A 72,089-nucleotide genomic window follows, 5' to 3' on the forward strand; every position below is an offset into this window, starting at 1 on the left:
AGTTTGGGATCTTGTAGAGGCGTCTAACGGTATTAAATCGGTTGGTTGTAAATGGGTTTACAAGAGGAAGAGAGGGATAGATGGAAATGTTGAAACCTTTAAAGCAAGACTAGTGGCGAAAAGGTATACACAAAAATAAGGTATTGACTATGATGAAACTTTTTCGCCAATAACCATGCTTAAGTCTATCAGAATTCTCTTATCCATTGCTGCTCATTATGATTATGAGATTTGGCAAATGGATGTCAAGACTGCATTTCTTAATGGCAATCTTGAAGAAGAAATCTATATGTTGCAACCAGAAGGTTTCATAGCAAAGAACCAAGAGCATATGGTATGCAAGTTGAAAAGGTCCATTTATGGACTTAAGCAAGCATCTAGGTCATGGAACATTAGATTTGATCAAGCAATCAAATCATTTGGTTTTGAACAAAATCTTGATGAACCATGTGTGTATAAAAGACATTTAGACAAAGTAGTAATGTTCCTAGTGCTTTATATTGATGACATTCTACTCATTGGAAATGATGTAGGAGTAATGTCATCGGTTAAAGTTTGGTTGTCAAGCCAATTTGATATGAAGGACTTGGGCGAAGCTAACTATATTCTAGGGATCAAGCTTTAGCGAGATCGAAAGAATAGGATGTTGGGTTTGTCACAAGCTGGATATATAAATAAGGTTCTAGAACGGTTTAGCATGCAAAACTCCTAGAAATGATTACTTCCTTTTAGACATGGAGTTCCTCTGTCTGATGACCAAAGGCCTAAGACTCAAAAGGAATAAAACATGATGAGACAAGTTCCCTATGCTTCTGTTGTGGGAAGTCTCGTGTATGCCATGCTTTGTACTAGACCGGATATTTGTTATTTAGTTGGCATTGTCAGCCGATATCAATCAAATCCAGGACCAAAACATTGGCAAGCTGTAAAGCATATTCTCAAGTATTTACGGAGAACGAGAGATTATATGCTTGTTTACCGTTGTGAGGATTTGATTCCCATTGGCTATACAAATTTAGATTTCCAGTCGAATCTAGATTTCAGAAAATCCACGTCGAGGTGTGTTTTCACCTTGGGAGGTGGAGCCATAAGTTGGAGGAGTGTTAAGCAATCTTGTATTGCTGACTCCACCATGGAAGCCGAGTATGTTGCTGCTTGTGAAGCAGCAAAAGAGACTGTTTGGCTCAAGAAATTCCTTTCTGAGCTTGGTGTTGTGAGAATTGAGCAAGTTCCCATTACATTGTTCTGCGACAATAGTGGAGCGGTTGCACAATCCAAGGATCCAAGGAATCACAAGAAAGGAAAGCACATTGAGAGAAAGTATCGTATCATTCGAGACATTGTTGCTCGTGGAGATGTGGTAGTAGCAAAGATTGATGGTACAAAGAATCTAGCGGATCCCTTTACCAAAGTCTTGCCCCAAAGGACTTTCGAGTCACATTTCGAGGAGATAGGAGTTAGATTAGTGCACAATAGTCTTTAGGGCACGTGGGAGATTTTTAGGATTAATGCCCTTAAATCCTATTGTATGATGTTATGTATTTTATTATGTATGACTTAATGTTGTGTTTAATAAAATTGTTTTGTTATTATCTAAAAATAATGGCAACATGAATATTGGGACATTATCATATAGTCCATGAGATGCATTGTATGTGATTTATGTGATTTAGTCACAGAAGATGTAAATCACAAGTTCCTTATAAACTCAAAATGTAGTTCGTAGTCAGTGATAAAAATTGGGCATTTCATCTGCGAAGACTATAACATGTCAACTAAGATGATTTGTCTTGATCATGAAAATGGAGATTTCTAGTTGATATGTTTTAAGAGTTAAAACATATTGAACTGAACCGGTGTGAGATTTATTATTCTCCTAACGACTGTCAAATGAATAATAAACTCACAACTTATATTTGCATGAACTCTTAATCCTAAGAGAATAATGGACTTGATCATGAGGTGTAGTTTGCTTTGATATATCAGGAGTGAGATCTAGAGTTACGGTCAAAACCTCAGTATGTTGGGCAACCACATTTAATGTTAATGGAACATATATTCTCAAGATGAAATTCATAATCTCTTAACGGAGATACAAAATATTCCCTTGAGATAAGTTTAATTGGATTGTTATTCAAAGAGTTAAGCCTAACCACTTTAGTAAGGAGTTACTAAAGTATATATATTTATGGAATTGGATTTCATAAATATATATAATGAATAACTTTAAACGATTAAACCGGGTACTCAAGGAATTAAGATGTAGTAATTTACAAAGTGACAGTCTTCTTTCATGACTTTGTATTACTACGAATATTTTATGAAGGAGTTGCATGTACAATAAAGTCTTGGGATATAATTTATAGATAAGACCTAGAGTGCAATTATATTTATATAGTGGTATTAAATATAGTTAATAGTAACTTTGGACTTGTCAAGAGTTGACAGAAAAGCCCAAGGCCCATTGGAGCTAGTGTCTTATTGGTCCCTTTTGGTCCCACTCCAAGCCACACACTTAAGCCCAATTGGAAAGGCCTAAAAGGCCAGTCCAATTAGGTAATCAATTAGACACAAAAGGAGAAAGATACATAATTTTTCTGTAGAGAATTTTGTAAGAACACTATTGTGAAGTGGTGTATGTAAGTGTTAGATACTTTGACATTCTCCCTTTGGAACTAATTGAGAGACCACACATCTTGGGCGTTAGTGGAATTGGAGTGAAGATTGAAAGTATTCCCAAGCGATTTTGATCTTCAGTTTTGAAATTCACCGTTCTAAGGTACACACTCTTGTTCTTAAGTTCTGAAACTTATTTAGTACATGTTAACTTTTATGAATGAAGTAGATCCGTTATTTTTCTGCTGCGCACATGCATTTTTCCATCAGACTCTTCCTAGACACAATGCATATGGACCGTGCAAACTTTATCGTGCGATATCTTTCGATCCGATGGTTCAATTAAGAAACCAAACACATCATTGCAAACGTTAGAATCTCAAGATCATTGTTATGATATGAAATGAATAGACTGATGCATGCAATGCAAGAACAAATTGATGCATGTGATGCAAGAACACATTGATGCATGTAATGCAAGAACAAATTGATGCATGTAATGCAAGAACAAATTGATGCATGTAATGCAAGAATGATTTTTTGGGTACCTGGATGGTCATTCCAGTCATCTTCATTGATGGCATACTGTCCTTTTGGGTTAGGTATAGGTTGACTAGGAAACTTTCTTTTTTCCCTCTCTCCAACTTGGGTTGCTAACTGGCCAACTTGATTTTCCAACTTTGAAATAGCTTGAGTATTCAAATGGGCAGAACTTTTCATATCTTGAATGACGTGGCTAGTTGATTGCATGAAAGTTTTAAGAGACTCCTCCAAAGATGATTGTTGTCTCGGTGATGCCATAAACTAAAGAGTTGATTGAGGAATGGGAGGATATGCTTGGGTAGGTGGACGAAATTGACTTTGTTGATGCATTTGTTGTCCACCTATATTTGTGGGGAAATGGTTTTGCCTCCAAGAGAAATTAGGATGATTTTGCCAATTTGGATTGTATGTCTCTAAAAATGGACTAGCAAGTGGCCTTCCATAATTATTTCGTGCATTTGCTTGCTTAGAGTATTTAGGGAAATCATCTGTGGAAGGCCACATTTGTATTGTATGCATAGGACTTGTACAAAGAGAGCATGTTTCACTTTGAACTTGATTGACAAAATTCATTCATCTACCTAAAGCTAAAGCTTCAACCTTACGAGTGAGATTGTCCAACCTAGCTTTTATGTCTAAATCTTTACTGACTTCATACAATCCTCCTTTCTTAATTGCAGGGGCAAATTTCTCTCTAAGATTGGAAAAATCTCATTATTATGAGATTTCTAATAAATTCTCAAGAAATTTGTATGCCTCATCATCCATAAGACTCAAAAATCCACCACCATTCATGGATTTAATCATGTTACAATTTGTCTGAGTCAAACCATTATAAAAATATTATACTAGTCTCCATGTTTCAAAACCATGATGAGGACACTTTAAGATCAAGTCCTTAAATCTCTATCAACTCTCATAAAATTTCTCTTGTTCATCTTGATAAAAATTTACAATTTCTCTCCTCAAAGCATTGGTCTTGGCCATTGGGAAAAATTTAGAGAGGAATTTTGTGACCAACAATTTCCATGAAGTGATAGATCTAGGTGACAGAGAATTAAGCCATGCTTTTGCCTTATCCTTCAAGGAAAAAGGGAATAAACGCAAGCGAACACAGTTATCAGTGACATTCTAGAACTTAAACGTAGCATAAATCTCAAGAAAATCCTTTACAAGATGGAGGAATGTGCAGCAGTGGTTGCAGGCAATACTATGCAAGATGGAGGAATGGTGGTAATAGGTGAGAACAACTCTTTAAGAGTTTTTGAATCATCACCCATTTCTCCCATTGTGGATAAATAATCAAAACTAACAAGACAATTTTCTTTATCACGAATCTGTGTTCTCATACACCAAGCACAAAGAAATAAGTATTTTTTTGTGTTTTTTTTTTCTATTTAAAAATAAATATATTTTAACTACAACTAGTAGAATGAAAAATTCAATTAAGACCTAATTTATTTTCTTAACCAAGTCCCTGACAACAGCGCCAAAAACTTATTGTGAAATTTTAAAGTACTAGCAAGTGTATGAACCCTACCGAAGTATTGTTTGACAAGAACGAGGTCGAACCCATAGGGACTTGAATGAACATAGGAAAATTGATCAAATCTTAACCAAATTAATCCTAATCTATTTTAATAAAAATTAATTGTTTTCAATTAGATATACTAAGAAAATAATTAAACTAAGTAAAAATATAATATAAAGCAGTAAAGAGATGTAAATAATCTAGAGAAATGAATTAAGGCTTTGGAATCGGCCTTGTTAATTCATATCAACATATATTTACGATCATTAATTTTTTCCAACCACTATGTGATAATCTAGAAATCAATCTTGCTACCATGGAGAATATTAGCATTAAAACTTCTATTTAAAAATCTAAAGCATGCTCTTCTTTGCTTTCTAGGTATAAAATCAAATCATCAATTGTATCCATAGCAAAACAAATCACAAGAGATATTCAATTTTAAAATCAAGAAATAATAAACCAAGCATTCAATTAATTAAGACAAATCCTAAATCATGAGAAAAACATGATTGAACTCATATCTAGAATCCCATCTTAGTCAATTGATATGAAGCAAGAATAATTTAAATCATTAAAGAACAACTATTGTAGAAAAAATCAAATTACATAAATATTATTGATAACCCTTAACAAGGTTTCATCCTCAACCCTAATTATAAATTTAGCTATTCATGGTAATTGAAATAAAAAAAATAAGAATAAAATACCAAACATTAAACTAGACAAATAAAATAGAGAAAAAAAAATAGTCACAATGGTAGAGAAAAGCCATAGAGGAAGCCACATATGGCTGCCTGCTTCTTTTGCTCCAGCCCCTAGCACTAGCCTTACTTTTCTATTTGCTCATATTTATATCACACACTTCCAAGAGAAGCCGCCTGACTCTATGAAATTCCCTAATACAAGTAGGGGTGTCCACGGGTTGGGTTTGTGCCCAACCCGAACTCGATTCGACCTTCTCGGGTGGGAAAAATTTCTACCCGCAATCGACCTATGGGAAGTTTCAGATCAATCAGGTCGGGTCTATCGGGTTTCAGGTTGAAATCGGTCAATTTCGAATTTAGTGATTTCGCCGGATTTTGGCCGAAATCTTGCTGGATCTCGTCAGATCTAGCCGGATCTGACAAGATTTGGATGATATTCCTTTGTATCTATGGAAATCTGGCTGAGATTTGGCCGAAATGTAATGAGATTTGGCCGAGTTAGAGTCGAGCTTACCGGAGTTTGAGTAGATCTGGGCTAGATTCATTGGATTTAAGCATATTTGAGTGAGGATTTGAGCGGGTTTGAGTAAAGGAAGGCCAAACGTGGCTGGAACGGAGCTGAGAAGCCCAAATGTTGCCGGATTTCAGCTTCTTTTTGAGGTTTTGTAGGGCAGGTCGAGTAGATCGGGTTTTTGAGGATGAAACCTGCCACTTGACCTGCTGGGGTCGGGTTCTAAAGACTCCCCATCACCGACCCATCAAAGGTGTCGATCCGGCCGTGACGAGTGTTCCGGTCGAGCTGATCAGGTCCGGCGGGTCTTTGGGTACTCTAGACAGCCCTAAATACAAGTGAAACTAGGATTGTAAGCCACATGCTACGCTTCAAGTTGTGCCGCTTGCTTTTACCAACCAAAACCAAAGTAGCCCAAAAGGGAAGCCCAAGTTAACAAAGATCAATTAAAACCACAAGCCCATTGTATATCTCTTAGTCCCACAAAAGCACTTCTATTGTTATTTTTCATTTCTTTTTCTTTTATTCCTTCACGTGTGCATCCGGGACTCCTTTCTTTAATTTTCTTTCTTCTTGCATAGCTCGTCTTGCTTTTCTTTTCTTTACCTCATGACCTCTAGGTCCTTCAAGTTGGGTTAGCAACTAACTTAGCCCCACTTTGCATGTAAAACCCTTATCACCTATTAAACAAATATAATATACAATCAGTCGTAAGATAGCTTAAAAGTATGGCAAAAAATGCAAATATGAGAGTATTTTATTATATATATATATATATATATATATATATATATATATATATTTCATGCACATCAAATATTTTAGCTATTCTGCTTTATTATCTTTCTCTTGCTATAACATTTTTTGTGACAATATTTCCTACCGTGGGCACATGACTCCCCCAAGATTTCTCTTGTATTTTAAAAATATTGGCCAAACAATTAATTCAAATGTGGGACCCACCATTTTATGGATTGCAAAATAAAAAACTATATTTAAATACTCTTACCAAACAGCCTCTTATCTATTTGTATTCAATATTACTTTAATTATATTTATAAAAAAAATTACTTTTCAAAAAAAAAAAAAAAAACTACTACGTCAAGCAAAAACTATTAATTCTTATCCCGAAATTTCTATGTTTTTTTTAAAAAAAAATTCTTTAAAATATTCCAAAATTTCTATTATCCAAATTCTTTGCAATTATAATAAATTCTCATCCATCCACACTAACGTATATCATCTTTCTTTTGTTCAAATCTCAATTTTTTTTACTTATCACAATTCTAATCCCAATCAATAATTTCAAATGTCTCATTTGGTTTCAACTTCTTACGATTCTCTATCTCTTTTTTAAACATTATTACATGTTACCTTACCTCTTTCTTTATAAAAATAATAATAATAATACACACAGTTATTTATATATCACTCTTAAACATTATAACATTAAACCAAAAAAAAAACAAATAAATAAAGAAGAGTATTATTGCACGCGCAAAGCGCGTATGACGAGTCTAGTTAGTTGAATAATTAGATTCTAACACCATATCTACCCAAAAAAATACTAACGCAGTAACATCATACCAAAAACATATACAGCGGGCAAATTTTGCAAAATAATACTTCTTTAACAATATTAATTATTTATTTAAACTGACATTATTTTTTTAAATTATTCAAGAACCTAGGCCTTTTTTAAATCGTGTAATTTGTTTCAAGGCAATGCCAATTTAAATCATTAAAATTATATATACATATACACACACATACACACATTATTTAGCAAATTTTACCCCAATTAACCCCATCTAAATGAAAATTAAGTAAGACTAGTTGAAAACGTTTCAAAAAAGAAAAAGACAGAATACCATAAAGGTAACCTCAATTAATCCTAATATGGTCTCACTCTACAACATCACTATAGTGTGAATGGGAGAGCTTCTTAATCTCGAATCATGTTTGGTTTACCATGATGTGCATCACATCAAGACCAAATCATTATAATGTGAACATTATGATATTTAATTCATCTTTTTGTTACAAGATTACAATAATCTAAGATTGTAAAATATTTCACATTACCTTAATCTCATCACGACTGTGGGTGGATAAATATTGGCCCTGTGGACCTTCACGGGTTGCAACTAAAAGTCTCACACAATCTATTTGTAATTAAATAGCTGAGAATAAACAGTCCACAATGGGAAGCTCAATCAATTGGTTCCATTCATTACAAATATTACAAATAAAATTCAAGTGTTACACTCCCAGAAATTCCCTTGTCCCCATGGTGTTACACACTCTCACACTTATCAGATTAATCACCCCGTTTTTCCCAAGCTCCCAGATCCCCCTCTTCTCTTTTTCCCTCCTTATTTATAGGGGTACTTCTTGTCCCTATCCCTACAGCTATCCTATTGTCAACTCAATACTTAGGGATATATTTCTTACTTTATCAATTTCCTCCCCTCCCTTATCCTTGAACTCTGCCCTAGGGGATATTTTTCCTATTCAAGCTATCTCTTATGTATTTAATGTGGCAGAGGTTAGGTAAAGGCTCACAAATTGATGCAGAGGTAAAAATCTTCAACCTTCTTTCGTGTTCTGGAAGTTTCCTGTGGTGCTGGGCACCATCTAGGAGCTTTATGTGGATAATCTGTGCACCTTGATCTAAGTAGAGTTAGTTCCTCACCTTTTCCACGAGAACCATTTTCCCGTGGTGTTTTCCTTTCTAGGGTACGGGGGATGGTTCATCTTCCTCTTTCTCACAGCCTATTACCCTTTGGAACTTCCTTCAAGCATACAGGCTTGGCCCAATTTGCTCCCGTGGCCCAGTCCCTTATTGGGCTTATAGCCTGCACGAGGATTCTTCTACTCCCCACAATAACCCCTACGATCTCCAAGTCATTATCATTGAAGTGAGGATCGTGGTTCAAGAAAAAAATGGAACAATTGTTAATTGGCATTTATGAACAGTGTCAGCGTTAGGCATTAAATGCCAAAGACACGCCCAAGCTTCTCACCCCACGATTATCCATGCATGTTGCTAGATGAACGATCTGATAAGCCCATTAGAAAATGAAAAATGAGTGGGAAAGGAAGGGTCTCATTTGTCCCTTCCTCTCCCACGTTTTCCCCTAAATAAAGAAGACCCTAGAGCTCCTTCAAGGCTATTTTCTATTGATACCTTGCCTAAACTCCAAAAAGCTTCTCCTTTCTCTACAGCCTCCTTCTATGACGACCCTCATGCAACCACCAGTGCTTCTTTCTCTAATTTTTCTCCCTATTGTAAGTGCATCCTCCTCTTTCTCATGATTAGCTTCGTCTCTTACATCTTTCTTCTTAGCTCATTTTGTTATTTTTGTTTATTTTGTTTTCCTTTTATTAATGGGGAAATTTAAGTTTATGGTTGACACCCTTGAGAGATTAGATGAGTTTAAGAGAAGATACAATATCCATGATGATGTGGAAATGAGTTATTCCTTGGAATTCAAGGCAATAATTTCTAGGGGGAGGGTAGAGTGGTAATCCCACTCGTAAATTTTGTAGAAAGGGGAGTTAGGATTCCTATGAGTGACTTGCTTACCAACTTTTTGCGCCACTTTAAGGTTTTCCCCGACCAATGTACCCCCAATGTGTTTAGGATTGTCAACAGCGTAGATAATCTTAACAAAAAGCTCGGATTAAAGCTTATCGAGCACGACATTAACTATATCTATAGCTTTCAAGACAATAAAACCTGCAGGTATTACTTTAAAATTCGGCACGGGGAGGTAAGGCTTATCTTAGGCCTTTTGGATTCTGAAAAAGAAATGGAGGGAGACTATTTGATCGTCTCAAGGAACTGGTACCCCAGCGGAATCCACTGCCCCACTAGTGCGGGTAAAGCAAGTGGGTAGACTTAGTAGGATTTCCTTTTTGCTAACTTACTATTGTTAATGTCTTCTTCCCGAGTCCTCTTACTCATTCTACATGACTAACCTTTACTTGTTTCCTTTTCAGAGAATCACGCTTTCAAGAAGAAAAGGAAACTCATCAATTCCACAGAGTTGAACAGGTGGTTGAGATCTCCAATTTATCCCCCCATTGACGGTCAAATCCATGCAGCCTACCTCATACTCAGCTACTCTCCTATGTACCAAAGCTTCCAAGTCGCAGGAAAGGCTATAACCTTGAGTCATCCACTACCCCATTACATAGACATTCGTTGTAAGGGGTACATTCTATCCCTTCCGAACAAGCTCGCCAAGAAGAAGGGAGATACTGAAGCAACTCTCCTCCTCCTTTCACTCTCGTGGACCTTGGAGTCACTATTGCGGTGCCAACCCCAGCTAACCATCCACAATGACAAAGGAAGAAGAAGACGGGCAACATTCCTACCCGAAGTCCTTCTTCACCCCGAGAAGAATTTGATGTTCAAACAACCATCCCCTTAGAAGAATCCCTTACTAAAATGATAATCCAGAGAAGTGGGGTCACTCTTGCACAACTCTTGGCTACTCCAATTATGCCTAGGACTCAAACTCATCCCGCCCTAGCTGTTAATGCTCCTACAACCACTTAAGTTGCTCAAATCACCATGGTAGATGCTACTCCTACCCGTGAAACTAGGGCTAGATGAAAGCATCACAGGGAAGCAGGTCAAACTTCTACAACCCTTAATTTTAAAAACTCCCCTCCAAGCCTAAAGGACTCACGTGTTGATGTCACAGGAGCTCCTGCCTACGTGCAAACCTTCACAATGGTCAGGGTTCCCCTTCCCTCAACTGACAGGGTCAGGCATGGAGGGAAGGCCGCAGGGGCAAGGTAGTTGAGAGCATAGGTGAAACCCTCCTCCTTCCTGAAGGCATTAAGCATTGGGCCAAATGGGATGATGATTCTCTCTTGCTCAATATGAAGAGGGAAGCTATCATGGTAACAAACTCCTTTCTTTCCTTTTATTTCCCTCATCACTTTTCTACCCTTTTAAAAAAAACACTACCTTCATTGTATGCTAGAGGTATCAATGCTCCGTGGTGATCGAGAAGAGGTACCAGGCGGCTAAGGCCAAGGCTGAGGAATTGAGCAATGACAATGAGAATCTTCTTAAGAAGATCTCAGATGTTATGAACAAGGTCTCGGAATCAAAGAGGTTGCGGTCCAAGGCTGAAGAGAACACCAAGACCATCATGGAGAGAGTAGAGGCTCTGGAGAAGGAGCTACAGGAGGCTAAGAAGGCTCTTGCAAATAAAGATGCTGAGCTGAAAAGCTATAAGGCAGCTGATGATGCTAAGCTCCAGGATGCTTACTACTAGGGTCAGTACGACTGCATTGCTACCGTGAAGCCAGTGGTTCAGGAGATACTTTCAGTCTGCTTCTCTAGGGGATGGACCATTGCCTTGGACAAGCTGCAAGTGGAGGCTACCTCCTCGTTGAGGCTGGAGAATAACATACCAATTCCTAAAAAGCTGGTCATCATTCCAAACCTTGAGATCCAGGCCATCATTAATGATAAATCTCCTATTTGAGAGGTTGACGGTGCTAGGCTTGCCATGGCAGTAGGAGGAGAGGCAACCATTTCTGTTGCACTGTCTTCAACCGAGGAACCTGCCCATGCTTAATTTTCTTTGAATTCTTACTTTTTCGAAAACAATTCTATGGTTTGCTCAGTTTTGGGGGCTTTTGTTTTGTAATTAATTACTTAAGTGTTTGAGACTTTTACTTATGAATGTATGTCTGAGTGTCTTTTTTGCTTTATCCATCTATGCCTCATGTTTATATTTCCCGATTTATTCAGACATCTGATTGCTACTTTTCATGGCCTTTTCCTGCAGAGGAAACGCCATTTTCCTTTTGCCGCACTAATAATTTACTAAGTTTTGATAACATCTGATAGTTGACTACTAGATCAAACCTAAAAAAATAAACTTAGTTAATCACTTACCCAGGATACTTGCTCTGTGGAATCCATTTCTTACGCACTATTAAGTCTTACCCATGCCTTTCACCAGTATCCATATGGACAAACTAAATAAAGAAACAGTATGAGACCAATCTGTAGCAAAGATGAGATTCATTATCACGGGGCTTATTTCTCTTCTTATGTAAAGTCGTAACCTCGCTTTCTATTAGTGACCATAGAGTCATACTAAGGTAGAAAACTTAGTTCGAAACTCACCCGAGGCAAAGACAAGGTCTAGTACCCTGGGGTTTATTTTCAATAAGGTTTTAATTTTGTTCTCTGTTAGTGAATTTGAAGTCAGGCTAAGGTAGAGAACTTAGCTTAAAACCCAACCGAGGCAAAGACATGGTCTAGTACCACAGGGTTTATTTCAATAAGGTTTTAATTTTATTTTCTATTAGTGACCTTGAAGTTAGGCTAAGGTAGAGACCTCAGCTTAAAACCCACCCGAGGCAAAAACAGGATCTAGTACCACAGACTTTATTTTCAATAAAGTTTTAATTTTGTTTTCTGTTAGTGACTCTGAAGTTGAGCTAAGGTAGAGAACTCAGCTTAAAACCCACCCAAGGCAAAGACAGGGTCTAGTACCGTGGGGTCTATTTTCAATAAAGTTTTAACTTCGTTTTCTATTAGTGAGCCTAAAGTCAGGCTAAGGCAGTGAACTCAGCTTAAAACCCACTCGAGGCAAAGACAGGATCTAGTACCACAGGGTTTACTTTCTCCATGTAATCTTAGAATTCCCAGTCATGCCTTCATAGAACTTGTTGCTATTCATTGAACTTAGACAAAATGGTAGTGTGAGTAATACACATCTTCTTACATAATAATCAAAAGTAATACTTCTTCAAATTAAAAACATTCCATGGCCTTGTTATAGGTCTTTCATCTAACTCTTGTAGCCGATAGGCTCCAATCACCGCAATGGATGTGACCCTGTAAGGCCCCTCCCAAGTTGGGCCCAACTTTCCCATTGTAGGATCTCGGGTATTCCCCAAAACTTTTCTGAGCACTAAGTCCCCTGAAATAAACTCCCTATTCTTGATACCAGAGTTGTACCATCGGCTAATCCTTTGTTGATAGTTAGCCAACTTTGCCGAAGCAACATCGCAGTCCTCTTCTACTAGGTCCAAGTGCTTGCAGAGTAATTGACCATTCTTCTCCACTTCACACACGTCCATCTGAGAAGTTGGTAGCCCTGTTTCCACGGGTATTACAGCTTCTACCCCATACATCATTGAGAAGGGTGTTTCTCCTGTGGAGCGCCGTGGAGTAGTCTAATATATAGCACGCTCAGTAGCTCTTCCACCCATTGTCCCTTTGAATCGCCAAGCCTTTTCTTCAACCCATCAATGATGGACTTATTAGTTGTTTCAACTTGACCATTGCTTTGAGGATAAGATAGGGTGTAATACCTGTTAGTTATTACTAGTTCCGTGCAATACTGCCGAAAAGCCTTGCTATCAAATTGCAATCCATTGTCCGATATGAGAACCCTTAGCCCACCAAACTGTGTCACAATATTCTTTCACACGAACCTTTTAACATATGTATCTTAGATATTGGCGAGGAGCTCAGCTTCCACCCATTTGGTGAAATAATCCATTGCCACTAAAAGTCATCTTCTACTACCTATTGCCTTTGGAAAAGGTCCCACTATGTCTAGCCCCCACTAGGTAAATGGCCACAGGCTAGATATAGGATTAAGAAGACCCCCTGGCTGATGGATGCCAAGAGCAAACCTTTGTCACTGATCACATTTTTTAGAGAACTCCACAGCTTGTTTCTGCATGTTTGGCCACCAATACCCCTAAGTGAGAGTTCGGTGAGCCAATGACCTTCCTCTTGTATGACTCCCATATATTCCTTCATATAATTTCTCCAAAAGCACTTCAACTGCCTCAAAGTGCACGCACAACAAATAGGGACCTGGAATGACCTTTTTATATAACTTCTCTTGTTTAGACACCCAAACCACAAAGACCTACATCTAATCCTCTCAGCCTCTTTCCTATCCTCAGGGAGAGTCCCATTTTGGAGGTAGGTTATAATAGGATCCATCCAACTTATGGATGGATGTATACTTGAGATTAAGTCCTTTTATGAAGGGATAACACTAAACAAAGGTAAAAGTGCAGTTGATACAATCCTTCGAAGAGGATCTACCATGGAGGAAATTAAAGTCGCCAGAGAATCGGCATGACTATTGTGGCCCCTAGAGATTTATAAGATCTCCATCTTCTTAAATTGATGTTTTAATATCCCGACCTCTTTCAAGTAGCTCATCATTCATTGATCCTTAGCTTCGAACTTGCTAGAGATTTGACTAACAACTAGCCAAGAATCACAGTGTAATCGTACTCTATCTGCCCCTACTTGTTTAGACATCCTTAGCCCTGCAAGGAGAGCTTCGTACTCTGCTTCATTATTTGATGCCGGGAAACCCAGCTTGAATGACTTTTCCACTTTGATTCCTTTAGAAGAGATCAATATGATACCCATTCCTACTCCGCGGCAATTTGACGCCCCATCTACATACACTTCCATATCCTTTCTCGTGGTTCTACTATCTTGTTTCCCTCTATTTGCATAATTTTCAAATGCCCGGGAGTAAATTTCGCCACGAAATCGGCCAAAACTTGACCCTTGATGGAGGCGTGGGGCCCATACTGAATATCAAAAGCTCCCAAGGAAGCTGTAGGAAAAAACTGGTTTTGTATCTCATACAAAACACATATCTAAAGAAACAAATAATGATCTATTTCATTCATGATTGATAACGTGCACTATGTAAATTTCAGAATTTAAGAACAAGATAGCGTACCTTGGTGTGGTGAAATTCAAAACCAAAGATTGAAGTACTCGGGAATACTTTTAATCTTCACTCCAATTCCACTTTACGCCCAAGATGTGTGGTCTCTCAATCAGTTTTCAAAGGGAGAATGAAAGTGTGTCTCACTTTCACATACACACTATTTCTTATTATCACTAATAAAAATTATGTATGTTTCTCCATTTATAACTATCTGATTATCTAATTGGGCTGACCTATTGGGCCTTTCCAATTGGGCTTTAGTGTGTGGCTTGGAGTGGGACCAAAAGGGACCAATAAGACACTAGCTCCAATGGGCCTTAGGTTTTTCCGTCAACTCTTGACAAGTCCAAAGTTACCATTAATTAAATTTAATACCACTATATAAATATAATTGCACTATAGGTCTTATTAATAAATTATATCCTAAGACTTTATTATACATTCAACCCCTTTATTAAAATATTCGTAGTAATACAAAGTCATGAATATAGACTGCCACTTTGAAGATTACTACATCTTAATTCTTGAGTATCCAGTTTAATCCTTTATGTTATTCATCATATATTTATGAAATCCAATTTCATAAATATATACTTTAGTAACTCCTTACTAATTTGGTTGGACCCAACACTCTGAATAATTAAACCCATTAAACTTATCTCAAGGGAATATTTTATATCTTTATTAAGAGATTATGGATTCCATCTTGAAAATATATGTTCCATCAACACTAAATGCGGCTGCCCAACATACTGAGGTTTTGACCGTGACTAATAGATCTTACTCCTGATATATCAAAGCAACCTACATCTCATGATCAGGTCCATTATTCTCTTAGGATTTAGAGTTGATGTAAATAGAAGTCGTGAGATTTATTATTAATTTGACAGTCATTATGAGAATAATAAATCTCACAGCGGTCCAGTTCAATATGTCTTAACTCTTAAAACATATCAACATACCAACTAGAAATCTCTACTTCCATGATCAAGACAAATCATCTTAGTTGATATGTTATAGTCTTCGCAGATGAAACACCCATTTTCATCACTGACTACGAACTACATTTTGAGTTTACAAGAAACTTGTGATTTACATATTCTGTGACTAAATCACATAAATCACATACAATACATCTCATGGACTATGATAATGTCCCATTAGCTCATTTATAGATAGTCTCATATAATTAAACAATTTAATTATTTATGACATGCTAATAAATTGGATTTTAGGGCATAAACCCCAACAATCTCCCACTTGCACTCAAAGACAATTTACCATATATCCGACACTTATCTCCCTTTAGAGTAATTCATGGTTACTCTAAGGCAAGGTTTGGAAACAAGTTTCAGCCAGATTTATTGCATAAATTATCTTTTATACTACTACTTAAGTACTCATATCTCTCTAATGAGATAATACTTATATTTAATGTGTATCTTCACCACCTAGGATGCACACATATCTTGAATTCCAACTTCGTGAATCACAATCAAACTATAAGTCAATATTTGTACATCCAGTAACTATCAAAACCTTACTTTTGTGGACAAGCATATAATCCCTCATTCTCCTAAGATGTTTGAGTATATGCTTTACTCCCACTAAATTAAATGAGCTTTGATTCAAATGATATTTGCTTACCATGCCCACCGCAAAATAGATATTTAGCCTAGTATTTAGCATAGCATAAAGACTTCCTATTAGTATAGTATTAGGAACTGTCTTAATATGCTCTTCCTTTTATATGTCTTAGGACCACAGTCCTATATATAAAGGAACTTCAAACTTAAAAGGAAAGAATCCTTTCTTGAAGTATTATATGCTATACTTGGCTAGAATCTAATCTATTTAAGTAGTTTGAGATAGACCCAACATCTTAATTTCTGAATTATAACAAAGTTAAATTCTTAGGATAACTAGTCTTTCCCAAGTATTTTATATCAATTTGGATTAGACAACATATATTGATGACAATAACTCAACATCATTCTAAATTATTAGAATGTCATCAACATACATTAAGAAAATTTATTATTCTATATAGCTTTTACACACATAAGGCCTTTTAATATTTGATCAAAATCAAACAATTTGATTTCTTGATCAAAGATGATATTTTATGATTTAGATGCTTGCTTTAGTCCATAAATGGAATTTAAGCAACTTGCAATCTAAATACTACCATTTCTTTGCTATGTACAAGTCTAGTTACATCATATAGATGTCTTCCTCAAGATTGCTACTAAAAGAAGTTTTCTTGATATCCATTGCCATATTTCATTCAAATGAAATATAATGGATAAGAGAATCTAGATAGAGTCAAACTTGACTATTGGTGAAAAAATCTTTTCATAATCGAACCATTTCTTTCTAAATAAATCTTTTCACCACTAGTCTTGAGCTTGAAGGTCTGCACCTTCAAATCTATCAATCTCATTTTTCTTGTAGACCTATTTGAGAACAATACGCTTAATGCCATTAGGCTCCTCTACAAGCTCTAGACTTTAAATAGAATCTAATTCTATTTACATAACCTTGATCCAGTAATCAATATTTATATCATCTATTACTTCTACGTAGGACCGAGGATCAAATTCATATCCTTGTGGAATGACTTCAAAAGTTTATTAACTATATATCTAGAATAATTCCTTGTGGTGTATCTAATACAACCATTTCATTTCTAAATGTATTTTATAGCTGTCGTTCAACAAATTTTGACACATTTCTTCTAGAAAAATTCTATGTATAGCTTTAAGATTATTCACATAGTCATCATCAAGAACTTTGTATTTGTACTTTACAAACATCTTGTCTTCTTTATGACTACCAAAACAATATTTTGCAATTCCTTTTGGATATTCAACATAAACACACATTTTTCTACCTTTTGATTTCAATTTGTTAGACTTCCTTTCTAGCACAAGTGCTAGACATCCCCAAAAGTGGAAGTATCATATACTAGGTTTCCACCCAATCTACAATTTGACAAATGTCTTAGGAACAAACTTTTGAAATCAATTTTAGAAAATGTATAGTAATGCATAGAGTATATCTCCAAAAGAAATAAGCAAATGGAAATGCTTATCATGTACTTTACTATTTCTAAAAGAGTCTTATTCCTCCTTCATGTATGCACTGACTTAAAGAAGTCATTGAAACTATATTCCTTTACAATAAAGGAACCCTAGATCATATTATCCTCTTAAATAGAATTCATAGATTGGGAATTTAATACATAATGGTTCTAAAAGCCCATCTTTCACCCATCTTAAATACCATTTAGGTTAATAAGATCTAGACATAAGTGCCAAACATACAATACCAAAGGACGGAAATTTTCTCTTTAAAAAGTAAAACATGTAAATCTCCATCTAGAAAGCAATCATGGACAAAGCTTAGCATTACCAAACTAGAAACACTTTCCTTTGGTCATACTTTTGAGTCTAATTCCCTTTTGGCAACTACTAGGGCAAATAACTTACCAATTGTTTGGTATTTTAATTCCTTTTCTTACCACCTTTTCCTTTCGGTATAGGCTAAGAATTTGAATTAATCATATTGATCCTAGCCTTAGCTTTAAGGATGTCTTCCTTTGCGTAGAATTCAGTCATCAATTCAGATAAAATAATAAATAAGAATTTATTTTCAAAACAGTCTGAATTGATCAAATGATTCTATCAAGGACTTGTGGATCATATCCATATGAGATTAACATTTAATCTCTACATCCAAGAATTCCAGTTCATTTTAAAATGAAAATATTTTCATAAAATGATATAGAATTGGAACTACTTAAGCTTTTCTTGGCACTCAATATGACTTATATTAAATATCGTCTAGTAGCATGATATTTCATACCAAACTTCTCATTTAGACTTAATACAAAGTCTAAGTCTAGTACTAACTCTTGCATCTCATGTTGTAACACATTTGAGATAAAAGCCAATGTAACATATTAGCATTTCAATAGAGAATATTATCATATCATAAGCCATCTTCCATAAATGCATCATGTATAGGAAATTATGACAATTTTGAATCAAAACATAAACATGTACTTCAACTCCTTTAAGTACCATGTCCAAAATTATTTCTTAGTTAATGTGATTCAGTAAAATAGTAGTTAGAGAACAAAAATTTATGGCAAATTCAATTTGAGACTATGAACTTAAATACCAGGACATTATATTTTGCAACCACAACCATATAATATGGAACCCTAAAAACATATTATATTAGGTGCAACGACAACCCAATCCCGCAATTAATATTCCTCTGTAGCGAGTTTATACCAATCACTATGATTAGGCGAGAAATATTCTCATTATTAATGATATCATGGTAACGCTTACCAAACAAAAATAATTTGCCATTTTTCCTTCAGCCTCTAAGTAATAATGACATAGCTCCTTTGGGAGGTTAACATTACACTTAGTCTAGTGTATACCATTATCTAGAATCATGTGTAGCCACATTTCATCTCCCTTTATAGTGTTTAAACTTGTAATACCATGAAACAAAACACCCTCCTTTGGGATCGCGGGGCATATACGCCAAGACGAGGTGCTTGTTCACACTACTTTAAACGGGTAAATTCAATCTTGTAGTACTATGAAGTAAACACCCTCCTTTGGGATCGCGAGGCATATACGCCAAGACGAAGTGCCTACTCACACTACCATGAACCGATAATGGAAGCCGTGAGATCCAACCCTTGTATCTCTCTCCCACTAGAAATTTTAAAACAAGTGGATTGTTTTGAAATCATTGTGATCTAATAACAATTTTAACCCTACACATTAAATGTGTTTAATTGTTTAAATTCAATGTGATGTAACTAAGTCACGTGACAATAACGTAACGAACTTTCACGCAATCACAAAGAAGTTTAACCTTGTAACCCGTGAAGCAAATACCCTCCGCATGGAATGCAAGACTCGAAGTCAAGACAAGGTATCTATTCACATTACAATAAAATTAACAAAAGGGTTATTTCAGCACTCCCACTCGTTATTTGGGTTTTTCTTAAATAATAGTGATCCCATCACAACTAATAACCTTGCACTTGTTGAAGACTCTAATCTCATTAGAATCACTAATTAAAATGGAAGTCCTAAACTATTTAGGATTCCTTAAACCCTAATGGATCAAAAATTAATTATAAAGAACTCAATCCTTAATTTACTAGATAAAGTATTCTAATCTCATTAAAAACTATATAACTTTTAATTAAATTTTAATCTCATTAAAACTTCTAATTAAAATAAATTAAGGACTTTCAATCATAAAAAAATTCCAATCTCATTAGAATGTTTACAAAAAGACAAGTCCCAAACTATTTAGGACTAAGAGTTTTATTTAACTAATACCATTGATCTCATTAGGTCTTTTAGTTAGATACATGTGTAATGTATGTCCTTAACTTTTAAGGACTGTAAAATTAATCACATAGCCTTGCTTTTTTTATCAAAGTTTTAACACTTAATCAAAAATAAGTGAAAATTCAAAATTTAGTGCCTTCGATCGGTCGAAAGGAATTCTCGATCGATCAAAACTCGCAAAACTGAATTTTTCAGAATTTTTAAGTAACCGTTTTTGGCATCTTCATTGTTCTCCCATCAAAAACACTTTTGATTTTATCAACGAAGATTTACAGATCAAACTTTAAGGTTTTCAAGATCATCATCAAGAACCCTAATAATGCTAGAAAACCATTGAAAACATAATCCTAATCTCATTAGGAATAAATTTCATGATCCTAGCATTAATATATAAAAATATATATAACGTAATAAAAACCCTTATTACATATAAAAATCCATATTATATTATATATATAATATAATATACAAATTAATATATGTAATATATAATTATTACATTATATATATATATATATATATATATATATATATATAAAATTCAGATTGATAGAATTCATGCTTTAATCCGTATCAACCAATGCTTTAATATATGCAAGATTATAAGATGGCCAAGCCATGTATATTAGTTCAAGCCATGCATTCCATACATTAAAGTCCAAGCCATGCAAACCATGCAATTGAACTCCAAGCCAAACGGTGCAATGAAAAAATCCAAGCCGTGCATGCATATTACAGTTACAAACAGTTACTTCCATTTGCAATATATACATACGAATTCAATATGGAAGTATTCAATGCACGCTAATGGCCAAGTCATATATTTATCATCCAGAAGTTTGCAATTGTACAATCTATATAACCAAATGGTCTTAAATCATTCTTATATAACAAGGATTCAAATGAATTCCTTTAAGATATCAAAATGCAACCGTTTTTCTTTTATTCTTTATATCCAAGTGATGCAGAAAATTGAAAAAACAAAGATAACGGTTTTCTTAAATTCTAAAATTCAATCACATATTATACAATTGTGAGATGAAAACTTGACTCTGATACCAATTGTAGGAAAAAATTGGTTTTGTATCTTATATAAAACACATAGCGGAAACAACAAATAAGGATCTATTTCATTCATGATTGATAGCGTGCGCTATGTAAATTTCAGAATTTAAGAACAAGATAGCATACCTTGGTGTGGTGAAATTCAAAACCAAAGATTAAAGTACTCGGGAATACTTTTAATCTTCACTCCAATTCCACTTTACGCCCAAGATGTGTGGTCTCTCAATTAGTTTTCAAAGGGAGAATGAAAATGTGTCTCACTCTCACATACACACTATTTCTTATTATCACTAATAAAAATTCTGTATGTTTCTCCCTTTATAACTAACTGATTATCTAATTGAGCTGTCCTATTGGGCTTTTCCAATTGGGCTTTAGTGTGTGGCTTGGAGTGGGATCAAAAGGGACCAATAAGACACTAGCTCCAATAGGCCTTGGGTTTTTCCGTCAACTCTTGACAAGTCCAAAGTTACCATTAATTATATTTAATATCACTATATAAATATAATTGCACTCTAAGCCTTATTAATAAATTATATCCCAAGACTTTATTATACATTCAACCCATTCATTAAAATATTCGTAGTAATACAAAGTCATGAATATAGACTGCCACTTTGAAGATTACTACATCTTAATCCTTGAGTACCCGGTTTAATCCTTTATGTTATTCATCATATATTTATGAAATCCAATTTCATAAATATATACTTTAGTAACTCCTTACTAAAGTGGTTGGGCCCAACACTTTGAATGACTAAACCCATTTAATTTATCTCAAGGGAATATTTTATATCTCCGTTAAGAGATTATGAATTCCATTTTGAAAATATATGTTCCATCAACACTAAATGCGGCTGCCCAACATACTAAGGTTTTGACCGTGACTAATAGATCTCACTCTTGATATATCAAAGCAACATATATCTCATGATCAGGTCCATTATTCTCTCAGGATTTAGAGTTGATGTAAATAGAAGTCGTGAGATTTATTATTCATTTGACAGTTGTTATGAGAATAATAAATCTCACAGCGGTCCAGTTCAATATATCTTAACTCTTAAAACATATCAACATACTAACTAGAAGTCTCCACTTCCATGATCAAGACAAATCATCTTAGGTGATAGGTTATAGTCTTCGTAGATGAAACGCCCATTTTCATCACTGACTACGAACTACATTTTGAGTTTACAAGGAACTTGTGATTTACATCTTCTGTGACTAAATCACATAAATCACATACAATGCATCTCATAGACTATAAAAATGTCTCATTAGTTCATTTATAAATAGTCTCATATAATTAAACAATTTAATTATTTATGACATGCTAATAAATTGGATTTTAGGGCATAAACCCTAATAGAAACCCCCCATTTCTCTATCCTTCCCGTGAAGTCAGGCCTTCTAAGTAATGTATAAAGGATGCTTAGTCAACACAACTACAATATGAGCTTAAAAGTAATGGGGCAACTTCCGTACAACATGGATTATTGCGAGTGTAGGTTTCTCCAATGGTAAGTAGTGTGTTTCAACTTCCACAAGTGTTTTACTAATATAAAAGATTGGGTTTTGAACTCCCTAGTCTAGCCTTAACAAGACCGCACTGGTCGCATGAACTGTCACATCTAGGTACACGTACAATGTCTCTCCAAGAATTGGTCTTAACAAGATAGGAGCCTGAGATAAATATAAATTAAGCTCATCGAAAGCCTACTGACACTCATCTATCCATTGAAAGTCCTTCCATTTATTCAGCAATTGGAAAAAATGCTGACACTTATCCGTAGACCATGAAATGAACCGATTAAGAGCAGTAGTCATCCTAGTAAGTCGTTGAACTTCCTTAGGGTTTCTTGATGACCTCAAATTTTGCAAGGCTACAATCTGATCTAGGTTTGCTTCACTGCCTCGGTGAGTTACCAGATACCCCAAAAACTTTCCCGAGCTGACCCCAAAGGCACACTTAGAAGCATTCAATTTCAGATAGTGCTTTCACAATGTCTTAAAGGTTTCCGCAAGATCCATAGGGTGACCCTCCACGGCCTTACTCTTTACCACCATGTCATCTATGTAAGCCTCCATATTCCTTCCAAACTGCTCTTTGAACATCTTGGTCACCATTCGCTAATAAGTGGACCCCGCATTCTTCAAACCGAATGGCATAACTTTGTAATGAAAATTACCAGTAGGTGCAATGAAAGAGGTTTTCTCTTGGTTTTCAAGGGCCAAAGCTATCTGATGATACCCTTGAAACACATCAAGAAAACTTATCCTGGGGTGCCCAAAAGTTACATCAATAAGTTGATCTATTTTTGGTATGGGAAAAGGGTCTTTCGAACATGCCTTGTTCAGATTTGTGAAGTCCACGCATACTCGCCACTTTCCATTCTTCTTTTTCACCACTATCGTGTTAGCTAACCACTCGAGATAAAAGACCTCCTTAATTTCCCCAGCTTCTTTGAGTCTATCTACCTCTTCCTTTACTACTCCGATATGTACATTCGAGGACCTACGAGGTCTTTGCTTCTTCAGTGGACACCAGGGGTCAACATTAAGTCAATGACAAATAAAATTTGGATCCACCCCGGGTGCTTCATACGGACTCCATGCAAATACATCCAGATTGCTTACCAAAAACAAAATTAATTCTACTTTTTCTGAGGTAGGGAGGTTCATTCCTACTTGAAAGTATTTATCACCAAGGTCAATGTGTATTTTCTCCAATCGGTCACAAGTGTCCTTGGGGGGAGACTATAATTGCTGCACAGTTTTGTAACTTCTGGTTCAAAATTTTCCTCCTTCTTATGTCCCACGGTAGCTACTTGACATCTTCGAGTAACACTTTGATCTCCATGCACTTTTGCAATACCTTACTCGGTTGGAAATTTAACCTTTTGATGCAAAGATGAAGGTACTGCACCCATAGCATGGCTTTAAGGACGTCTAAGGATTACTGTATATGGGGAATAGGAATGTACCATTATAAAGTTGACCATTTCCTTCCTTCCTTCCACTTCCACAAGGAGAGTCACCTGCCCAGCTGGCATAACAAAAGTTCCATCAAAAGCTACCAACGGACTATCATACTATGTCAAATCCTCAAGGGTAAACCCTAACCCTTCATACAAGTAAGGATACATTATTTCTGCCCCACTTCCTTGATATATCATAACCCTCCTGACATAAAAGCCCCTAATCTACAACGTTACTACTAGTGTATCTTCATGGGGCTGAAGAATGTCCTTAAGGTCTTTCTTGTAAAGCCAATGCACTCATCTTCCCAGCGCCCCTCTTGGGCACGGGGCCATCTAATTCTAGGTCAAAAGCAGAACCCACAACCAATATCCAAGGTGGAGTTTTAGCAATCTCCACTCGCTGACTGGCTGTGTGTATTACCCCTATGAGCCCCTAAGCTGGGGCTGAAGTTCTTGAGGTGCTGGCCCCCTTCAAATCTTGCGGGTGAGAGTCCTCCCGTACCATGAATTCCCCCAAATAGCCTGCCTTCTCAAGCTGACATAAATGGACCTTTAAGGTTCGGCAATCTTCAGTTGTGTGCCCCTGGTCTCGATGATATAAGCAATAAAGACTCTGATTTCTCCTTGTGACATCCTTGCTCATTTTTTTCGACCAACAAAAGTATGGCTCATTCATTATCTTCTCTACAATTCGGTATATGATCTCTTTGTATAATGAGCTAACCATCTCTGATCTTGGCTTCTGAACCTAAGGGGAAAAGTCCCTCCGAGGTCGGGAGCTTGATCTGCTTTAACCCCTTTCTTCTCCATGGTAGAAGCTTTTGCTTTAGCCTTATCCTACAACTGGTCATCTTTTAACCTCTTTACTCTTCCACTTGTGCCATCAAATTATTCATATCCGTTACTGGCTTCAAGGCCAAAGAAGCTCTTAAGTCAAAATCAATAGAAAGCCCCACTTTAAAAGTACTGGCTTCAATTCCTCCATTATCTCCCTCGATCTTGTTATACAACTCCCAGTAGCGATCCGAATACGCTATAAGGGTTTCCCCTTCCTTCATAGCCATTGTAAGGAGTGAGGCGAAAGGCTTCAGGGTTCTACTGCACGTCATAAATCTTGCCCCGAACGCTCTAATTAGCTTATCATACCCTCGGATAGATCCTTTTTCCATCCCATCAAACCATCTCATAGATATTGGCCCTAAGCTGGAAGGGAAAATCTTACCCTATGGTGTTACACACTTTCACACTTAAAAGATTGATCACCCATTTTTTTCCCAAGCTCCCAGATCCCCCTCTTCTCTTTCTCCCTCCTTATTTATAGGGGTACTTCTTGTCCTTATCCCTACAACTATCCTTTTGCCAACTCAATACTTAGGGATATTTTTCTTACTTTATCGGTTTCCTCCCCTCCCTTATCCTCAAACTCTGCCTTCTGGGGGATATTTTTCCTATTCAAGCTATCTCATATGTACTTAATGCGGCAGAGGTTAGGTAAAGGCTCACAAATTGATGCAGAGGTAAAAATCTTCAACCTTCTTGCATGTTCTGGAAGTTTCTCGTGGTGATGGGTTTCATCTAGGAGCTTCATGTGGATCATCTATGCACCTTGTTCTAAGTAGGGTTAAGTCCTCACCTTTTCCATGGGAACCATTTTCCTGTGGTGTTTTCCTTTCTAGGGTACAGGGGATGGTTTAGCTTCCTCTTTCTCACATCCCGTTGCCCTCTGGAACTTCCTTCAAGCATACAGGCCTAGCCCAGTCCCTTATTGGGCTTAAAGCTTGGACGAGGATTCTTCTACTCCCCACTATCACCTTATTAAATAGGTGTAATTTTACATTAATTATTGGTGGGATATAATAACTTATACAATTAACAAAATTTCTCATACCAAAAAAATTTATTTTACTTAAGAGAATGACAAAAAAAAATATTTAAAAAAACCTCTAAAATACCCCAAAATCTCTAAAAAGATCAAAATACCATTGCAACCACAAAAAATGACTAAAATATACTCCAAATCTCTAAAATACCCTTAAAACCTCAAAAATGACCAAAATTCCCGCAAATTCCTAGAACCACTAAAATAACATTTAAAAAAAATAAAAACCTTTAAACCTTTAAAATGACCCAAAATACCTAAAAACCTCTCAAACAACCAAAATACCCTCGAAACAATTTTTTTTTTCCAATTAACCTTAAATTGCTAACAATTTCATTAGTTGTCAATTTTTGAAACAATCTGGGAAACTAGTATCTCAAGTCTTTAAAACTTGAGATCAATGCAGAACTCGAGCTACTAATACTCGAGTTATGGATTTTTCATACAATGATGTGGAGAAAATTTTCCACGTGGAAATTGAGTTTATAAAACTCGCTTTTAAACTCGAGTTACAAAAACTCGTTTTCTGACCACTTAAAATCCTACTTTCAGACCTCACTCGTCACTCTCCCTTTCAAACACTCAAACTTTCAAACACTTCCTTACTCGTCATTCTCAAGCTTTCAAACACAAACTCACTCTTAGACACCCAAATCAAACACTCTCCCCATCAAACACTCTCCTCCTTTAGACATTGAAACCCACCCAAATCACTCAATCTCACCCTCAACACTCTCCTCTTTCAAAAACTCTCGTCCTTCAGACACCGGCACACATTCAGACACCCAAACACTAGAGACGCTCACTCATTCTAACGGAGACACTCCTCTTATCGGGGGCCCAAAGACTCTCAGTCAAAATCTTCCTTAAGGTAAGTTTTTTCACTTTTCATCAAAGGTTACTTGTCCAGCTGTCTTAGAGTTGTTTTTCTTCGGTTGCTGTAACTATTATCTGGGTCATTTAGTGATGTAAATTTAGAAAGGAATTTCACTTTGGATAAGTGATCTTTGTTCCTTGTATTTGCTTATAACAAAGTAGTTTATATAAATTTCTATAATTTTGATGTATCTTGTTGTATTTGTATCACTAATGTTAATGGCACCTTATATTTTTGGTTTAAATGGACAACCATATTTGATGAATTATATTTGATGGATTTTATTTGGTTTGTACCCTTTTTTGTTTGGCTGTTGTTAATTGGTGTGTTTGATTAATGGAAAAAATGTTGGAAAGAAATGATTTTGAGTTGGGTATTAGAGTTTCTAAGGGTATTAGAGTTAGCTTTTTTAATTTTTATATTCTTGAAACTTTGTCTGGACTATGTCTTTGTGGAGTCCTCTTTTAAAACTATATTCCCACTGCAAATATGGTCAAATTAGAACATGTTAAGCCTCTTGAAGCAGAAAAGAAATAGACATGTTACACACTCAAGCCTGAAGAATGAAGAGCAATTCTAGGATACAATTTTTTTTTTTTCACAACTTATGATTATATACATTAATCTCAGTAGGCACAAGCAATTTGTGAAAATTTTTGTGATCCTAGACTTACATTGAAGCAAGAGCTTATGTAATGATAGCTTTTACATATACAATCTTTTTGTGAAATTTGGGAAAAATTGCAAGGCTTTTGGGAATGGCTACAACATCCAAATCCATCAGAAGGTTATTTTCTTGAAGGAAATTGAATTATATATCGTTGTGGTCTTAATGAGTGCTCAGTTGTTTAAGCTTAAAATACAGTTGGTTTATTTGGCATGTTAGGTAATGTTTTTCAAAGCAATATTATTATTATTTTTTTAAGTACAACCGATTCAAACTTCACTTATTAAAATTGATTCAACTTTCTAAAAAAATAATAAATATGTTACAAAAGTCCCTTTTATCTAGTAGGTGAACTTGAGATATTGTATTGTTGGAATGAGATCAGATGCAATATTACACCATTTGTAATTACTCTCATTCTTCTCACAAGTTAACATAATTTTATTTCCTTATTTATTTTTATTCTTTTTTAAATTTTTATTCAATAGTTGAGTTTGAGAATAGTTTTTCTAACTCTCAATCTAGCCATTAAAAACAATTGCATATAATAATATAAAACCTTAAATATTATACTTGATCTCAATCGCATATCGTTAAAGTCCAACTCTAATGGTGCAAAAGTATAAAGTTGGGTACCACAAGTGGGGTGGCATTGTAGACCAGGGCGTGCTATGGCTTAGGTCAAAGCTACTTTGGAGAACATTGGCCCATGTAATTGTTTGGAATATATAAATGTATTGACAGTGAGTATAATAGGGGAGTATATTTTGTCCATAATTTTGTTGTTGTACTCAGATAAGGTGACATATTACTATCATTCCTAAAGTAGCAATTTCACTGTTCACACCATTACACAATTTTTTAAAGAAATACACCACATGCTTGTCTAGTTAGGCCACTAGCTGTGTACTCAATTTTCATAGATTCATGATGCCCCATGTGATAAACATTTTACTAATAATCTTTTATTTATTTTTTATAATCAAACATTTTACTAATAATTTTCATAGGTTCATGGTGCCCCATGTGAAAATTTATGAGGATTATTTGCCTTTTTGTAATGATAGCTTTTGGATTCATAGACATTATGTGGGAGTGTTCAGACAACAAGACAAGTGTGAGTATGGTTCATGCTTTTAGTTTAGTTTAGTTGGGATCTATGTTTTGTATTGAATTTTTTTTTTTTTTGGGCACGATGCTGGTTCTCTCATGTGTTATTTGGACTCTATCTAGTAACATTGGGGTCAAATTATGATTGAATTTACTTAGTTTCTTCATTCTTGTATGATTTGTTTTTTTTTTCATATGATATAATTAAATTTGCTTTTATTATATACTAGCGGCATACTTGTTTGAAATTTGCTTTTCAAACATTCTCCTTACTTTGTAAAATCATCGATCATAAACGTTATGATTGGTTTAAATGACCTCACAGCAGCACTCTTTGCAGTATGGACCCTCGGATCAGTGAGGAACCAGAGATTGTGCGCTCCGGTCCCATTAATACCTCAGTGCTGACGCAATAACCAAATCATCGATCAACCAATATCTGGAATGGCAAGGTGAAATATCTAGTTCTAACAACCGCTTTAATTTTAAGTACTCTTTGACTTTTAGCAAGTTCTTTCAAAGTTGTATATCTAGTTCTAACAATCGCTTTAATTTTTATCGATTTTGCAGGACTCGGGCCCACTTGATTGCCATGGTCACTCTAAGGAGATGGCAAAGATATCGATGTTGGACAATCAGGTGATAGATATTATCAAGTTGGTGGGGCTAGAAGGATTGTATAGGGCCCTGTCCAGAGAGATAGATCATGGCCTAATATCGGCCCTAGTTGAGCGATGGCGGCCGGAAACACATACATTCCATCTTCCACATGGTGAGATGTCAATCACCTTACAAGATGTCGAGGTCATTTTGGGACTTCCTATAGACGTTGAGGTCTTGGTTGGGCCGACTGAGGGGGGGGGGGGGTTGGAGGATTATGTGCATGGAGTTGCTTGGTTTTCAAGTTCCAGAGAATGACAACAAAACTTTGGTGGGGCAAAGAATTCTCATCAACCGGCTTGTTGAGCGCATTACAGAGCCACTGTCTCATGATGCAACAAAAATTTAGATACATCAGTATGCCCAGTGCTATATTTTAGCATTACTAGGGGATACGATTTTCATGGACAAGTCAGGACATAGGGTGCATCTAATGTTCTTGGAGTTCCTGCAGAACTTTCGTGATCCACCATAATATAGTTGGGGTAGTGCATGCCTGACATGGTTGTATAGAGAGTTATGTCGGGCAAGCCATAAAGATCATTCATAGATTGGTGGGGCGATGCAATTGGTCCAATATTGGGCATAGGCGAGGTTCCCATTCTTGTGCCTGAAGATAGAGCCCCCACCTGGATGTGATTATGGCTCAGCACCAAAAGCTCCACTTGCATTTAAGTAAGTATTTTCATAATATTCACTATGTTATACAATGTACTCTTCTTAGTAACTAAGCGGTTTTATCTTATCTTATCTTATCTTATTCGCTCATAACTGTAGGTAGGTGCAGGTGCCAAGCCCGAAGAATAGGCCATCCAACATGGCATTGGTCTACTATTGCGAGCAATTAGTTAGAATGCAGCTGGGCCAAATAATAATATGCAAAAAAACTGTTTGGTTATGCTAAATAAAAATTATTATTACTATTATTATTATTAATTGTCTGAAAAAAAAAAAAAGGCAAAATCAATTGATCAAGAAAATTAGGAGTACCACTTACCATTCTATCTTTATGTATATATCTTGCAGAGGCAAAGGTGTGTGTAATGTAAAAAGAACTTTCATAATTAGGGAAAATATAAACGTGAAAAATAATTTTGTCATGTTAGTTCTAAACCAAAATTTGAATACAATTTAGATCTGGCTCAAAACTTGAGCAAAAGCTTAATATGCCATGCATATTAGATCATGGTGAGTTATGTAAAAACAGGGGAAAAAATTAGGCTTAATTAGTGATCATCAACTTCGAAAATGTCTTATAAAGGTGGCCCTTTGTCATAAACCTGGAAGTACATATGGAAGTGCTTTTTTACTTTCAAATGTATTCAGCTAGGATAAATCTCAAAGTGAGAGCTCACAGTGACAGAGGCATGTCATTGAGATCCTAAGCTGAGAAACAGGTTCGTTAGTTTTGGTTTTGCACTGTGTTTCTATTGTTTGTTTCCGCTTGTTGATTTCTATTGGGTTTTGGAGGTTAGTAGTTTTGGGGGGTTTTTTTTTCTCATCTTGATTTTTCTATGGGGTCTTGGAGGTTAGTTTTGGAGTTTGTTCTTGTTGATTTCATCTGGGTTTTGTTTGATTTTGGACTTGGGGTTTTGATTCTGAGTTAACTCTTGTCAGTTCTATAATCGGTTTTTGTTACATATCTTGTGCGCACTACGTGTTTGAATATATTGCTCTGAGAAATATTGTGAGCTGAACTGTCTATTTGGTTGCTGAGAATATGCGATATTGGTGATGATGTGTTTGGTAGATGAGAAAAGGCGAGGGAAAAGAAACTAAATTAAGGTTTTCAATCAAAATGCTTAGGTCCAGTTTCGTACGTGTGATTAAAAATTGAAATTATTGTTTGAAAACATTTGTGAAAATACGTGTGGGTAAAAAAGTGTGAAAATGCTTGAAAACATTTGTAAAAATACGTGTGGGTAAAAAAGTGTGGGTAAAAAAGTGTGAAAATGCTTGAAATATTGTTTAAAAACTGAAAATGGTTGTTTAAAAACAACCACCAAACACCCGGGGATATTTGCAGACTAGCTGTGTAAAGGTCCACAATGTAGCAAGTTAACACGCGTTTGTATTGAATAAGCAAACTAGCATCTCGAGTTTTAGAAACTCGAGATCTATATTAAAACTCGAGTGTCAGAGACTCGCTTTGCGAGTTTGTGCTGGATGAGCTGGATAGAAAATACCACATAGATCTCGAGTCTTTAAGACTCGAGTTCTAAAAAGCAAACACGACTCTCTAAGACTCGATTTTGGTACTTGAAGAGCCTCACACCTGAAGAACAAGAAGAACGACGAAGGAACAATCTGATTAAGAACAGAGACAAATGCAACAGTGACGAACGCTGGTGTACAAAGACGAACAGAGAAGACAAACGATCTGATGAAGAGAACGATCTAATTGAATGTTGGGTGGTCTTCAATGATCTGACGAAGAACAAGAACGATCGCTGGGTGTACAGAGACGAACAGAGAAGACAAACGATCTGACGAAGTGGAACGATCTGATTGAACGCTGGGTGGTCTTCAACGATCTGACGAAGAACAAGAACGATCTGATTGAACGCTGGGTGGTCTTATTTGCACAAAGAAGAACTCAGATGAATGCGAGGAAGAAGAAGTAAAACTCGAGTCTTTCAAACTCGAGTTTTAAAAAGTGAAACTCGAGTCTTTAAAACTCGAGTTCCATTGATGAGAATCAACAAGCATTCAAGGATCCATTGCATGTTCCAGTTGGCCCTATTACAAGAGCAAGATCCAAGAGGATCAAAGAAGCACTTAATGGGCTGATTCAAGAGATTTGAGTTGATTCTAACGCAGGACATTCTAAGCTTGGCTCAAAGGAAGATGAAAGCGTAATAAATTTAATTCAAGCTATTTAGGGCTGATCTGGCTTAATTGGGAGTGATTTATAGCGTGAATTAATGGCTGATTGACTTTCCAGCTCTATATCAGTTAAGACAGATTTTTTCCTATTTTGGATTTGCTAATTTCAGACCAAATCAATTTTTATTTAGGATTTTATTATTTATTACGTTTTTTAGGTATTTTCCTTGTTTTTAGGTGCATTTAATGCTTTTTAGGTCAAATTTGATTCCTGGTATGGTAAGGTATCAATTAGGAGTTATTTTAGAATATATTTTCTTGTCTGTCAAGTTTTATGAAGCCCTTAAATAGGCTCTGAAGTTTATAAACGTTTTTCATAATATTATTGAATAAAAATCAGAAAAGGTGAGGCTTTGCTCTTCTTTTGGTTCTTCAAGAACTGTGAACTTATCAGGGATTCTTTCTTGTGTCGTTCAAACTTTATACCTTTGGTTCGTGATTCTTTATAATCATTGGGTCAATGTCAACTTATACCTTTGGTTCGCGTTTCGATTATAAACGTTGGGTCAGGGTTTCTATCAAAAATCTGAATTTTAGCTTTCTTGGGCAAGTATTTTAATATTTTTGTTGGGTCTCAAAGCGTGTCGATTGAGATTCGCATCATTTGGTATTAAATATTCCAATATTTTTGTTGGGTCTCAAAGCGTGTCGATTGAGGTTCGCATCATCCATGTGGATTTTCTTCCACATCAACTTCCCCCGCTTACAAATCGAATCTTAAAAACTCGAGTTTTATCTTGGAACTCGAGTTTCTAAAACTCGAGATGCTAGTTTTCAACATTATTTTGAAATGTGACAACTAACTAAATTGTTTTATATTTAATGTTATTTGGAAATAAAATTCCCAAACACCCCCTTAGCCATTTATTAAATTTTTTTTTTTTCTTCAGCTTTTTAAGCAGAAAGCCTTTTTTCTTTTAAAAAATAAGTAATTAGATATGTACGTATAGCTAGTTGTGTTTGGTTGGTGGGAAGAGAAAAGAAAATGGGATTTAAAGTTTTAAACATTTGAACCTAATGAAATGAATATTAAGAAAAAGGAAAAGAAATTCTTACAAAATGCGTTTAGAATAGTTGGGGTTAGGCTCTTCTTTATACTGTTCAGGAGAACTTTTTGTTTTTTTGAACATGAGATATAGAATTTCCTTTTCTTTTATCTTCTTAGCTACCAAATAGATTTTTGGGCTTCTTAATCTTACATATCAAAGTTCCCTAATCTTTTCCTTTTTAAAATTTGTTATTTAATTTAATTTTTTAATCTTATTCTTGTCTGTGCATATGCATATATACTATTACACGTGCACCTGTTGGGTCTTGATTGCATGGCACTTCTGACCCTCCACCTTGCTATGTTGCCATTTGTGGTTGTGGCACAACATTGTAGACGGGGATAAAAATCTGCACCGTGTTATAGTAACCAAAGTTAAGAAACCAGATAAGGCAATTTGGCTTCACATATTAAAAAAAAAAAAAGTTTTAAACTCAACAAGAGAGAACAAATATCATTATCAGTAATTCAGTTTTAAGGACAAAGGTCAATTGTAATCAAATAAACCAAAGTTTAAGGACAAAGGTCAGTTTTAAAGTTTATTTCATTAATTATATAAATTATTAAAAATAAAACAAATAAACCAAATTCCAAATGCCAAAATTGTTTGGATTGATCAGACGACTGATAAATGATAATCACCAACCAAACTGTGAACTAATGGGATTCATCAATCAATCTTTTATCATCATTTTGATTCTTCTTAAGGAGTGAAATAATTGCTATGTGTGAATCTGATAGTGGAATAAGAGGTTTCTTGACAAATCTTTTTCTTGCATTAGTGTACTTGGAGAAAAAATGGATAACACAGCTTATAGAATGATGCAGATTAGGAAATAGGAAATTAGTGCTAGTGTTAAACATAACATAACATGATGTGCTCGACTGCTTATTAACTAAAAAAATATTTGTGACATAATTTTTGCTTAGGGTAAAGAAAATGCAGTTGTCAATTCTTACCATACCAAAATATTTAAAACAATGTGCAGAAAAATACTATGTTTTGTTGTAATCAGCTGTGCTGCTCTATTTCAGTTGCTGTAGAGATAATTCTTAAGCGTGTATTTTGATGATTCATGCTACATTCTTACAGCTTTCTTTTTCCTTTCTTTTTATAGATTTTGACATGTCTAAAGCCCAAGAAGAGCATGTTTTGGCTATACAATATCTTGCTCCCAAATTAGCTGCTTTGAGAATTGAACTTTGTCCTTGTCATATGAGTGAAAAGTGATTTTGGAAAGTCTACTTTGGGTCTAGTGATGGGTTAGGGGGAGGGGGGGGGTGTGAGGGCATAAGGGGGCTTATTTTACAGTCAACTAAAAATTATTTACAATTTGGGCACAATTTGAAGAGAGTGAATTTTATTTGGACATGTTGACTTTTGTGATTAAAAAGATTTTTACCTCACTGTCACATTTTAGACCATGTTCACTATCATCTTGACTTTTTAGACCATGTTCACTGTCACATTTTGTTATTGAATTTTGTTTCACATTTTAAGATGTTATCATAATTGTTTTTTGTTTCTATTGTAGATTATGTGGCAGCCATATGAGGCAGACTTAGACCACCTTCCTGGCTTCTGCGTTGCAAGGGAGGGATATGTGGAGGGCAAGGGTGCCATTTGTGTGTTTCTGCATAGTAAAGACACACCACCCAGACTGTGTCCTTCAACAGTTTGGGTTGGCGCAAGCCGAGCCTGCTTATGTTGACACCCATGAAAGACTGCATGCAATAGACTTGTGTGGGAAGGTGGATAAAAATTGGAGGGAGGTACACGCAGTGTATATCCGAGAATGGGATATTTGACAATAACGAGTATGCCATGCACCTCCTCAGATTGGTGAGATGCCCCGCGATCATGCCTATTACCGCTGGTACTGTCCGATCACTCGAAAATATGTCGACTGCAACAACACTAAATTAGATATAATGGTAATGTGTTCTCATTAGATTTTATTGCCTTTTTTTTCTTCTTCAATAGATGTATGAACGTAGAATCAATTGATTTCTTTCTTTGGATTTGGAATATTACTAATATTATCAATTACTAAGTACTAATATATACATTCTGTAATTGATATATAATTTCAAATCTGATCCTACTAGTTCTTTTTCTGTTTCAGATTGAAATCCATTTAGCGTTGTTGAAGCTGCTTCCTGTAGGCAGCCCAGGACCTAAGCACGTCTTGGATGTCCTAGAGGCCGTGGATGAGCTTCACCATGTTGTTGCAGCAAATGGGCAGGCAAACAATGGGCATGAGATTGAATCAGCAGCTACTGCAACCCCAAGCACAAGCATAGCACCCCTAATTACACCAAGCTGTGGTCAGTGTGCTACTGCAAGCCCAAGCACAAGCGCAACTAAGGGCCATGGTCGGCATGCTATTGCAAGCCCAAGCACAAGCGCAGCTAGGGGCCGTGGTCAGCGTGCAATAACCCCTCAGGTTGTAACTAGTCCTTAGATACCTGCACCCATCCCGCACGCATCTCCTTAGCCCGAGGTCCCTCCACCTATCCTAGATGCATCTCCTCAGCCCGAGGTCTCTTCACCCACCCCACCTTCGCAGCCCAGTTTTGATCTTGGTATTGAATTTAATTTGACCCCTCCTATGCACCTCGAGACACCCTCATACCCACCCACCAGTTCCAGTGCACTCACTTTGCCCATAGACCCACCCCGTACTGAACCCATGACAATGATTCTCGCTCCTGGCCTCTATCCTCTATACAGAGCTACATTACCCACCTACCTCATCCTCAGCCAACCCTCTAGGACCTCTAGTTGGGATTGACACTCTACATCCAGATACTGATGTACTGGACGAGCATCCCCCTCATCAGCCCTCACCTCCATAATGTAGATCACAATGCGCTAGAAGAGCACCTTCTTGTGGGACAGGTGGACACAAAATAGGACACAAAGGCAGCTCTATGGCATGATAACATTAATTACAATGTAGTGATATATTTTGCAGTTGACTTTATTCTTATCATTATACCGAAAATTGATTGTATGCATCTAATGTCTTTGCAGCACAATGATGAGCCTGAGGATGATACCTCGCAGCCTCCTCCCCCGCCCAAACATTACACAAGGCTTAAAAAACGCAAAATTGGTAGGTCTACCATTTATTTTCATTTTACGCCAAATAGGTAATAATGATGTATGCTGTTAACTGAAATTTTTTTGAGCATTCTTTAGCAATAAGTTCATTCTATTCATATTTCATTATTGTTGACAAATAAGGATATGCCTTGCTCTGCATAATTTCTGATATTTTAGAGTTACTCATCTGTGGTTCACTTATGTAGTTTGAGATAGATTTTACCTTTTCAAATTATGAAGAGATGTGTTCTGTTTGCAGGTGATTGACATGGAATATGAGCTTCGTGCACTAAGGGCTCAAATTTGGGAGAAATCTTTATCTTCAGTTAAGCTTCAAAAAGAGGCTTATTAACTATCTTGTTTTTACTTTTCACAAATTTTATTTGATATTTTTTCCTATCCTTAACTAAGAGAGTTTATGTTTGGCTATATCACTGACTTGGTCAATATATCCAAACGCCTCTTTTGCTTCTTGAAGCTGAAATGAAGGTGAATAGTATTTGTTCAAATTGCGTTATTTTCTGATTTATCTGAATTTGTTTTTCAAAAGAATATTCCTAAACCTTCAGTTCATGTCACGTTCTTGTCTAATTGTTCTAACAAACTTATGATCAACAAGAGTAATGGACGCAACTTCAGCTGGTTACATTGAACTTGGTCTGATAATGACTAGAAATTTTTTGCTTTGGGAAATTTTTTGCCAGGGCATGTGGAGCTGTTATTGTTAACAGACCATATGAATTGCAAGAATCTGATGTTAGTACTGCCGCTGGGCTATTTGAGGTTAAGAAAATTGGGGATGAGTTTTTGGCATATATTGTTGACTGCAAAGATCCAATAGCATGTACTGTGCTCTTGCTTAAGGGGTGCTGGTAAGGATCTCCTACATGAAGTTGAAAGAAATTTGCAAGTATGTCTAAGATTTGATTTCCAAATATATTGATGAAATGCGTTTTAAGCTTGTCTTATTTATTATTTATATTCATGTTTCTTTACAGGATGCTATGGCTGTTGCAAGAAATAATCAAGAACCCAAAACTTGTTCCTGGTGGTGGTGCTGCAGAGTTAACCGTATCGGCTGCATTGAAGCCGAAAAGTTCATCTATTGAAGGGATAGAGAAGGTAAAGCTCTAAATTGCTATAGTTTCTCTTTCTTGGGTAAATTTTTTTTTGAATTCAAAACACTTGGAACATGGGCTGCAGTATTACATGATTCTGAAACGATGGAAATTTTGTGCTTTTGATTCAGCATATTATTGACTCAGCATCTTTCTTTTACTTTGGTTACTTGTTCCTTTCCCTATTCAATGCTATGATGGTTGTTTGTATTTTCAGGCTAAACAAACACTCAAAAATCTGAGGATTAAGACGAGTCCTGCCAATCAAGAGTTCAAGATAACTGGGTTGAGCGAGAAGACATGCAAAGATCAAATGTATTTTATCTTTTTCCTCCATTGTTGTTGAAACTGGCCTGTCATTCTTTTTCTGCTCATCTAGCACCTAATTACAACCTGAACTCTTCCCCTTTTGTAATGTAATTTTTTAAGTAATGTCTACACTATGCTGCTTGTAGGTTTACACTGAAGCAGAGGAATGGAAAAATCAAGGCAAAAGCCGCAAGAGAGGATGAAGGTTTTGTCTGAGGTAGGTGTCTTCGCTGAAATTGTGATGGATTTTGTTCTTGCTGCCATATATTCTTCTTACATTTTGGTCCTTGCTTTCTGTTGCAGGCTTTGAAATGTAACAAACATGATTCTGAACCTTTGCTACATTCATGTGGCATTTTAATCAGTACCAGCTTCACTCAAGAGTATGGCCGTGTTTTGCCAGCTCCAAGGGTATTCTCTTTTATGTCATAATGAAGTGGGCCCCTGATTGTGTAAATAGCCTTTGATTGAAATTAATAGTCATTGTTACACTGAATTAATCAAATTTTCCCTTATTCTCCTGTTTTCTCAACAGTTGAAAGTGGGCAATGGAGAGGATTTCTTTCCTAGGAATGGTCGATGGAATTTCAACAATAAGGTTTTTTTTTTGTTCCTACTAATTATGATTTTGATTCAGTGGTTCTTACAGTATTTTCAACATTTCATGTAGAAATTAGTGCAGCCAACAAAGATTGAAAGCTGGGCTGTAGTGATCTTCTCAGCGCGTAGTGATACACAAAGTCTTGTACAGGATCTACTTAAATGCGGAGATCTGAAAGGAATTGTAAGTATGTTCCTGATATGAATACTACAATGCCTTGTATGGTAACTGATAGCTATCTTTCTTGTGTTCTTGTAGCAAATAGATGCTCCATTCGATGTGTTTCAAGAGAATCCTCATAATAGATGCGCTTTGCTAATGGCTAGAGTGGAGAAGATGTTTCAGGGTATACAATCAAAACTTCCTGGTGCTCCACAGTGCATTGCTCCTACTAGGGTTAATGACCAATATCTTACCAATGTTCTTTTGAAGATCAATGCAAAGGCATGCAACTGGATGAGCTTTTTTTCTTAGCTAATGCTTAATATTGTTGATGCCTAAAGTTGAGCTCACGAGCAACTTTAGTCGTTGAAGTTTAAAATGATTGATTTTAGCTAAATTGACATGTCATCACTCCATTAGACGTGGGGGTGAATAAAAGCGATCGCTTTTCTTTGCTAATGCTTAGTATTATTCGTGCTTAAAGTTGAGCTCACAAGCAATTTTAGTCCTTGAAGTTTAAAGTGATCGCTTTTTGGTTAAACTGATATGTCATCACTCCATTAGACACATTGAGGAATAAAAATGATCACTTTGAGTTTGTTAGGGACTGAAATCGTACAATTTCAGGTTTTTAGGGTCTAAAAGTAATCACTTTAAATATCAAGGACTAAAAATGATCACAAGCTAAAGTTTAGGGATGGTCAATATATTTTGGTCTAAGCTAAATGATTGGTCAATTAACTCTACTAGTTTTTATTGACATTAATTTGAAGTTGGATAGTTCTGCTGGAGTTGAGGGGAGTACTCAAATTCAAGCTCATTTTATACTTCTTGAGATTAATAAGCTAGCGCCGGAGGCCAAATCCGGCTCACTTTCCATCTTGCCTGTCAGCTGGGGCATTGATTTTATTGAAATTTTTGTCATTTAAACAATATGGAGCAATTTTAAAAGTTTGATCCTCATTGCGAAATTGGTGGCATTTTTATTTTCTTGCAGTTGGAGTTGAAATCCCTTTAGGAACTAATTTGTCGAAGGGTTCTTTGGATCCCAATCTTTTACCATGTAAGATACGCTTTAGTTGCTTAACTCTGTTGTGTATAAAACCGTTGGGTGCATGTTTTAGCTTAGCTGTTTGTATTGCTTCACAGTGTATGAGTCATTGGCTCGCTTTTTTAATAACTTCTCTGAAAAGTCATAGATTTTTGTAATTTTGATTTGCTATATTTGATTATGCATGATGTGTGCAAGTTTTGTTGGACAATTTTAGAGACAAACTTATATATGTAACCTAGAATAACCCAGAAGGTAAAAGCTTTTGTTACATATAACATTTAAAGTACTCTACAGTGATATAATTATTTGGAAAAAAAGAAACAACTTAGAAAAAATTAATAAATTGGACAAAGAATGACAGTGAGCTATAGCTCAAAGGGCACCTCCTCATTTCCTTGTAAGAATAAGGTGGAGGGTTCAAGACTCATTGGGTGTGTGTTACCAATAAAAAAAAAAAGATTGGTTCATGAACATAGTTTTAAAAAATTGGGTTCCAACTTTATATACCGTATTGTAGTATCTGAATCAATTGAGAGTGCATTTTCCACCCCAAGATACATAGAGTTTGAACCAATATTATTTTTTCTTGGGCATAACATTTTCTTTTTTGATGATCTGGTTTCATATTTACTTGACAGCAACTGGTGGGGGATACTGCTTTTGGGGCAAGATTCCATTGGAATCACTTTATATGTCATGGGAGAGTTCTCCAAACTTTAGTTTGGGGCAGAGGGCTGAGATTATGACAACTGTAAACATGAATTCTTGTTTCTCGAAGGTATTGTATTATTAGATGTACTGATTACTTGACTAGCTATGCCTTATGCTATTGTCATTTTCTAACAAGTTTACTTCCACTTTTACTCAGTTCAGCTGTTTGAATGAGGACAAATGCATCTCAGTTCAACTTCCCTGTAATCCTGAAACAGTGGTAATTTCTGCCCTCAGTGTCTACTTGTTCACTGGAGACAAATGATTTAGAAAGCACGGATATTTCATTTGGAGTGCCGTACCCATGTCGGACACGCGTCAAACACTTGATACTCTTCAGATACTTCTGCATGGGTGTCCCAGTAATGTCTTTTAAAAAAAAAAAAAATGCAGGACACAATTGGGACATGAGAACAAGAGGACAAAATTGAGCACATTGTTTTATATCTTTTCTTATATTTTACTGGAGAATTTTGTTGAATTTATGAGCCAAATATTATTAAATTATTTTTCAAATGGAGTCATTTAATGCATATTTTTTACTTTCTTATCTCTTAGATGGGGGATCTCTATATATTGAAGGTGTTAAAATTGTGATAAAGACTCATAATTTTATACTCACCAAAAAAAAGTTGCTATCTTATGTGAAAAATTGACGAGGTCCTAACAGTCTTGCTGGGAGCAACAACCCCCTCCCCACCACAACCCCCCCCCCCCCCAAACAAGCACACAATTATGTCATTATGGCCCCCTAATCATCCTCATATTTTTTTTTCCTTCAAGATTATTTTAAATCCTCTCCCTCTTGCCTAATTTTACTACTTCAAATTCATATAGCACACATAATGTTTGTCTGTGCCATTAACATAAACAAACATTCATTCAAGAATGCTGTGACATGTTTAGAGTAAATTGTCAAAAATTAAGCATCAAGTGGATCGATCCATAACTCAATTGGTAAAAATCAAATGTGTAACTTGATACTGACTATGTGTGTGTGTGATACACTTTTTTTTTTGGAAAGGTATGATACATGTTAGATGATGTGTGTAACATCTCTATTTTTTTTTTTTTTTTGATAAGTAAGAATGTTATATATACGAAAGGCTACTCTATGCATGAAAAACATAGAGCAAACCCAGAAAATACAAAAAGAGAAAAGAAAATTGAAAAAACAAAAAAGAAAACCAAACAACAGAGTAATTACAAAAGAGAAAGAGAGCTAAGAAAAGAGGGGAGAGAATCACTAGTCGTGTTTCCTTTTTTCTTCTCCTCCTATTTTATCAGTTTAATTAATACATGGAATTCCCATATGTACTATATTGGATTAGCAGCAAGTGTTAACTTTATGTGATATGGTTAATGTCTATTTGAACTATCTTCTCAACCATTCTTGTAGTACCTGTCAAGTTTCCCACATGTCTGTCTTTATTGGATGGCTGTAGTCTGGGAGGAGTGGTAGAGTCTTGTTCTTAGCATGTGCATGAATCTGACCTCCTTCAAGTCCCTTTCTACTGACTCTTAAGTTTAGGTTGTTTGTTCAAATGGAATGTTACTAAATTTAATATTTTTACACCTATGCCAACTATTGTATTGCTGTTCATTGTGAAAATTAGAATCTGTGTATTTGGCATGCTTATTGGTTACTGTATTCAACATTGGACCAATATATTCTTTATTTTCCAACAAGGATGAATAAAACAAATTGGCTGCTTGTGTTATCCAGGTTAAGGGCAGGAAATGTCATTGTTAATTATCGGTACTACAACAATAAGCTGCAGAGGACAGAAGGTGATACGGATTTATTTTTTCTTTTTCATTCTGGTTAATCTATATAAGTATTTGGTTTTTGTCCCTTTTTCTTATGTTTTCTTTTTCTTTTTCCCCACTCTTCAACTCTTCCATTTTTTTTTATGGTTGAAAGGGTTGTTTGGGGGGGGAGGGGGGGAGAGATTAACGCATGAACCTACACACACTCATGGACACACCCCTGGTGAGGCTTCTTATTGACAGCAACAATCTGCATGGAACTCACTGTTTTAGCTTTGATTTAGGACCTTGAGTCTGAAGAAGATTCCTTCAAAAGCTTTCCATGCATTGCTGCTCATACAATCTATCAACCACCTCCAGCAGCTTCACTAACAGGCATCATTGGAGAGGTCAAAAGTCAATCTAAGACGAGCGGGTTATCAGTGCTAAGAAAATCATACACTAGTGATCATGAGCTTGATGAGTTGGATTCACCCATCTCTTCAATTGTAATTGACAACTTCCGGGTTTCTCCTACTTCAGCAAAACACAACTTGGGGGAATAGGTTCTAGCTTCTACTTGGGCCATAATTTTGAAAAGTCTTTTGGAGGGTTTCTACTTAGGCATCTCTCTTCTTTTGGAACAGCTTCTAGTTTCTACTTAGAATCTTGTCGTCACATCTATGCTTAACAGGATTTGGCAAAAATATTTCGGTGTGTATTAAGCAATCCTATTTTTGTGTTTCATTTCTTATGATAGTTATATCATTAGTTTTTCTGTCAAGAGTTTCCATGCTAGAGTGATCTATATCATCCAGTTGAAAATCTAGCATGGCTAGAACAATCTCAATTCTCAAAGTGGATGCATGTAAAAAAGGAAGCTTTTTTATTATTTCTTTTCTTTTGAAGATGTATTAAGATTATGGCTGTCCACAGGTCGAGTCAGCCCGGGTTTGGGCCCAACCTGCACTCAACCCAATTGGGTCGGGTCATTGAAAAACTGGCCCGCAATCAATCGAAATACTAGTTAAACCCGCCGGATCGGATCATTGGTTGGAACGGGTTGAATTCAACGGGTTGGCGAGTTGGATCACTTTTAGCCTTTTTATTGGATTCAATTTTTTGGGGCATTTTTGGCCGAAATTATCGGGTTTTTCAAGGAATTAATAAATTTTGAATCATGACATATTAGATTGGGCGTGTTTTTTACTTAATTTCTTTTAAATTGAGCCTTCAACTCTATTTGAATTTGTCCAAAACTCCAAATTCATACTCCCTACAACTCTGTATGAATTTGGCCAGAACCTGCATATTGAGTCTTGACATTTGGGCACAAAAAAATACAAAGTAAAACCTGGGAGTTGTTAAACATCAATAGCATGTAAAACCTAGGTATTAATCAAACAAATAAAAACACAATACTATTTTGTTACCACCTGTTAATCATCCACACATTATAACAAAAATTTTCCAAATTGCCTAAGCCTTAAGGCCTAGGTAGTACTATTTTGTATACATTCATCAACATGTCAATTTGAACACATACCTACCAACCATTCCACACATCAAATAAATATCCAGAATCACACAGCAGCAAGCATTACTAATAAACTCCATCTTCATAATTTCACACACACACACACACACACATATAGAAAGCCATAGAGGCAGCAGAGAAGGCAATTACTGTACAAGGCAGTAAAGTACCAAAGCAGTAGGCAATATTCCCAGCAGTATATATAATTATTTATAATTATGAAATACTATTAAGTGTTTTCAAAAAATAGCTTTCCTAAAGTAGTAAAGAACTACTCTATTATCTATAGTTAACGAGTCCATAACTTATAGAAAGGAAAGCCTACACAGATGCTAAGTTTTCCTTCATATAAGCAAGACAAGAGTTCATACAAGGGGAAAAAACTGCCTCATTTACAAAATGCGACCTTCCTTCCTCCTACAATACAAGGGGAAAAAAATTTATCAATAATATATACAGACAGAACAATAGCTATAGAATAACCAAAAGAGAAGTGACCAATATGAACAAAAATTATAAGGGCAGAAACATACCCAATCAATGATCATTCATCAATACTAATGGTGGTACGAGTACCACCTTTGCTTGAGCAGGAACTAGAACTTGCTGCTGTTGTCACTTGATTTAAAACTAGAAAAGAAAAAATTGAGACAATATATTAAATTTTTGCTCAAGTATATGACACATTTAATAACACTTGATAAACTAGAAGTTTGAAAGTTAAACATATTACCTAATTCGTGAAATTCATCCTCCAAGGCCTCAACCTTGTCCTTTGACTTGCGAAAAGAAATTGGGACATGGGCTTGCAGCCAATTTTGAGCACAAACAAGATTTTGAACCATGAGAGGGGAGAGTGAACTTTGAAATGGATCAAGTATGTGCCCTCCGGTACTAAATGCCAATTCAGAAGCAACCGTAGAAACAGGTAAAGCCAACACATCCTTAGCCATTTTGGATAGCACTTGGTACCTATCTGAATTGGCTTTCCACCACCCCAAAATCTCAAACTTCACATCTCTTCTACTCTCACAATTTTCAGCCAAATATCTTTCAATCTCATTGCTACACCCTATAGACTTCTCAGCCTCTAAAAATCACTCATATCGTGAATTAACCATTGCATATGGATCACTACCATCAATTGTATCACCTTCCATGTGTGTCCTCTCATTCTCACTTGGTACTACCACATTTGGTGAATCAACCCTAGAGTAAACATCATACAACCTATCCATGATCTTCCTCACTAAATCAACCATCTCATCAGCCACTGAATCTCCATAAATTTTAGAAAAAGAAAACTTCAAAAATCTCATTTTCTTCCTTGGATCAAGAACCACAGCCACATACAAAAGCTGATTAATTTTATCCCCTTTCTCCCAGTACTTTTTCAAATTTAGCTTCCATTTTAGTTGCCATGTTTTTTAAAAGATGATTTTCAGATTTAATTAAATGAGCAATATTCTCTTGAATCACAAACATCTCATCAAAGAAGGTATTTGAAGTCACATACAAAGAATCGGAGAACTTTTTGTTGCATTGTAAAAAAGTTTCAAGAAACCCACAAATGTCCTACAATTTTGAAAATCAACCCCACAAGGAGATCCCAAACCACCACTATTTTCCTTGTTCAAAAAGCATGAACAATAGCTATCATCCTCAAAGTCCATTCTTAGGAACACTTTCTCAAATTTTTCAGCAGTATCTAATATGAGATGGGTAAAGTTCCACCTAGTAGGTACATCAAGACTTAGTAAACACTTAGACTCAATACCTAATCTCTCCATAAAACTCCTAAAAGTTTTATTTCTATTTGGTGAGGACTTCACATACCTCACCGCTTCAAGCACCCTAACAATGGACGCATCAATTTCTTTCAAACCATCTCCCACAATCAAATTTAGGATATGTGCACAACACCTCATGTGCAAGAACTCATGTTCTAAAACAGTCCCCTTCCAATCTTTAGTTACTGTTTGTAAAAATTTAATGGTAGTGCCATTAGAGGAAGCATTATCCCTTGTCAAGGTGAATATGCCATCAACACTGCACTCACGCAAACACATCTCAATCTTTCTACCTATAGTCTCCCCCCTATGGTCTTCCACTTGACAAAAATTTAGAATCCTCTTATGCAAGTTCCAATCATCATCAATAAAATGACATGTGAGGGATATATAATTCATATTTTGAATACTAGTCCATGCGTCCGTAGTAAGGCACACTCTACGACCTTTCAAGGCTTCCCTTAGTTTCTCTCTCTCAACACCATAAATGTCAATCACATCCTTAGCTACAATTTGACGAGATGGGATTTCCCTAATTTGCAACTTAGTTTGTAAGGTTGTTGAATATCTTTGAAACCCATACCCTTCAACAAACCTAAAAGGCAACTCATCTATTATAATCATTTCAGCGAGTGCCTTCCTAGAAGCCTCAACAGTAAAGGTTATTAGTACAAGCTGAAACCCTTCCTCCCTGGGTTCAAATGCTAAGGTTTGTTGCCTTTTAAGTGAAACTCTATTAGGGTTCTTAACACAGTTTGGTGTATGATTCAATAAATTAGTAGTATCATGACCCTTACTATTAGCACGATAAGTTTTTTGGCAATAATGGCAAACAACCTTAAATTGACCCTCACTAATCTTTATTTTTTCAAAATGATCCCAAACAGTAGACTTTTTCCTATTATTACCACAATCAACAGCTACCTCACTCACCTTGGTTTTATCATTAGGTTTAGGTGGAAGTGCCTCAGCATTAGTTGGAGTGGCCACAGGTTTAGCTTGGACAGCAGGTGTTGTTTGGGAAGGGGATGCATCACTAGAGGTTTCCATAACCTAAAGACATCAAATTTAAGCATTAGAAAACACCCATAAAAAAACTAATCCTAAGAAAGATCATTGTAGTTGATCTCTTAAAGGGCAAAGTCACATACACTGGAGCTTTGTAGAATAAGAAATATTATTATGCATAAGTATTGACTTCACAAGTACTGATTTCATTTAACACTCAGTGTTCTGTATCATGGTAAATTACATAGCACTTCATGATTTCATTTAAATTACAAGTATGTATGTTTAAGAGTTAAGACAAAACTAAGAACTGATATAACTATAAGCATTTGAAAGAAATTGTCCTTGGCAAAAGTTCTTATATCCATAAACAATAAAGATAAGAGGGACAGGATGTAACTAAAGATCGAAATACCTATGAGCTCCTTCAGCACAATAAGTGAGTAACCTCACTAAATTCTTATGCCGAACATGTCCAATTGCTTCAACTTCAACCTTAAACTCCTTCTCAGCTTGTCCTCTAAAGCAAAAAAATTACCCCAATTAAGCTTTCTCTGCCATAGCCCCCACAACACAAAGCACATGAAACACTTGTTCAACACATAATCCACACCTTCAACTCTCAAAGTTATAACAAATCAACAAACAAAAAATAATTTTAATTAGCTATAACAAATCACCAAAGGTCTTAAGCAACGATTAATTGAAGAATCAAGTGATCAATCAATTCGAAGTTACATTTACACACAAAGCAGAGTAGGAATCCACAACAATGAATAATAATCATCTTACACACAATTAGCATTCTTCCCAATGTTGTTGTACTTATGAAACCTTTCCTAGAACTATACTACACCAACTACTCCAAGGGAGTTGCATACAACTGAATTGAATACAATGTTAAGGTTGTACAGAAGCATCTTTGATGAAATTAGATTCTAAGAACATTTTTTTAAATTAAAAAAATGAATGCCTAGCAATGCAGAAGTAGGACAACCTCAGCCTCAAAGTCCCCATTAACGTTTAAACATCAAAGCAAACTAAAAAAATCTAGACTTCCTAGTTCCAATCAATACAATGTTAAAAGTTGAAACTTTTTTTTTTTTGCTATCAAAACCCACAAAATATAAATAATAAATCTAAGAATTAACAATAAATTAGTGACAAATCAATAAAACATCCATTTGAACTAACACATTAAATCCCCAACAGGGTTCATACCAACAAAAAGCAAAGTATTTAAAACTAACACCCCAAGTAACAAAACAATTAAAAATCCATAAATATACTCAGTTTCATAAAAAAGCAACAACCAAACATAGTAACAAACATCAACTGAACTAACACATCAATTTCCCAACTGGGTTCATAATAAGACAAAGCAAGGTAATTAAAACTCACATCCCTAATAATTAAAAGATTAAAAATTTATAACAAAGAAAAAAAAACAAAGAAAGTAACAATCATCCAACTGAACTAACACATCAAATTCCCTAATCTTTAAGTTTTAAATCATTTCAAAAAGATCCCTTCAGTTACTTTTCATATAATTCTTATTACATATCAAAAAATAAATCATTTGAACAAAATGATAAACCTATATCACAGATTCACAAACATAAAATACAGAAAAAGAGGGATGAAAAGGGAAAAAAAAAAACCTGATCTGAGACTAGAAAGCCGAGACAGAGAGGCTGAGAAGACCCATGGAGTGAAGAAACTAGAAAGATTTTGAATCTTTGATGTAAAGGAGTAAAGGACTTGGTTTGTTTCAAAATTAAACAGACAGATTTTGAAATCACTAGAGACTAGAGAGACTAGAGAGCAGAGAGAAAGATGAGAACTCAGAGATGACCAATTTATAAAAGAGAGAGATGAGGGTTGAGGCTTGAGAGTTAGCCGAGTAAGGGTCTAATTTGGTTTTTGATTTAGCCGAGTAAGGGTCTGACTTGAGACAAATGAGAACTCTGATTTGGTTTTTGATTTGAAGTGTAGTTGAGACTCGGGCATGGGGAAGTGATTCATGATTTGAAGTGTAGCCGAGACTCTACCATGTCCATGGTAGAGTCTTGAAACCCTAAGAGTAGAGGCATGGGGAAGTGAAAATTTTCCAATTGATTTGAAGTGTAGGCATTCGCCCGTTCCATATCTTCAGAGTTCAGAGTCTGAAGTTCAGCAGGAGATTTTCTTTGAGGCCATGAGGGTAAACTGTGTTGATAGGAGCTTTTCTATGCGTGGAAACCATGGATAGATACCACTCAGTGGTTTAGCTTTTAGTCCCATCACCCTTACTGTCTTGCTGTGTAGCTCTAAATAAGTCAGCCTTTAGTGTTTAGTCCAATCACCCACTTCCCCAAGTTTCAGACTTCAAGGGTTGTACCACATGTGTGTGTGTATGTGTGTGTGTGTGTGTGTGTATTTTTTTTTATTATTTAACCATCGGTCAAGTTGGACTCTGCGGGTTTTTAACCCATTAACCCACCACCCGAACTGATTCTTCAGGTTTTATTAGAGGATGACCCGAATCCGAACCACCATCGACTTCGGGTCCACCCGTTGGGCCTCAGTTCGATCGAACCCGGGCGGTTTGGTCAGGTCTTTCACCTGCTGGACAGCCCTAATTAATATTTGAAGTCTTATGATAATAACAAGTATAATTGGTTATTTTAGTATAAATGGGGCAAGATTTGAATTTAAACCTTTACCCATGGAACGTTTGTGTAATATTTTAGTTTATTTCACTTATGCTATAAAATGTTATGGTAGGAGTCTTCTTATTTCACTTATTCTGAAAGCCTTCTAATGGTTTTCCATTAAAACAAAAAAAACAGTGAAACTTGAGCCTATAAGCGAGTTTTAAAAACTCGAGTTCCACAAAGCAAGTTTTAAAAACTCGAGATAATACTCGAGGTTTGTAACATCGAGGTTTCAGGCAAAGAGCATGCCTTGTATTTTTTATGAAAAAACACTTAGTGGAACTCGAGTGTAAGAAACTCAAGTTCCTTAAAGCGAGTTTTACAAACTCGAGATGTATATAGAACTTGAGTTGTGGAACATTGAGTTTTTAGGCAGAGAGCATGCCTTATTTTTTACAAAAAATACTCAATGGAACTCAAGTCTATGAAACTAGAGTTCCATTGGGAATTTTTTTTTTTTTTTGGACATGCAGGCAAGCCAAAAACAGAATTGTATGCATGCACCTACTGAGAAGCCGAGAAAAAGAGGCAAAGAAGCTGAGAATGTAAAACCACAAACAGAGATGAGAGGCAGAGAAGCTAAGAATGTAAATGCACTTAAATTACATCAAAAGGTGTTCTTAATAGGCACTAAACTATAGAAACTGTTTTTTGCCTGCATAAACATAGCTTTACAATGTAAATGCACTTAAATTACATCAAAAAGCATTCTCAATATTTCAACATTCTAAACATGTCCAACCAGGCTTAATTCACAATTCTAATCGTACTACTCAAATCACAAACTTCAAACAGGTACATTAGATAAAGAATAGTTAGATTACAAGTACATTCAGCAAAACCAAAAAGTTAATTGTGCCAATACAACATAGTCAATTTTCATAAGATCGGATGCACAACAAAAACGCTGTCCATGGAAGCATGCCTGAAAAACGTAGAATAATAACATTAGGAGACAAGATAGTAAACATTAGGTAAACATAGAATCAACCACAATTATTTAACCGATCCAGAACTTTTTGCCATGTATCACCTACCTAGTTTGGAACATGACTGCTTGTGGAAGCACCACGAGACTCCGGACATTTTTTGCGATTACGCCCGAAAGCATGACATAGTCCACATGACTGCTTGGGTTGACTCTCTATAAAATATGCATCCTCCCTCCGCCTTCCCGGTTCTCGATCCTTATTTTTCACTCAATCCATCTCATTCCTTATTCTTGACTTCACTGGTCGACCTTCGGACCGCAACAATTCTGGATTAAACAACCACTTTGGTCCCATAGCATCCCTCCACAATGACTCTGACTTAGGAACCACAAATGCATGTGAATAAGTGTTAATGGCATACTCTAAACTATTGCATGTGAACATGGGATCTTAATGTTTTGCCATTTCCCGCAACTACATGTTCTTTCCAATAACCAAACTTCATAACTGTGGTTTTCCCCTCTAGTGCTATAGATGTTGTGTGAAGTAATTACTTGATATATTGTACATTCATTGCTAAATGCCCTGACATAGTGTTTCTCAGGTTTACGCCTATTTTCCAAATACATGGACATGGCATATGTACTCCATCTTTTACCTTCCAACTAATCATGAGTAATTTCTTTGTGCTGGTCGTGGAAATTTGCAACAAGTTTGGACCAAGTGAACTCAACAATCACAGCAATAGGAAGGCCCCGTGCACTTTTCAGTACACCATTAAAGCACTCTGATATATTGGTTGTCATTACCCCAAAACATCTCCCACCATCATGTGACTAGGTCCATATATCCACAGACTCGCTCATTAGGTATGTGTATGGAAGATAATCTTTTTCCCTGCCATTCTTCCCCGTCACCTTCTTGTTCTTCCTAATGGCCTTAACTTCCACCTGCTTAATGGACTCCATTATGTTATCAAATTTAACTGCTTGAGTAGCATATCCCGCTTTCAACGCCATTGACTTTAGAGTTGAGTCCTGAAAATGTGTGTTGAAATTGCTAGCAACATGTCGAAGGCAATATCTATGAAATACCCGTGTTCTTGCATCTCTATTTGTAGGCCAAGCTGTAATGGCGTTTTTTATACCAAAATGTCGATCAGAAATTATGCAAATGCTTTCGTCAGATATCACTTCGCCTATCATATCTTTGAGGCATTTTAAAACCACTTCCAACTAGACCCTGACTCACAAACCACAACAGTAAAGGCGAGAGGGAATACCTTGTTTTTAGCATCGGTTGCCATTGCAACCAACAACTTTCCTTGATATTTACCATACAGATGGGTCCCATCAATACTGATAACTGGCTTGCAATATTTGAATCCATCAATGCATGGACCAAAAGACCAAAAAACATAATGAAAAAATGCGGTGTCATCTACACTGATGGGTGTGGTACGATAGAACACCTGGGTATCCGAACCCTGATCAACATATGCCATTAGCAACTTTTGCAACATTTGGTAAGACTCTTCCCAATTCCCAAATATCTTCCCAATCACCTTTTGTTTCGCATCTCATACCTTATAGTAAGAAGGCTTATGGCCGTCATATTTTGACTCTATCATAGATTTGAGATGCTTAATTGGGGTAGTGTGATACTCGCCTAACTTCTTAAGGATGTCTAATGCAATAAAATTACAATCCATCATTCTACCATCATTTCGCAACCCAATCAGTATGCACGTGTGAGGACTCACATACACGTTAACCATCCATAGTCCATGGAGATTGGGCTTCATGACTGTCGTGACATACCACTTGCATGACTCATCCACGTATTTCGCATAAAGTTTGACTTTCATCGACTTACTGATCATAAAATGTTTGTTTTCCTTGAGGGCATACATTGTTAATGCGCATTTCACTTCCACTTTATTGGAAAAAGTCAACCCTTTGCACAAATTCATCCCTATTTCCAAGTAAACACAAATGGTATCTCAATATTTGAAAGATCAACCATATTTTTGCCCAAGTATTCGCAGAAAATGACAAGACAAGAGGTGCGTAGGCAAGGATTGTGTTCGTAATGTTTTGGACACTAATAACATTTCTTGCATTAGTTTCACTACGGTCAAATATCTCATCGTCATCGATGTCCCTCTCAAAATCCCCTCGTTCAATCCTCTCTTCATACTCATCTCTATCAACAAAATCTTCACCACTAATGACAGTCTCATCAACATAGTCATCATCATCGTCATCGTCTTCATCATCATCATCATTATCATCGTCATCGTCATCGTCATCGTCATCGTCATCGTCATCGTCATCGTCATCGTCATGTGTAAAATACTCATATTGAGCATCTAGAACTGTAACCTGTAAACTTGTGGTTATTTGTTGGATTTCCTCGATACCAATTTTTGCATGTGGCTCCAACTGTATGTACAACTCAATACCACTTACTTCGGGTATTCTCTCCAACTTGTTAAACATGATCTTTTCATGTTTGTCTACTTCTATCGCCATATACTTGTAATTAATCCAGTGCTTCAGGACTTCATGTGGAGAATGATAAGTAATTTGTATGTTGTGCACAGTAGGATTCACACACAATTCTTCCATAACTATCATCTTCAATTCATCAAGGGCCTTTAACCTACGATTAATTTGAGTATAATAGCACTTTATACCTAGCCCTTCAAATGGCAATCCCTTGTTCGCATTGGCATTCTTAAGCGGCCCACCGTGGTATAGGATTATATCAATTACAATCATTGTAAACCTGTTAAAGTCAAGTGCACTATGTTAGTTAGAAAACATTTTATCATGTCAAACTACACAAAGTAAAAATTCCAATTCATTCAAAGGGCATGAATTTCATTACACATTCGTTACACATTTCTTACCCAAATCCTTTTTCGGTCATGCTAAGACTACCCATTTCATACCCAATACAAAAAAGCCAAAATCCTTGTAAAAGAATACAACATTTTATCTAGTTACATACCCATAACATTTACATACCCATTTTATACCCAATACAAAAAAAGCCATTTCATTACACATTCAAAGGGCGTGAATTACATACCCATTTCATTACAAAAAAATAAAAGCCAAAATCCTTGCAAGATCATGATAAAGATAAGAGCCTAGAAATGATGAATAAATTTTGCTAACAAAAACCATGCAAATAAATACTCAAAACATTTACACTAACAAAACAAAGTTGTATAATTCACAATATTGGTATCTTAACTAAGTTATGTTAAGTATATACCAAATAAATAGTCAAACTCTTTAACCCACACCCAACAACAAATAATACCCAACTGCGATGACAATAAAACCCAAACCCTTACTTGAGATGTAAATTTGTTGAGAGGGAGGAGCAGTGACAAAGAAAGGCAATGTGGTGTGAGAAGTGCTCTTATAGGTGAGTGAGGCAGTGAGTTACTAAGGAGTGTAAGGCTAGGAGTGTTAGGTGAGAGAAAGTGTGCAGTGAGTTAAGGAGCGTATCTGTGTTTATAAAATTTTTCCCAGCAAAACTCGAGTCTATAAGACTCGAGATCCATGTGGGGTAATTGAATTTCCCCACAAAAATCGAGTCTTAAAGACTTGATTTTGTTTTGTAGAACTCGAGTCTATAAGACTCGAGATCTATGTGGCATAATAGGTCCATCTCAGCAAGTGGGAATCGAGTTTTTATGTCTCGAGTTTTATATGGAACTCGAGTCTATAAAACTTGAGATGCTAGTTTGCAAAAATCTTTCAAACACATGTTAACTTATTTTATTGTTTCCCCTCACTATGCTAGCTTGCAAATTCCCCCCCCCCCCTTCGAAACCATTAAAATGATTAAAATTGCCCTAGACCAAAAAAAAACACTAAATAACCTCAAAATCCTCTAAAATTGCCAAAATACCCCTACCTCAAAAATTACCAAAATACCCTTGAACTTCAAAAATTACTGAAATACCCCAAATCTAAGATGACCAACAATGACTTGAAACCTCTAAAATAATCAAAATACTTCTGAAACTACTACAATGACCAAAATACACTTGAAGCCTCCAAAATGACCAAAATACCCCTAAACCTCTAAAATTACCATAATATCATTGAAACCTTTAAAATGACCAAAATGCCCCAAAAACCTCTAAAATGACCAAAATACCTCTTAACCAGTAAAATGATCAAAATACTCTCAAAACCTCTAAAATTACCTATCCCTAAAACCTTTAGGCTAAAACCTCTAAAATGACCAAAATATCCCTGAGACCTCTAGAATAAAACCTTTAAAATGACCAAAATACCCCTTAACCCCTAAAATTGCCAAAATAATATTTAAACCTTTAAAATGACCAAAATGCCCTAAAAACCTCTAAAATGATGAAAAATACCCCAAAACTATTAAAATGACCAAAATAGCCCTTAACTAGTAAAATGATCAAAATACTCTCAAAACTTCTAAAACGACCAAGATATCCCCAAAACCTCTAGAATAAGCAAGATTACCCCTGAAAACTCTAAAATGTCCAAAATATCCAAGAATCTCTAAAATGATTAAAATGGTAAACAATTGCCTCCACACATTTGTAATTTTTTTCTTTTTAAATACAAAGAGAGGGGAAAAAAAATAAAAACATTGGATAAAGCTTAAAGATGTAAACACAATTACATATATATTATGTTTATTTTTTTTAGAAGAATATTAATTATGTTTACTAATTCCTTTATAATACTTGATGATGCGAAGAAAATCAGTAAACTGGATGCTTCGGGCTTCAAAGGGCTAGCGACTGTTTGGAATGCCTGAGAAAAAAGAACAAACGATCAAAGGTGATCGGCGTGGACCGGCCAAGAATCCTCCGATGGCAAAGTTAGTTTCTCTCTTAAATTCTGGAGTTCCAACTTTTTAGGAATTGTCAAAACTTACCTTTATCTAGTCTGAATGGGTGTTTATATAGTGCGCCCTTGAAACGGTTATTAGATTTGTAACTTCCCCTGTATTTGAGGTGGTCAGATGGTTCAAGGATAACTTCCACAACCGCTATAGGAGTTATAATTTTTTTTATAATTGTCATTGGAAGTTAAGTATTTAATAAGGAGTTATAGAAATGTGTTAGGATTAGTGCCCTTAAATCCTATTGTATGATATTATGTATGACATTATATATGACATAATGTATGACTTAATATTGTGATTGATAAAGTTATTTTACTATTATCTAAAATAATGGTAACATGAATATGAGACATTATCATATAGTCCATGAGATGCATAGTATGTGATTTATGTGAAAAGTCACAGAAGATATAAATCACAAGTTCTTTGTAAACTCAGAATTTATAGTTCGTAGTCGGTGATGAAATTGAGCATTTCATCTGTGAAGACTATAACGTATCAACTAAGATAATTTGTCTTGATCATGGAAGTGGAGACTTCTAGTTGATATGTTGATATGTTTTAAGAGTTAAGACATATTGAATTGGACCGCTGTGAGATTTATTATTCTCCTAACGACTGTCAAATGAATAATAAATCTCACGACTTCTATTTGCATGAACTCTTAATCCTGAGAGAATATTGGACCTGATCATGACGTGTAGGTTGCTTTAATATATCAGGAGTGAGGTCTAAAGTAATTGTCAAAACCTCAGTATGTTGGGCAGCCACATTTAGTGTTAATGGAACATATATTCTCAAGATGGAATTCATAATCTCTTAACGGAGATATAAAATATTCCCTTGAGATAAGTTTAATGGGTTCAGTTATTCAGAGCGTTAGGCCTAACCACTTTGGTAAGAAATTATTAAAGTATATATTTATGAAATTGTATTTCATAAATATATAATGAATAATTTTAAAAGGATTAAACCGGGTACTCAAGGATAAGATGTAGTAATTAACAAAGTAGCAGTCTACTTTTATGACTTTGTATTACTACGAATATTTTATGAAGGGGTTGCATGTACAATAAAGTCTTAAGATATAACTTATTAATAAGGCCTAGAGTGCAATTATATTTATATAGTAGTATTAAATATAATTAATGGTAACTTTGGACTTGTCAAGAGTTGACAAAAAATCTCAAGGCCTATTGGAACTAGTGTCTTATTGCTCCCTTTTGGTCCCACTCCAAGCCACACACTAAAGCCCAATTGGAAAGGCCCAATAGGTCAGCCCAATTAGATAATCAGTTAGTTATAAAGGAAGAAACATACAGAATTTTTATTAGTGATATAAGAAACGGTGTGTATGTGAAAGTGAGACACTTTCATTCTCTCTTTGAAAACTGATTGAGAGACCATACATCTTGGGCGTAAAGTGGAATTGGAGTGAAAATTAAAAGTGTTCCCAAGTGCTTCTAATCTTTGTTTTGAATTTTTCCGCATCAAGGTACGCTATCTTGTTCTTAAATTCTGAAATTTACATAGTGCACGTTATCAATCATGAATGAAATAGATCCTTATTTGTTGCTTCCGCTATGTGTTTTGTATGAGATACAAAACCAGTTTTTTCCTACAAAATGAACCTGGATCTCGCTCATGCCTTGGAATAATAACACGTGGTTCCATCGCCAACTCTTGTAGGCCAATCCACACTTGGGAATTTCCTAAGTGTTAGGGGGTCGTCCAGGAGCCTTCCTGATGTACGACCCTGATGCCCACGAACAGTCGTCCTGCTATGGACGACCTTATTATGTGGGATGTCCTTTCTACTCTAGACGTCTCTTATGGACGAATTGGAGTTAGTTTAATTTTTAGTTCACCATCAGTTGCCCTTTGTCCAAGGGTCGTCTAAAGCACTGGAATCTACTATTGTCTTTGGACTTGTGTCTTCATATTAGTAGTTAGATGTCGTTCCATGTGTCACAATTTCAATGGTTGAATTTTATTGTCTCAAATTGTGCCACATGTCATGGTTTCATTGGCGACTCGTCGCGTCGATTTAAGTATTCAAGGAAAATGCCACGTGGTGCTTCCTGGTTGGTCGCATCGTTTTAGATAACAATTTTCAACGCTTACAAATAGTGGAATTCCTCTCGTACCCTTTACATTTCTCAAATTTTCTTCTTTGACATTTCTTGTCCATTGCCTTATCTAGAAGTATTCCAGCGTCCTTAGTATTTCTTCGTTTAGAGCTAGGTAATCTCCTCATCCCCCTTCTTAGGCTTTCCTTCAAATTTCGACATGTCTGAGGTTGTTTCCTCAACTAGCAATAATGTAGAAAAAACTATAGACGAGTACCATGACTCCAGTTATAGTGGTTCTAGTAGTGATAGCAGTAGTGTGGATACCCAGGAATACACGTCTGGGGTCTCTGGGATTCCATTAGAGGTCCTTCAAGAACACCTTAGGATGAGGGTAGCCTCAGGGTCTCTAGCTGGCACTATAACAAGTGTTCCTCCGTCCATTCTTGTAGACGAGGTAGAGACTATATACAGTTGTGTTGTAGGTATTCCTTCCAAGACAAACGAGAAGAGATTAGATGCCCTTAGGAGTTGGTATCAAATCCCTAACGACCTTAACCCTAGGTTAGCTGTCCATGGGGAATGGTGTTGCCAGGCTCGTTTTGGGATAGGCATTTACGAGGCTTACCTTCTAAGGGGTCTTAGGTTACCTTTGAATGCCTTTGCTAGAGAATTACTTACTAGATTAGGTTTAGGAGTTTGCCAGTTTAACCTTAATGCATGGAGACTCGTCATCTCTATGCAAATTTTGTGAAGGGAAGTGTTTGAATGGAACCGTCCTCTTACTGTGGACGAGTTCCTCTACTGTTACAAGCCCTCAAAAAATAATCAACCCCTTGGCTTTTACCAATTTACAGCCAGAGGGAGAGATTGTAGACTAATAAAATCCTTGGTCACATCAGATAGGAACTAGAAGATGGAGTTTTTCTTCGTCTTTGGTTTTTGGGCTGGACACCCTGTCGAGGTTGGTAGAGATCCTTTGGCCCCTATATTGGAGAGCTAGGGAACCTTCATCCTGAAGGTATGCTTATTATGATTATTTTATTATCAGTATTATATATTTTATTTTTTTGCCTACAGTCGTCTGACAATTTTTCATTTTTTTTTTTAGGTGTTAGACGACCAACCTTGAATAGGTTCTATCTTGAACGCGTCCAAAAGGCTTGTCTATACACTAACATTGTTTTTTACTCTTTAGTAAGCCTTCAGTGTCTTGCCATCTGGGACTTGGTCCTGAGCCGTCCAAAGAAGCTCTAGCTCACAAGCTCACTGTCCGCATATGTAAGTTTTCTATCCCTCTCTTTTTCTTTTTTCTTTTTAAGAGTTTATTTTTATTACCTCTTAGATGACTAAGTCTTTTCCTTCAAGGATGGCAACCATGAAAGAGAACAAAGGTAAGGAAGTGGTGGACGAGGCAACCAAGCAGGAGGTTGAAAATTAGCCTCGTCCAGCCGTTGGTGATAAAAGGAATTTATCAAAGGCTATTGACTTGGAGAATCTTCCAAGTCGTTGCAAGGAAAAGAAGGCAAAACATAGGGCGTCCAAGACTGGGGTTGTCACGCCTGGTCTCCTTACTCCCCCTACCTCTCAGCAGCCGTCCATTCAGATCTAGGACGTAGACTTGTTCGAGCCTGCTCACGTTCCCTCATCCAAGACTACCGTGCCTACCTCGTCTCAGCCTCCTCCTCGGGTCCCTATGAACATTGTTGAAAATGAGGATTTGGCTTGGGAGAGATTTGAGAAGGCCGTGACTGGCAAGGACGTGGCTGCGTGCTATAACATGTCCTTGAGAGAATTTGAGCACTCAGGTGTTCACGATCTTTTCAAGGTAAGTAATTTTTTTTTTACCTTGTCCTTGTTGTTATAGCACATACATACGTTTTGTTTTTTTTAACAAAAATTTCTGATCACTTGTATAGGCAATGGCAAAGTTCATCGCCGCGTCTAGGTAGGCCACGGAGCTAGACAAGACAAGGATCTTGATTGAAAAGAGGATCAAGGAGGTCAACGACGATTGCAAGGGCTGGGTTGAAGTAGTAGCTAAGGCTAGGGACGAAGCCAATGAGCTATGAAATTTCGTCGAAGAGCTACAAGCTGATATTATTGAAAAGGACACTCGTCTTGATCACCTTCAGAAAAAGAATTGTAAAGTTGTGATTTACAACTATATTTTATGTTGGCTTTATTCCATGACAAAAAATGTTGTATTTGCTTTAATTTGTTCCTTGTATTTTGTGGGATTTTATTGTATTGGGTTTAGTATTAAGTTGGTGAAGAATCAAGCTTGAAATGAGGAATTAGTGCATTTTCGCGATTGGCTCGCGAGAAGAGTATCCCAAGAAAAGGGCACGTGAGAAGCACATGCTAGAAGCTAAAGAGTCGTGCCAGCCTGGAGGATTTTGTGAGTGTCTCGCGGGTAAAGCTTTCCCGTGAGATACCTGCGAAACTCTCTACCTGGAGGATTTTTAAGTGTGAATTTCTTACCCTTCACCCATACTATATATACCCTCATTACTCACAAAAGTATGAGAGGCCATTCAGAGAGAAAAACCCTAGATAGTTTTTCAACAACACACACTCCCATCTTTTAGAGAGAGAGCTACAAATCCTTAATGAGAAATCATCCTAGCCTTTTCTCCATCCCTCTCCCATTGTCATAACTTGAGAGGAGATTCGTACCCAAACACAACCCACACCTTTTTAGAGTGTAGAGAGTATTTTGGAGCTTGGGAAGCTTTGGAGATTTGCCAAAAGAAGCCGGTGAGGCTTGGTGGAAGCAATTGGGCGTATTGCGGGATCCGGAAAGCTAAACAAGACACGGTTCCGAGAAGCCTTGTTGGAGTAGGAGCTTGGAGGGCTTAGGTACATTGGGTAGATTAGGCTTGGAGGGTCTCTTGCTATTCGTGTATCCCAACTTATTGTCTAGTGGATCGATTTACCGCTTGAAAGGCAACAGAGAGGTTTTTTGCCGAGTTCTTCGGTTTTCTCTTCGATAACACATCGGAGTGTTATCTTGTGTTTGCATCTCTCTTCCCTTACTCTTGTGCTTTACTTTTATTGTTTGTTATTCGTGTTTATGCACTAAAGTAGTATTGGTGATTGTGCTTCATTGACTCTTGTTTCCGCACTTAAATAAGTTAGAGTAAAATCAACCGAGCCGTAATTTATTAATTTGAAACTTTATTCAAATCTGTGAAGTCCACACACATCCTCCACTTGCCATTAGCCTTCTTGACCATAACCACATTAGTCAACCAATCTGGATAATAAACTTCTCGAATAAACTTTGTCGTGGTCAACTCCTAGACTTCCTCTTTAATGGCATTGTCTCGTTCAAGAGCAAAAACTCTTTTCTTTTGATGTATAGGCTTAGAGGAAGGATACACGTTCAGATGATGGGTAATGACACTTGGGTTGATACCTGGCATGTCCTCGTGACTCCATGCGAACACATTAAGACTCTTCTTTAAGAACAGGACCAGGTCTAGCTTCATATTCTTTTCCATGCTCACCCAACCCTAGTAAACTTTTTGGGGTTGTTCTTGTCCAAAGGAATATCTTCCAATACTTCCGTGGGTTCCGCAGTAATCCTTCTCTCATCTATGCTCATCGTCTGTACATGCTTGTCCACAGCCAACATGGCTAGATAGCACTTTCTGGCTGCTAATTGGTCTCCTTGCACTTGACCTTCTCCATACTCAGTTGGGAACTTGACAGACAAATGGTAGGTAAATGTTACCGCCTTCCAAATATTTAAAGTCAGTCTTCCAATGATAGCATTGTATGACGATGAGCAGTCAACGACAAGGAAATTTACTTCTTTGGCTATTTGCTGTGGGTACGCTCCGACCACCATAGGTAATGTAATGGTACCCACGAGTTGCACTTTCATTCCTCCAAATCCTACCAAGGGCAAGTTTACTGAACGGAGCTGATCTTGCCCAAGCCTCATTTGTTGGAAGGCGGGGTAATACAAGATGTCCACTGAACTCCCATTGTCTACCAACACCCTTCTAGTCGTATAATCAGCCATGAACAAGGTAATGACAATTGCGTCGTCATGTGGGTGGTGAACCCTTTCAGCATCCTCGTCTGTGAACGTAATGGCTTACTCGTCAGCTCCCCTCGTCCTTGGAGATCGCCCAGACAGTTGGACATTTTGCACCACCTTTAGGTACGTCTTCCTTGACTTAGATGACTGATCTGTTGAGGTTCCCCCTACAATAACTCTTCCACCTTTGCCTTCAATTTCTCATCCTTGTGGTCTCATCCAAGAAAAATCCCCAACTTTCCTTGCTTGATGAAATTCTCTATTTGCTGTGTCAAATCGAAATACTCGTCCGTGTCATACCCATGATCTCTATGGAAGCGGCAATACTTCTTCCTATTGCACTTGTTAGGATCTCCTTTCATTTTCTCTGGCCACTTCAAGGATGGGTCATCCTTGATTTGCATAAGCACTTGCTCAAGTGGCGTATTCAAGGGAGTGTATTGCTAATTCCTCACTAAAGAACTCGCCTTCTTGCTATCTCTGTCTTTTTTCTCTACCTCCTGAGCCTTCTTTGGATGAGGACCCTGCTCAAGATGACGCGGGAGATCTGCTTCCATACGTTCTGCTCTCTTCCTATTCTTGGCTATGATTGCATCCTCCGCATTCATGAAATTTTGGGCTGAATGGATGAGTTCAGCCATGGTTTGTGGCTCTTGCTCGTAAAGCTTATGAATGAATAAATTGGAGTTGACTCCATTATGGAAGGCTGCCAATAATAACTTGTCATCCATTTCATCCACCGTCAAGGCTTTCCTGTTGAACTGGGTAATGAAGGACCGCAAGCTTTCATTTTCCCCTTGCTCTATGGTTAACAGGCTGGACAAGGAACGCTTGTGGCGTTGTCCTTCGATAAAATTGTTGACAAACAACTTACTCAATTCTTCGAATGAGCCCACAGTGTTTGGGGATATCTTGCTGAACCATACTCACGTCGGTCCCTTAAGGGTGGTAGGGAAAGCCCTACACCTAATCTCTTCCAGAACTTTCTAAAGGTGCATGGAAGTCTTAAAGGTGGCAATATGATCACACGGGTCACGCGTTCCATCATATGAATCTAATGAAGGCTGATGTAGAACACAATTTACTGTTTAATTATTGTAATTTATTATTTTTCGTATTTTTATGGAAAAACGTTATTTTAGGTTTAGGTGATTTATTTCCTTATTTTTAGGTGCATTTAATGCTTTTTAGGTCAAATTTGATTCCTGATATGGTAAGGTATCAATTAGAAGTTATTTTATAATATATTTTCTTGTCTGTCAAGTTTTATGGAGCCCTTAAATAGGCTCTGAAGTTTGTAAGCATTTTTTTATAATATTATTGAATAAAAATCAGAAAAGGTGAGTCTTTGCTCTCTTTTGGTTTTTCAAGAACTGTGAACTTATCAAGGATTCTTCCTTGTGGCGTTCAAACTTTATACCTTTGGTTCGTGATTCTTTATAATCATTGGGTCAAGGTCAACTTATACCTTTGGTTCGCGTTTCGATTATAAACGTTGGGTCAGGGTTTCTATCATAAATCTGAATTTTAGCTTTCCTGGATAAATATTCCAATATTTTTGTTGGGTCTCAAAGCGTATCGATTGAGGTTCGCATCACATTTTGAACTTTGGGGGTAAGGGGTGACTATTGATGGAAGCCGTGAAAGGGGAATCTGTTCGATGAACTAAATCACCTACGAGATTCGCCCTTTGGATGTTCTCCCTCATTTCGTCCATAGCTTTCCTCATTTGGTCCATCTCCCTCTCCAAGTGCGGCACCCTTCTTGAAGCGGTACCCATTGACTAGTTCTCGGGCTCAGCATTTTCCGAACCATACAGCATTTTGTCGGGGAAAGACGAATTGCCAAAACACAATTAACCGCTTCCCACAAACGGCTCCAACTGATGATGCGAAGAAAATCAGTAAGTTGGATGCTTTGGGCTTCAAAGGGCTAGCGACTGTTTGGAAGGCCTGGGAAAAAGGAATAAACGATCAAAGGTGATCGGGGTGGACCGGCCAAAAATCCTCTAATGGCAAAGTTAGTTTCTCTCTTAAATTCTGGAGTTCCAACTTTTCAGGAATTGTCAAAACTTACCTTTATCTAGTCTGAATAGGCGTTTATATAGTGCGCCCTCGAAACTGTTATTAGATTTGTAACTTCCCCTATATTTGAGGAGGTCAGAGGGTTCAAGGATAACTTCCACAATCGCTATAAGAGTTATATTTTTTTTATATAATTGTCATTGGAAGTTAAGTATTTAATAAGGAGTTGTAGCAATAAACTTGGATCTCGCTCATGCCTTGGAATAATAACACGTGGTTCCATCACTAGCTCTTGTAGGCAAATCCACACTTGAGAATTTCCTAAGTGTTAGGGGGTCGTTCAGGAGCCTTCCTGATGGACGACCCTCATGCCCACGGACGATCATCCTGCTATGGATGACCTTCTTATGTGGGATGTCCTTTCTGCTCTAGACGTATCTTATGGATGAATTGGAGTTGGTTTAATTTTTAGTTCACCATCAATACTTATTAAACACAATATAAGACGACGTTATGATTACTGTAAATAGAACTTTATAATATTTGTATGTTTCTTATTATTATCGATTTTGTGTAAAATTTTCACAATTTGTCATAGTATATGTTTAATTACCTTTTTCATTTTATATTAGAGAATTCAACTTTCAAATAGGGAAAATTACACAAATATTTAAATCTAATCATATTAATATTTGATTTGATCTAAAGTTTTGTGCAAATTCGAGTAAGTATTTGACTAGTTGTTGTTAATGTGGAAGTAAATACAAACCTTTTGTCGGATTTAGTGTGTGTTTGAATATCGCTTAATTTGCTGAAAACTGAAAACTTATTGCTGAAAAAAAAAAAAAAAAATTTTCAGTTATTGTTTATTGCTGAATGAACTGTTTATTTGCCTTAATATATATATAAAAAAGGCAAAAACACATACTCAAGGGCGTGGATCAGCTATCCAAACGGGCCTTAGTCATAAAATAAAAAGTAATCCTCCATAATTTTTTCCATTAAATACAAAGAGGGGGGATAAAAAAAAAATAAAACAAAAATAAATAAATAAAAAGAGCCTAGTCCCTACTTAAAATGTTATTTCTTCTTTTTCTGTTTTCTGGTGGAGTAGACCATTCCCCGGATCCCATCCGGATCGGCCACAAACCCGAGGGGCCTATAGAAGCCGAGAACCCGGGGCTCCGAATACAAAGCAATGTTACAAATCCCTTTGAGTAACAGCTGGTGTATGAGTCTCTCCATCACAGCCTTTCCCAAACCAATCCCTTGGAAAGAAGGGTCCACCACCACATCCCATATGATGGCGTTGAACACACCGTCACCCGTCGCTCGAGCGAAAGCCACTGGCTTACTCGTCTTCGTGTACTCGACCCACAGAAGGGAGTCTGTGTTCTCAAGAGCTACCCTTATCTTCTGTGGGTCCCGCTTGGGAAACCCAACAGCTACGAACACTGAGTTTAGGTGGTCCAGGTTGAGCTCCTCGATGGTGCGGCGGAGGACGAAACCTCGGGACTCAAGGGCTTGGTCGGAGATGGTGTAGTTGTTGCTGCTGGCAGTGGTGGGTTGGGTTTTGATTTGAGCTGAGACGGTGAGGTTTTTGTGGGTTTTGAGGCGGAGAGAGGAGGGGAGAGGACTGGAGACTATGCCACGTAGAAGCATTGTGTTTTCTTTTTTATTTTTTATTTTTATCAACTTTGGAGTATGAAGTTGATTTAATTAATATCAAGTACTAGTATGAGTTTTTGTTGAAATTTGTGGTGGTTATGGACCATTGGAAGATACGGTTGGTTGCCTAGCTATTATTTTCAGATTCACTGGATAAAAGCATTATTGTGGGCCTACGCCTGCTGTCTATGAAGTAGAGTCCTCTTGTTTAGCAAAAAATAAAAATAAAAATAAAATGAAACAGAGAGTACAACATTATTTTTAGCTTTTTAGCATCACTATATACAAAAAGAGTACAACATTGATGGTTGTATAAGTAAATATTTTTTCTATACCACTTCATATTAAATATGAGATGGTATGAATTCAAAAAAAAAAATGAGGTGGTATAGGTAAAATTTATTCCCACCTCATTATTATTATTTTTTTTCTATTTCTTTTTTCCTCTACCCGATTCAGTCATACTTTCTCATATCAAACTCTCACCTCTGCCAAGATTCATCATTCTCTCGCCACTACCACCGAAGCTCACCATCGCCATTGAAGCTCACCATCACCGATTCATCATCCTTCTCCCTTTCCTTAATTTTCTTTCTTCTTCCACTCCTCACTGGCCTATTCCCCTGCCCCACGTTGCCGACCCACGTCGCCAACCCACACTGACCCATCTCACCCTCGCCGTCGACCCAAGCCCCAAGCCCCAAGTCACAAGTTGACCCACGCCGACCCATCTCGCCCTTTCTTCTATCTAACTCATCTTGGCCTCTCCAACCCATCTCGACCTCTCTTCTCTATTTGGGTACCAATTTCTTCAAAATAGGTGAGTTGTCTCTGTCTTCTTTAGCATGTAATGCTTAGGGTTTTTGATTTGGGTAATTGGAATGATAAATTTTTCATGTCAGTTGAGAATTTTCTGTTTGCAGGGAATTTATATTTGTTGATTCTAATGATAAATTTGCAAGGAATTGGAATGATAAATTTTCTATTTTTGCTTCCAATTTCTGTCTTTTGATTCTAATTTATTACAATAAATGACATATTGGAAATTGTTTTGGGATTTTTTTGATTGCAGGGAAGTTTATGTTTTTTGTTTCTAATGTTTTGGTGTAAATGTTAGTTTGGAAATTTTCTGTGTACAAGGAAGTTTACATTTTTTTTTTTTTGTTTCTAATTTATTGCAGGATAAATTTTCAGGGAATTGAAATGATAAATTTTCCGTTTTTGCTTCTCACCGATTTTTTGTTTGTTGATTCTAATTTATTGCAATAAATGTCATGTTGGAAATTTGGGAATTTTCTGTTTGTAGGGAAGTTTATGTTTTTTGTTTCTAATGTATTGGTGTAAATGTTAATTTGGGAATTTTCAATGTACAAGGAAGTTTTTTTTTTTTTTTTTTTTGTTTCTAATTTATTACGATACTGGTCTTTACTTTCAGTTTGCATGGAAGTATATATTGCTGTTTCTAATTTATGGAGTCACAAGTAGACCTACCATATTACACGGGTATCACAAACGGGGATATTGATATTGATTTGCCACTTTTGCTTTCTTCTAAGAAAGCAAAACGGGGTAGTAACTTTCGTGTAGAGGAAGATCAACGCCTAGTGTCGGCATGGCTCAATATTAGTGTCAATGCCATACACAGTAATGAACAAACACATAATACATTTCGTCAAAAAGTTTGGGAATACTTCATGGAGCATAATACCTCCGGTACCACACGTACTACTATCTCTCTAATAAGTCGTTGGGCAACGATTAACAAGGAGACAAATAAATTTTGTAGGTGCATGGCTAAAATTAACGCAATTCATCAAAGTGGTATAACTAAACAAGATAAGGTATAAATTATATTGTAACACATACCCATTCACCAATATTTTGAAGATACTAATCGTTTTATATTTCTTTAAAATTTTTTAGATTCTCAACGCAAAGGCTTTGTATAAAAACAACTTTAGTAAATTCTTTCAACTTGAAAATTGTTGGCTCATGTTGAAGGACCAACCAAAGTGGAGTGATCCTAAGAAAAGACCAAGAACATTCATGCCTCTAACTTTGGATTCAACATCTACTGGTGAGGGGGATTGCGTGTTCGGACTTGGTGACACTTCCAATTTTGAGAGACTAATTGGTAGGAAGGCCGAAAAGGCCAACCGAACAAAGCTACCGGAAAAGATGTAGGTGAATATCTGGCCAAGAAAATGAAGTTTATTGAGGAATCACAAGAACAAGAAAAAGAGGGTTTTGTATCAAAGCGGAGAAGTTGCGCTTGAGAGAGTTGAGGGAGAAGGAGAGAACTCAATTAGAAGAGGAAAAAATTGCTATTGAGAAGGAAAAACTTAGGATTAAGAAGGAAAAAGTTGACGAAAAACTTAGGATTGAGAAGGAAAAAACTTGAGATGCACCATATGTTGGAGGAGGAGAGAATCATGATGAAAGATACAAGTGTCTTGACCGAAGCACAAAAACTTTTTTATGAACAACTCCAAACAAGAATCATGGCAAGATGAAGTTCAAGAAAATAGTGGGGTTAACCTTAATTTGGATATAGCTTAGGCCTTCATGTATTTTGTAATGAGAGGAAAAGGTTGGCACATGTAGATGATGCTTTGGTATAACCTTTTATTTTTATGTAGCATATGATAGGCCTTTATTTATTTTGGTAATATGATAGGCCTTCATGTATTTTTGTAGTAGTTTATGATAGGCCTTCATGTATTTTGGTAGTAGATTATGATAGGCCTTCATGTGCTTTGGTAGTAGCTTATGTCACTTGCCTTTAATATTAAACTAGATGATTGTATAAACACTTAAATTTATTGTTCATCTTGCTTGTATTGTGACTTGTGCATGTGTGCTTGTGAGCGTAATGATTGCTTATGGCACTAAAAACATGGATTGCTTATGTTTCTTGTATCTATAGTAATAATTGCTTTCCAATTGTCTTGAAGGTTGCATCCATGGGTTGCTCTTTGTTTTGCAAGTTGCTTCTTGATGACTCAGATGAGAATGAGGTAAACAAAGAAGATGTCATGAAAACATTATCACAATGTAAACGTTGTCGCTATATCAGACATAATCATTTGGCAGGTAATGAGAGGCTTTTTCTTGACTATTTTGCTCCCTCACCAGTATTTTCTCCCACTTTATTTCGTAGGAGATTTTGGATGAGGCGTTCTCTTTTTCTTCGTATTCAATCTAAGGTAGAAGCTCATGACTCTTATTTTGTCCAAAAAAGAGATAGTGCCAACAAACTTGGTCTATCTTCCTTACAAAAGATAATTGTTGCACTTAGAATGTTCGCATATGAAGTATCGGGTAATTTTATGGATGAATATGTGCAGATTAGAGAAACCACTGCATTACAAAGTTTGAAAAAATTTGTTACTGCGGTGGTTGATATTTTCTCTGAGTAATACTTGAGAAAGCCAAACAATGAAGACATTGCTAGATTCTTAGCTCATGGCGAATGCCAAGATTTTACAGGTATGTTAGGTTCAATTGATTACATACATTAGAAATCAAAAAATTGTCCAACTGCATAGAAAGGTCAATATTGTGGTCATATTCGTGAGCCTACTATTATTTTGGAAGTAGTAGCAGCATATGATCTTTGGATATGACATGCATTTTTTGGGTTACCTAGATCAAATAATGACATTAATGTGTTAGAGATGTCTCATATATTTTCTGAGCTTGCATAAGGATGTGCTCCTGTAGCACATTACTCAATCAATGGTCATGACTACACAATGGGATATTACCTTGTTATTGATATATATCCAAAGTGGACAACATTTGAGAAAACAATCCCAGCTCCACAAGGACAAAAACAAAAATTATTTGTAGTAGCCCAAAAGAAGTGCTTCAAGCACGTTTCTCAATCGTTCGTGGACCTGCATGATTTTTCTATCTTATAACACTCCAAGAGATCATGAGAGTGTGCATAATTCTTCATTACATGATTGTTGAAGATGAGCAAAATGATAATGAAGTGGAAGACTTGGATTATGAACAAATTGATGGAGTGGATAATCCTCCTATACAAATGTCACGTGAACAAAGTGATGGATTTGTGGCATACATTCAAAGTTATGAACACATTAGAGACTGAGAAATTCATTCTCAACTCCAGTCGAATCTCGTTGAACATTTATGGCGAGTCATACGAACCTTCTTTTATATATATGTTGAGAAGCATGAGTCATAGGAACTTTTGCGAGTGTGTGAGTTATTGATATGAGTTTTAATTGTAATTTGTTATGAGTTATGTATGTTAGTAATCTATGGACTACATTGTTCCAGCTATAATATGTGTTCCATTTTATATGTTTTTTGATAAGGTTATTCTTCCACTTCATAGTTTATATTGTTCCAAGATTGCTTCCCAACGATTGAGAAAATTGTTTTAGTAAAAAAAAAAATTGTATATATATATAATTTGGGGTAAAAAAAAATATTATTGTTACACTAGATGATTATTTGTTATTGAAGGGGATAAAAATGGTAAATGGACGGAGACGTTGAGGACGGATCGACACCAGCAGTGACCCAGCAATGACGGTTAGGTGTTGCTGAATATCCGTCTTGTATAAATTAATTATGGATGCCACGTGGCATGTCGTTTGATATATTTCAGATAAGCCTTTGCTTTATCCCCACGCAAATGTGTATACTTGGACTTCTTGCGACACACGTTTGGGAAGACTCCTATATGGAAAGGAACTTGAGAAGGAAGTTGTATCCTTAAAGAAAGGTAATTCTACTCAATATAAATACCCCAGAAACCCTAGGTATGAAGGTACGCATTATATTCTTAACTCTGGCACTCTAGGGTTAAAAGAAACAAGATCTTAACTTGACCTTCGGAGGGTATTCGGCCGACACCACACCGGTGCTCTTTTCTAGGTCCTTTGTTTTCTTTTTGCAGGTGTTACTTTCGTTGAGGAGCTTGCAACTCACTGGTGATTGTAGGAATGAACGAATGAGAAGGTATCTCGAAGAAGTGAAGGGTCGGACGAGTGCCCTCCAATTCACGATAACTCAGATACCGAGAGAAGAGAATCAAGAAGCGGATCGACTCGCAAAGGCTGCTTCGGCCGAACCTATGGTCGTCCCAGAGCAGGTATTGTCCTTCGTCCAATATTCATCGTTACTAGATAATGTTCAGGTGCAGGAATTAACCACTGGAGAGGGTTGGACGGTTCCAATCGTGGCGTACCTCGGGACGGCAAGCTTCGACACGGGAAGGAAGAAGCAAGGAAATTGAAGGTTAGGGCTGCCCGATTCATGCGATCAAAGGCATCCTCTACAAAAGAGGATTCTCCCCGACCTTATCTAAGATGCACAGGCCATGACGAAAGGGTGACTACGTAATGAGGGAAGTTCGCATGAAGGGATCCGTGGAAACCACTCGGGATCAAGATCTCGGTACACAAACTACTCGGGCGGGGTATTGCGGCCGACAATGCAGAAGGATGCCCACATGTACGTAAGAGCACCGATAAGTGTCAACGATTCGGCAACCTTATCGGGCCAACGGAGGAACTCACACCCGCGACGGCCCCATGGCCATTCGCACATGGGGTTAGACATCGTAGGTCCATTTCCAATAGCGGCAAAACAACCGAAGTTCTTGGTGGTTGGTATCGACTACTTCACCAAGTGGGTGGAAGCAGAAGCTCTTGCTACTATCACGGAGAAAAATATTCGCAGCTTTGTATGGAGAAATATTGTTTGCCAATATGGGATCCCGAGTGCTCGTGTCGGACAACGGGAAGCAATTCGACAACGATGCGTTCCGAGATTTTTGTTCTCGACTCGGGAATCAAGAATCACTACTCGTCGCCCGCTCATCCACGAGGCCAACGGACAAGTTGAAGTCACGAACCGGTCCTTGTTAAAAATCATCAAGACCCGGCTCGAGGGGGCAAAGGGCATATGGCCGGACGAACTACCAAGTGTCCTATGGGCGTACGGAACAACGGCAAGGACGCCAACGGGAGAGACACCGTTTCGATTGGCGTTTGGTCTTTGAAGCCCTCATACCGGTAGGTGGGATTGACGAGCTACCGCGTGGAAAGTTATGACGAGAGTAAGAATTCTCGAAGCATTACGTCTAGAGCTTGACCTTGTTGATGAAATTAGGGCAACGGCGGCGAAGACCGGCGCGGTACCGGGACATGATGGCAAAACATTACAACTCTAAGGTTCGGCACCGGGACTTCAAAGTTGGAGATCTAGTGTTGCGTAAAGTGCTTGGCGCTACGAAAGATGCATCCCTGGGAAAGCTGGGTCCCAACTGGGAAGGTCCGTACCGAATCATCTCATGGCACAGGAAAGGAACGTACTACTTGGAGACATTAGACAGAAAGAAGTTAGGCCACCCCTGGAACACGGAGCACCTGAAGAAGTACTACCAATAGTGCAGCAGTCACAATACCTACTGACTTACTTTTCAGTCTAATTTTAGGATGTTATGGCTTTTACTTCTTAGAGCTCAGTTTTTCTTTTTCATGAACAATTTGGTTTATTGAACTTATGAGAGGAATTTTTTATACATGCTGATGAAAGTCTACAATGAAATCAAAAACAAATCCACAAAGTGGACGGATCACCCAAAGGGTGAAAATCTACAAGTCCACAAAGTGGACGGATCACCCAAAGGGTAAAAAATCTACAAGTCCACAAAGTGGACGGATCACCCAAAGGGTGAGAAATCTACAAGTCCATAAAGTGGACGGATCACCCAAAGGGTAAAAAACCTACGAGTCCACAAAGTGGACGGATAACCCAAAGGGTAAAAAACTTTGAAGTCCACAAAGTGGACGGATCACCCAAAGGGTGAAAAACATACGAGTCCACAAAGTGGACGGGTCACCCAAGGGTGAAAAACCTACAAGTCCATAGAATGGACGGATCCCCTAAAGTATAAAAACCTACCAGTTCACAAAGTGGACGGATCATCCCGTGAATGAATGTCTACATGATGGACGGTTAGCAAAAATACATTTGAAAGTCCATTCACCAAGTAGGACGGATTAACTGAATATACGACGGATAATGAGCAAGCAACATGCAACAAAAGATTTGATAAGTCAAGTTCAATAATTACAAATGACGGTTTAAATAAAGTTCTTTCACAACGGTGAAAACTTTTACAACGGTGAAAACTTTTACAAAAAAGCAAGTATCCTATTCATTCTTCGGAGAGTTCTCGACCAATGGACCGTCATTTGGTTGACTAGGAGGAAGAACTTCGCCTTCGTTAGCAGGAGCAGTGACGGCAAACACTTCGTCTGTGCTTTCTGAACGGACGGATTGTGCAAGTGTTTGCCCTTGAGCGTCAATAGATATA

The 72,089-nt window shown here is 36.8% G+C and overlaps 5 protein-coding genes and 1 pseudogene across 18 annotated transcripts; 2 read left to right on the plus strand and 4 right to left on the minus strand.

The window, feature by feature from the left end:
- Positions 1-12,679: 12,679 nt before the first annotated feature.
- Positions 12,680-13,084, minus strand: LOC142628847 (uncharacterized). Its single transcript, XM_075802885.1, has one exon. The coding sequence runs from the start codon at positions 13,082-13,084 to the stop codon at positions 12,680-12,682; it is 405 nt and encodes a 134-aa protein (XP_075659000.1).
- A 17,362-nt stretch (positions 13,085-30,446) lies between these two features.
- LOC142626790 (protein argonaute 4A-like) lies at positions 30,447-42,824 on the plus strand. 14 transcript variants are annotated; one of them, XR_012842662.1, is made up of 17 exons: positions 30,447-30,690; positions 34,763-35,162; positions 35,354-36,186; positions 36,265-36,346; positions 36,596-37,246; positions 37,335-37,458; positions 37,672-37,769; positions 37,910-37,980; positions 38,067-38,174; positions 38,299-38,361; positions 38,434-38,547; positions 38,623-38,710; positions 39,524-39,589; positions 40,219-40,358; positions 40,454-40,511; positions 42,018-42,082; positions 42,346-42,824. XR_012842662.1 is itself a non-coding variant. In XM_075800501.1 (17 exons), the coding sequence occupies exons 8-16, from the start codon at positions 37,930-37,932 to the stop codon at positions 42,042-42,044; spliced, it is 720 nt and encodes a 239-aa protein (XP_075656616.1). In that variant the 5' UTR covers positions 30,460-30,690; positions 34,763-35,162; positions 35,354-36,186; positions 36,265-36,346; positions 36,596-37,246; positions 37,335-37,458; positions 37,672-37,769; positions 37,910-37,929; the 3' UTR covers positions 42,045-42,082; positions 42,346-42,824. The 14 variants fall into 14 exon arrangements, 11 of the variants coding, with proteins under 11 accessions (XP_075656618.1, XP_075656620.1, XP_075656616.1 ...); XM_075800501.1 differs by having other exon boundaries at positions 30,460-30,690; positions 40,449-40,511; XM_075800495.1 differs by lacking the exons at positions 42,018-42,082; positions 42,346-42,824 and having other exon boundaries at positions 30,465-30,690; positions 36,596-36,825; positions 37,041-37,246; positions 40,449-40,866.
- Positions 42,825-44,121: 1,297 nt separating this feature from the next.
- LOC142627644 (zinc finger BED domain-containing protein RICESLEEPER 2-like) lies at positions 44,122-46,417 on the minus strand (annotated as a pseudogene).
- Positions 46,418-60,494: 14,077 nt separating this feature from the next.
- Positions 60,495-61,019, minus strand: LOC142628848 (uncharacterized). Its single transcript, XM_075802886.1, has one exon. The coding sequence runs from the start codon at positions 61,017-61,019 to the stop codon at positions 60,495-60,497; it is 525 nt and encodes a 174-aa protein (XP_075659001.1).
- A 3,009-nt stretch (positions 61,020-64,028) lies between these two features.
- LOC142627562 (GCN5-related N-acetyltransferase 1, chloroplastic) lies at positions 64,029-64,810 on the minus strand. The gene has a single exon (XM_075801439.1). The coding sequence runs from the start codon at positions 64,721-64,723 to the stop codon at positions 64,142-64,144; it is 582 nt and encodes a 193-aa protein (XP_075657554.1). The 5' UTR covers positions 64,724-64,810; the 3' UTR covers positions 64,029-64,141.
- A 2,882-nt stretch (positions 64,811-67,692) lies between these two features.
- Positions 67,693-68,148, plus strand: LOC142628849 (uncharacterized). The gene has a single exon (XM_075802887.1). The coding sequence runs from the start codon at positions 67,693-67,695 to the stop codon at positions 68,146-68,148; it is 456 nt and encodes a 151-aa protein (XP_075659002.1).
- Positions 68,149-72,089: the final 3,941 nt, after the last annotated feature.

This window comes from Castanea sativa, chromosome 3, assembly GCF_040712315.1.
Source record: "Castanea sativa cultivar Marrone di Chiusa Pesio chromosome 3, ASM4071231v1".
NCBI lineage: Eukaryota > Viridiplantae > Streptophyta > Magnoliopsida > Fagales > Fagaceae > Castanea > Castanea sativa.

What these genes read in the sequence shown, in the direction of transcription:
- LOC142628847 (XM_075802885.1), bottom strand. Translation starts at nt 13,084, where the DNA reads ATGTATGGGGTAGAAGCTGTAATACCCGTGGAAACAGGGCTACCAACT.
- LOC142626790 (XM_075800496.1), top strand. Translation starts at nt 37,930, where the DNA reads ATGGAAAAATCAAGGCAAAAGCCGCAAGAGAGGATGAAGGTTTTGTCT. An exon ending in GATGGAATTTCAACAATAAG is followed by an intron (nt 38,362 to 38,433) that starts GTTTTTTTTTTG and finishes CATTTCATGTAG; the next exon opens with AAATTAGTGCAGCCAACAAA. An exon ending in GGATCCCAATCTTTTACCAT is followed by an intron (nt 39,590 to 40,218) that starts GTAAGATACGCT and finishes TTTACTTGACAG; the next exon opens with CAACTGGTGGGGGATACTGC.
- LOC142628848 (XM_075802886.1), bottom strand. Translation starts at nt 61,019, where the DNA reads ATGGCTGATTATACGACTAGAAGGGTGTTGGTAGACAATGGGAGTTCA.
- LOC142627562 (XM_075801439.1), bottom strand. Translation starts at nt 64,723, where the DNA reads ATGCTTCTACGTGGCATAGTCTCCAGTCCTCTCCCCTCCTCTCTCCGC.
- LOC142628849 (XM_075802887.1), top strand. Translation starts at nt 67,693, where the DNA reads ATGGGTTGCTCTTTGTTTTGCAAGTTGCTTCTTGATGACTCAGATGAG.